The sequence below is a fragment of the Carassius auratus genome, chromosome 31 (assembly GCF_003368295.1).
Source record: "Carassius auratus strain Wakin chromosome 31, ASM336829v1, whole genome shotgun sequence".
In the NCBI taxonomy this organism is placed as follows: Eukaryota; Metazoa; Chordata; class Actinopteri; order Cypriniformes; family Cyprinidae; genus Carassius; species Carassius auratus.
In genome coordinates, this window is record NC_039273.1 from 14,223,222 (window position 1) to 14,295,310 (window position 72,089).

Consider the following 72,089-nt stretch of genomic DNA (forward strand, 5'->3'; position numbering starts at 1 on the left):
TGAGAATAGGGGGTATATTGTAATTGCAAACACCAAAATGCATCTGATGACTAGCATTTCCAAACTTTATTTGAAAATAAATAAAAACCTTTTAGGGTTAAAAACATTTATTCTCAGCTGAATCATTGATGGATTTTACTTGAGAAATACAGAAAATATATATATATATATATATATATATATATATATATATATACATATAAACACTTAATAAAATACATGTATACCAGTTAAAATAATATTAGTAATGATACAGCTTGATTACAAGAAGCGAAAACTAAACCAGTGCTATGTCACCAAAAAATCTGTACTTGTACAATAAAAGGTATAATTAATAATATTAAGTGACTATATAGTGTTAAGTGCACATGTATCTAAATAGTCTTAATAACAAATATTATCAAAAAGCCATCAAGGAATTAAAAAAATTAAAGTAGTATTCATATTGACTCCTCAATGGTTTGTTAACCTTCACACATTCTTACCACAGCTTGAGAGTGCAATAACCAGAAAATCCCACCATTAAACATGATTATATACGTAGTTTTTACACTGAGTATGAAAATCTTTAGTTTTACACTGATTTCATTAGGAAACGAAGTTCTTACAAAATGTACAGTCAAAGCACGTCATTAGCAAACAGGTAATATGCTAATAAAAAAAACACAATATACATTTTAAAAGGCAGGACACAGTCTTAGGCACAATTTATGTCTTCTTGAGCCTTAATGGAGTATTTAGTCCCTGTCCAATGTGTTCTGGCAACTGACTGATATTTAACAGTCACTTATAGCCTACAGTCTTTAGCTTTAAAGCAACTGTATGTAGTTTTGTGTATTTTGAGCCATTTGCAATTAAATAAGCAATATGTACAATTCAGAAACCTTTGTTTTATTATCGATGAGAGAGAATCGGTGGCTGTTAAGTGAACTGCAGCCAGCAAACTTATTTGCTAATGCTCGCACTCGTGCATACGTAATGTACAAGAGCTGGTTGAAGTGACCCTAATAACATGATATTATTGATAGTCTGATAACTATGGAATGATAACCACTAAATATGGAATGCGAAAACTTGGGTTTATTTCCCCCCTGGAACGCGATTGGGCTAGTTTTGGGTAGCAATTGGTTGGATTTTGATATGAAAACCTGGCAACCCTTGCTTACATACTCACGGCCATAGACTGTTAAAAAAGATGGAACGACGTGTTTCTACTTCCTTCCATTATAGAAAAGTGGAGCCAAAGCATCCAAGTACGGCCATCTTGAGTAAATGTTGTAATTTGGAGCCAGAGTCTGCGCAGTAGTGTCGTCGAGTCTCGGTATCAAACTCCCGCCCAAACTCCTGCAGACCCAATCTACCATAACAATGCCCCATTTTTATAGCATCAAATTACTAGCTAAAATCAAACTTATCACAAAAATTTACAATTGAACGTTTCAGCGCGATAACTACCTTAAATTACCAAAACCATCTTTTTGTATTGGAAGTGTAAATTTTTATTTTTTAATTTGACCCCAAGTTCCTTTCGTCTACATGGAGAGGGCGGGGTTTATGACCTGTACTGCAGCCAGCCACCAGGGGGACATCAAAGAGCGATTATGAAAAGCGATTAATACATGAAAATTCTTATCCTCAAAATCATTCATCACAAACATATCGCTGTAGTAATTACAGCGGATAGCTGTGTACATGCATTTGTTGTTGCCTTAAATCAACCCGACTTTATATCCACTCTGCAACTTAAATATTCCTAGAGCAGATGTTTGGGTGAAAGCAAAAGCCATTCGCCTTATTAGAAGTCAGTGTAACAGAGTGATGTTGTAACTGATCTTTAAATTTACATACAATTGCTTTAACCCCCCCAAAACACAGACTTGGTTTTTTGACATAAGGCTGTTTAGAGTTCCCTATCTTTAATTGACCGTACACTGAAGAAGTGGATAGGCCAAATCACTAAATCCAATGAAAAATGTCCATGCCATTTTTAAGATTTTCATAAGAACTCAGACTTTGCGGTCAGAGAGCTCTCATGTGTACCTTTCAGGTCCCCGCTTATAGCGCCGGACCCCCCTGACTGATCTCTGCAAAAAAGCCTGCGAACGCTTTCCCTGAACTTCTCCGCAGCAAACAGGTAGACCAGAGGATCCAAAGCCCCATTCAGGCAGGTTAGGGAGGATGTAAGTCGGTTAGCCAGGGCTAGTCCTCGTTTAATTTGACAGGATAAGTCTGGGTGTCCGTAACCTAGGATGAAGGTTGCACGGCTTAAATGATAGGGCAGAAAGCACACTATGTAGATGAGCATGACCAGACCAATGGTGCGGAGAGCTCGGAGTTTAAGTGCTGGCTCCAGCCTTGAACCTTTCCGCAGACTGTTCACTATCAACAGGTAGCAAGAAAGCGTGGCAATGAAAGGTGGCATGAAGGCTACAGCGAGAGAGACGAGAGCATGCCGTGAGGCCTTTTCTCTGTACAGTTGCAAGCATATGGTAGAGCCGTTGAATTCTGCAGTCTGCTTGGTGACCAGTAGGGGCGCCATAGACACTATCACCAAAGCCCATAGGGCAAAACTGGCAATGTGAGCGTAACGAGGGCGCCTGACCTTGAGGGAACGTACAGCATGTACCACAGCAAGGTATCTATCACCTGCAACACAGGCTAGGAAGTACAAACTGGCATACATGTTGACGTAAAAGAAGAAGCCTGCAAGACGGCAGGGAATTTCACCAAACGGCCAATGTCCCCCAGTTAAATGATAAGTGGCTCTGAGGGGTAAAACGAAGATGTAAAACAGGTCAGCCACAGCAAGATGAAGCAGGAAGACATTGGCTGGAGAAGAGTTGCTTCTCTGGCGGGCGAAGATCCACAGGGCAAGGCTATTGCCGTTCAGTGCCAGAAGGAAAATTATAATGTAGTACAATCCAAAAATCGTGTTCTCCACTGTACTGTCCACAGGTGGGCAGCTCTCCGTGGATCGATTGGGCAGCAATGTGGCAAATTCTGTCAGGGGGGACTCCATTTTGGTAACTGCAAACAAAGGAAAAGAAAAACATGTTTATTAATAGTTTAAATTGATTTATATATATATATATATATATATATATATATATATATACACACACAAAAATTTACACACACACACACACACACACACACATATACACACACACACATATATATATATATACATATATACATATACATATACATACAATATATATATATACATATATATATACACAAATACACACATATATATATATATACACACACACACAAAAATTTACACACACACACATATATATATACACACACACATACATATATACATACTAATATATATATATATATAATATATATATATATATATATATATATATATATACACACATATATACACACACACACACACACACACACATATATATACATATATAAACAAACATATGGGGTTCTCTCAAAATAAATATTGAAAAAATACTGAAAAAAAAAAAAAACGTTTGACTGGTTCCACAGAAACATTAAGAATGTATGTAGTTATGAGATGGTGCCCCCTAGAGAGCTGATCCCCTAGACAGATTGCATCATTTCCATGTAAAGAGCAGCAACCATGCTAGCGATAAATTAGCATTAAAAAAAGATAGATCAACAATAAAGCCCACGTTTGGCACACAATCCCATCAGATATCTAAACCAACCTATGCCTCATCCAAGTTAATTTCATGGATCGCTAAAAGTTTTGATGATAAAATCAAAATGAAACTTGAAAGCAGAACATTTTGGAACCGTTCCTACAGGATTCTGATAGGAATAGTCTTGTAGGACAAGACATAAATATCCTGTAGGATCATTCCTATTGGATTTTAATGGGATCCAGTTGGGTGACTGTTTATAGGGATTTTTTTTTTTTTTATTCTAAAGGTACACTTTTCCATTGTATTTGTTTTATGAACAAATAGTACTTGCAGTTTACCTAAACTCACCCTGATGTAGACATTGTTCATTGTACGTTCCACGACCTTCAGTAACATTGTAAAAAACATAAGAGGTGATTTGTGCAGCAATACAGCATTAGTGCCAAAATTTCTAAGGAACTGGTAATGAATTGATCACACGCACACACAATATGTAGCACTTGTACTTCCAATGTAAATTATTCACACTAAACCAGTTCTAGACCCAAAGGGAGGAACATATCTAGAGTGAGGAGGAACATATAAAGTGTATACAGGAGACCAGAAGTTGAATATAAAAATAACACTTTACTGTAACAATAATAATAATAGCAAATACAATCACATCACAACACAGAACAATAAAACATCAAACAATATGTAGAATATGATATTGTAACTCAGTATAATACTCCTCAAAGGGAACTTAAACTGTTCATTTCATTTAATACAGGACTATTTGTGTGTAATGTAAAAACAGAGAAAAAAAAACTTAAAAATATTCTATCAAATATATTCCAAAGTAATCACTAATGCTCTGTCAAATGAACATATGCATGATTACTTCCTGGTTTTAGATAAGCCAGCTCAGTCATTTCCAGTCGTACTGTGCTTTAAGGGGATAGCACTTTTCTCAGCTTCTCTACAAAATCTATTCACAATTTGAAGAAAATCTTTGTTAATCTAAGAGGACCAAAACGTCCACATTTACCATTTCAGAAATGACAAACGCGAGTGTTAAATATTACGCCGGTAAATCTGCTAAATTTTTCTGGACTCATTGCTTCGATTGACAGTAATAACGGAAGACGCCATCTATTCTCTTGTCATGCGTGTCTTTACACACAAATATCACGGGTGAACTGTATCATGTTAAACTTTTTAACTGGAACATAAAACCTAACCTGCACTACAGAACATATTAATCCATCAATACAAATAAAGCGGTACACAAAACCGTAAAGCACAATTCAAAACGCTCAAAATGTTGGTAGAACAGGCTTTTTGTACTAGCTACTTCAGTGTTTTATACAATTACATTTTATTATAAATGGCATACATTATTATTTCATTAATATCAGTTGTTAAATTAGCTTTTGCTATCTAAAGTTAATGGCAAACAGCAGATACAGTAACTAGATCAACAACTCAGCAACAGATATAATTACTTCACCCAAAATGGTTAGTTTGGGATGCAGCTCAGATAAGTATCATTATTTATTCCTTCTTTCAATACATTTTTAACAAGTTTAACAACGTTAATCACTCGATTTCTCAGCTTCCTCACCTGACCGTTACCGTTCAAATTATGCACGCTACAGTGTCACGCGCACTACTACGTTCGGATTTCTTTTTAAAGGGGAAGCGTCACGACAATACCATTATAGATGTTTGTGTTTTTTATGAATTCTTAGTCACATGTAATACATTTTAACTTATTCGGATATTATATCACTTAAAATATTTTCCTTACTGTATATATATATATATATTTGTGTATATGTAGGCTGCATTTTTATGGGTTACAAATACACACACACACACACACACATACACAGTGCTACTCTAAAAAAGTTAAGTTACTCTTAAAAAGTAATTAACAGAATCAAATAAGATCCTACAGGACAAAGTGAATTTCCATTTGAAAATGTCCAATACAAATCAATAAAAGATCACATGAAAAAATTAAATCCCATTAAATTAAACCCAATATCCAATAAGATTCTAAACATCAAATAAAATCCTACAGGACAAAGTGAAATTCCATTAAAATGAATCAGAATGTCCAATAAGATTTTAAGAATCCAGTAGGATCCAATAGGACAAAGTGAAATTCCATTAAAATCAATCAGAATGTCCAATAGGATTTTAAGAATCCAGTAGGATCCAATAGGACAAAGTGAAATTCCAATAGGATTTTTTGACAAGGGGCAGAAGAGAACAAGATTACATCTGCTTTTGGGAATGCGTTTCCAAAGTTGCCTGATGTCAAAACATGTCAACAAATATGAAGCAAAGAACAGAGCAGTAATATCTTTTTTCCAGCAGCAGTAAAAATGAATCCTCCCTGCGCACTTTGAATAGTGAGGGAGGGAGTGTTACAGCTATCTGGGTGTTTGGCAGAAATGTAGATTTTTTTTTGTGTGTGTTTTAGGAGTCTGAGCAGATGTCCCTGTGGAGTAGATGACTTCACCCTCATTGCATCTCCACACACGCTATGATGCATGAAAGTGCTGGTGCATCCTCTGACTGAACCAGAGCCACTCTCGGCTATCTGATTACAGTATGACACAGCTATCCTCATGGCATTCTGTTTTTCAAACCTTTGGCGTGGGCAAAGGGCAGCCTGCCTTAGATTCATTGAGCAATGAGCACGGGTTCATTCTAGCTCGCCATCCAATAACAGTTGCTCTATTAATAATCAGGCTTTAATGAAGCATCTGCAGGGTTGAGCTAAAGACCTTTTTTTTAAAGAAAGGTTCAAAAGTAGGGGAAAAGTTCACATACTCCTTTTGGAACTAGAGCTGACCGTTTGGATTGTTTATTTTTAATCTTTGTCTTTTTTTTTATACAGTATATTATGAATATTGCATCATATTAGGTTGTCTTTTTAAAATACATTTCTAATTGATTTCAGTGATTTCTTCAAGTTGCAAGGGTCAGTGACATGATGTTTTGACAGGATCTATTTTATATACATTAAAATGTAAATAAATAGCAACCTATGATGAGCATGTTTTTTTTTATTTCATAATTAAAATTCATTGGGGTCATTCAATTCATATCTATGAATAATATACGAACATATGAAATTACTGAAATTGAAATATGAAATAAAATAATAATTAAAAAAATAACACCCGTGTCTGCCAAATATTTTTCATGAGATGCAGAAAGCATGTAGAAATATTAAGAAACATGAAATAAATAAACAATATAAAAATCAAAAGAGAGAGAGAGAGAGAGAGAGAGAGAGAGAGAGCGCAGGCTAGTTCAGGTGCTTATGTCATGTGGTGCATGACACTATTTTTAAATTAATAATTGTAATTTAGGAATAAGTATGAGGAAGTATTGGCATTCTTATTGGTAAGATAGTCCAAATGCAAAATAAGTGGTTTGAATTTGACAGGGTTCACAGAAAGCAAAACAAACTGAATACTGAATTTCATTTCCACATGCTTTGGAATACTGCTTTAAAAGATCCATTTCTTCATGACTAAAATATAATACCAAAACATTTCACTGGAATTGGGATAATGGGGGCGGGGGACACTTTATCAATATTTTCAGAACACTATAGACAAACACAAAGTGTGTGTGTACAAAGGAGTGTCTCAAGATCCTGCCATGTGATAGGACACTGCTGCGGAATCTGTGAGCTCAGAACTCCCAGAACATGGCAAACCTTTCAGTTATATAAACAGATAAAAGTAGAGAACTGCAAAACAATAAGCTTTCATTAACTGTGCTTAGAGGAGTGATCTGTGATTGAGAAATCCAGATGTTAACAAATGGCTCCAGTGGTTCTCTGACGTGTGGCATGAAACTATGGAAAAACACATTACTCGGACCAAAAAAAACAACAGATTTTCCAATGATAAAGTACAATCCAGCAGCACAAGTCGAAACACGCTCCAAACCGGAAAATCTTGAAGGACGAGGCATCTCCATAGGCTGGCAACAGTACAAAATCACTTGTGTGTTAAAGAAATAAGTGGGGGTCAAACTGGGGTTGCAATTTGACACGAATGCTCCTATACCACATCAAACAAAAGCAGCAGAAGTAATCACAGGCATAAGGCTCACTGCAGATTAACAGAAGCTGAACTGCAGCTCAGTGTGGACCCACACGCTTCCACAACTCAAGCTACAACTTTTTTATTTATTTATTTATTTTTAGGTAATGCACATATACATAAAATAGGACAAGAAAGCAAATGCAGCACAACTTTTCCTATATTGCATTTTTTAGAACTAATTCCCTGATGTGATTGACTTACTTTGCTCTTTTGAGCAAAGCAAACTAATTTGAAACCTTTTACTTTACATTGCAGTGCTAAAATGACCTGCAACTGATAAACTTACCTTAGATGCAACCAAAAGTACATAAAATATGAACTAGGAAAACACCATATGCTCAGCCAAAAAAAAATCTTATATACAAATTTAAATAATAAAAAGGTGTGTAGATTTAATTTGAAAGAATATATGCAAACAAGTGTCAACGGAGTCAGACAGCAGACACTGAGAGAGTAAATTAAGTCCATGAAAGACTCACCAGAGTGTTGATCTTTCAACAGCCTGCGCAGCAGTGACGGTCTTGAGCTGAGCAGAGGAGAGAGAACGAGAGAGAGAGAAAGAGAGAGAGAGCTGTGCCTGAAAAGCGAGAGTGAACCAGCAGCTTCTGTTGAGCAGCAGAGTTTAATGGAGCCGAGACTCTACTCTCTCAGGCTGAGCTGTGTTTGAGATACGATACTGTGGCTCTTTTTGTGTCGCCAACAAATTTGATCACAAAAACGCGGTTTGCAATGGGAAGGCTCTAATGTGACCTTTGACCTCAGCCTTTCTTTTCTTCTGAGGGCCACTTGTGTGCGCCACAATTACTCGAGTCATAAGAAGCGGCACATTTCGACAGGGGGAGAATAATGGCATGCCTTGCTAGCAATGTGGAGCCAGTGGGGTACCATGGCAACAGGGACTAGCGTGCCTTTAGGTTACAACCACCCCCCACTCTGAACCCCCCCCCCCCCCCCTTCAACCATATAAATAAACAGAAGATGAACAGAGCATTTAATGGGGAAGTTTATGAATAAAGACCAAAGATTATCCATTGTAGACTGTTGAGAGCCAGACAGACGAGGCCCCTTGGAACGCAGGGAATGAGTGAGAAGAAATCAAGAGTTGGAATCACAAGGGCAAGTAGGAGAATAACAGACTGGGGTCCTTGTTTCTCGGCTCCCTGCTGTGGACTGTTGGGGCATCACACATTCTAGCAGCAGAGTAAAAATAAAGGCACGTGATCCTCAGACAGATGTGGAGCCCCAAGCGAACAGCAAGAGCAATAATCTGTCTTTCATTCTGGAAGATCACAGCTGTGTAGGACACACATCATCTCTTTTTCTTCTGTCTGGGCCCGTTCTCAACAATATGCAAATATCGTTCGCTGTACTGAATGAGCACACTATATAGTTGCCTCTTTTCTACCAGAATAGGCGAAATAATACAGTGCCAAGTCTTAATTGGGACATCTCCAAGCCTCATTATATGCTGCCCCCTCGAGACTCTGTTGCCCTGGGGCAAAACACAGTGAAACAGAGAAGAACTCATCTTCTATCAGATTCATGAGCTGAAACGGTTTGCTTTAAAACATGACAAAACAACATAAGGCTTATAAAAACATGCAGAAAACATTTGGAACTATGGCAAATAATCAAAATGTACAATTGCTCCGAGTTACACATCATAGTCGTTTATTTGACAATTTAATTAATAAAATAAATGCATCAATAACATAACATGATCCAATGACTGCAATGATTCATTTATATCATTGAATATTAGTCAACCAGTAATCTGATTGAAATTACAGTCTTCACATTCTGGCTGCATATTAAGAAAAACAACTGATCACGAACACAACAGTTGGCATTACACATTTTGCAATATATAGCATATCACAACTGACGAAATAAAACCAGACAATTAATTCGTTTGACAAATCATGTTTTTTAAAAACATCTCATTGGTTGTTTTCATCGTATATGTGAGTGTATGCCTTTAAAAGAAAAGAACAGTAAACTGATTGCTCGTCTGTTATTATTCATCAAAGTGTTGATTTCGTCTTTGTCCTCTCTTTTCATTGAGATACATGTTGACATAGGAAGTCAGCAGGTCATCCATTTTATAGCCCTTATGAACACAGGATAAAATTCTATTATTTTAAGTCATCAGTTTAATGCATCCTAATTAAATAAAAGTTACATCTTTTTTTCTCTCTCTCTCTCTTTCTCTATTGATAATAATATAAAATGTTTCTTGAGCACCACATTTTCATATATTAGAATAATGGCTGCTAAATAGCAAATTCTGTGTCACTTACCAGGGAAGTTTCACACAGGATTTTGTTTCCTCTGACAAGGTTTCCTACAGTCATGTGGAAGTATGTGCTTCCACTGCACCAGTTTGCAATCTTATTATATGGATGCACTGCCAGTATATCCTTAAACAGAAGGTCAATTCATTTAGTTCAACAAGATTAAAAGTAGAGACAGAGTTATGATAAAGGATTCCTATTTTAAGTCGATTCAAGCTTATACTCGTCTGAGGTGTTATACAAATGCTGTTTAGGGAAGTAACATGCAAAGCAGTTAAAATGAGGCAAAAACGTTTATTGATTGATGATACCTTAGTTTTGGGGTGAATGATAGTGATGCCCTGTCTACTGATGGCAATCCTTACAATGTCAGGGAAATTGGGCTCTGATGTTTGCTGTAAAATCAAGATTAGTCTTATACACCATTTTTTTAAGTGATGTTTGCAACATTCTTATTGTTCTACAGACTCAAATCGCTTACTTTCACATCGAAAAAGGCACAGCCAAATGTGGGCCATTTATAGATGATCTTTAAAAAGCCAATCACTGCCTGCTCCACTGTCGTGCCGGTTTGCTTGTTGTACTCCGCAATAATGTGCTGTTGAAAAATGGTTATGTACAAGAAACACTTTAGAAGCACAATGTTTCTTATACACTGCACAATGCACAGAATTGCAGTGTACTGAAACTGACCTTTTTCCACTCATCAGCCGACATGGCTTTAAGCTGGTCATTAGGCACCAGGTCTTTCAGCATCCTAGGAATCATGGGAAACTGACTTTTATCATTGTCCACTTTCACTCTGAATAATAGAGCGCCGAGCATCACCATTTCTTCTTTGGTACACCGATGATAACCTCTCAAGTACTTGGGCAACTCCTAGATAAAGTGAAAAAATATGGGAAAATACCTTATAATATGAAGTTCTTCAATGATGACAGGGAAGCTATTTTTTAAGAACGTGTCACAGATTGCCAGTACCTGTGGGTAATGGAAGATGAGATCCGCCTCCACATCTCTACCAGGGACAATGCTGAACCATAGTTTTCTCATAAAGTAAACGGTGTACGATACATTCACTGGATTGCCTGCTGTTTAAAACAGTATAAGCATTAGCAGTTGTTTTGAATTTGACTTTAAGATGGTGACTGACTCGAACTTTTCCTTTGCATTATTGAAAAATGTCCAGTACAGGCGACAATGTTGTCAAAACGGTGTAGTTTTCGAAAACAAAAGTTTTCACAAGTTTGAGTTTCAGGCCCTCAAAAAGCCATTTTTGTCATGTAAACACGACCTCAAACCTAATAAAGTTTTCACCAAACTTGAAACAGACTTACCCTGATTCACTCTCTTTGCTCTCCTGGACCAGTCAGTAATCTGTCTCAGGCTGTCAAAGATGTAGTCAGTTTCATTCAGACTCAGAACCTGACAGAAAGAAAATCTTAGATTAACATACAAACAAAGGCTTTGTAAAAAATGCAGCTGTAAATTAATGAAAGGACATGACAAGGGATCATTGGCGGAGCTGTAACAACTGTAGACACCATGGAGGCAATAAAGAAATATAGCGATATATGATTTTTAAACAGTCACTTCTTAAACTTTTGGTTTAAGATCCTGAACAGAGCATGGTAGCCTGGGTACAAACCTTATCAGGAGTTTTCACGAAGATGCTGAAACCATCAGCTGAGGACAACATGAGTTTATTAGCAATGGTCTGGACCAGATCTTTTATCTTCGTGTTGGTTGCAACCTCAAAAATCTGTGTGAAAAAAAGAACACTGGATTGATATTCCACGACTAAAATGCATGATTTCCATTGGCAGCAAACTGACTGTTGATTTAGTTGCATTTTGACCAAAATAATTAAACTACTTCAGTCTGTGTGCACTGAATTCATATAGTAAAGGAGTTTCACAATTTGAGTTAAATTCCTGAAATGAACTTCTCCACAACATTCTAATTTATTTAGATGCACCTGTATAAATCACATTTTGTTGCTTTGCAGCCTGAAATGAAGACACACAGTTTTTGTTTTATCCAGCTGTATTTACTCAAAAAAATTGAAAATACAAAGTGAAAGTTATAGCACCATGTCAGAAGAAAAAAAATAAAAAAATAAAACCGAATCACTGAGTTGGAAGGAAGATCACCTCCTTGTGGTCAGTATTTTGTTGAACCACCTTCTTCTTTAATTACAACCTTTAATCTGTTGGGATGTATCTCTACTAAATTTGCACATCTAGACTTTGCAATATTTGCCCACTCTTCTTTGCAGAACTAGTGTTTTTCAGTGGGTTAAAGTCTGGGCTCTGACTATGCCATGCAAGGACACTTCAGTTTTGCTGTGTGCTTTGGATCATTATAATGTTGGAAGGTAAACCTTCTTCCCATTAAAAACATTCTGTCATAGGGCAGCAGATTTTCCTCAAGAATTTGAAGGTATTTTGCGCAATCCAAATACCTTCCACTTCTTAATAATAGACTTCACTGTGTTTCTAGGCCAGGGGTAGGCAAGTTTGGTCCTGGAGAGCTGCAGTCCTGCAGAGTTCAGCTCCAACCCTAATTAAACACATCTGAACAAGCACCCTTGTTCTAGGCAACGATAACACCTTTGAATTTTTGTATTTTTTTTTATTTTATCCATGCACCTTTGACAGTGCCTTGCCACCCATACAGTAGTTGATTGTTTGCTTCAGTTGCACTACCAAGGACTGAAATGCTCAAGGACCTACCTATGCCACTGTTTTAAAAATGTCATAATTTCAGGCTAGTAATATAATAATATAAAAATGCATTGCCGTTGGGGCCAAATTTCTGGTTAAAAAAAATAGCGATTGACTGGGTAGCAGGTGTGTTGCATTACCTCATGAGTGTCATTGGGGAAGAAAATTTTGTGGAAGATCTGGGTGCTGTTCTGCTGAATTGCATCAACCTCTACTTGGTGAGGTGGAAGCTTTCTGGGCTCCATTCTAACACAGAAACAATGATAAATGTCATCTTATTATACACAGTAACCATATGGCTGTTATACTATCACACCAAATCACCGGTGTAGTTCTCATGATCTGTTACCCAGCATGTGGACTCAGCTCAACTATTGGGCTACAGAAGTGTTTCCCAAACATGGAAGCCTTTGAACAGTTTCAGTAGCAGATGAAGCCTAAATAAATTCTGTACAATCCTATCACTCAGTGCTGACACTTTCCTGGCATTTGCTCCAGTCTGGCAAAGGTTAGTGTGCTAAAAGGAGAGGTGTTGCTTATAGTATGCATCAGTGTGTAATTTCAAAAACCTGAATTACAGTACTAAATTGTTTTTGAGTAACTGATATTAAATAAGAAAGCACCTGTGTTAAGTTGTGCCAAGTTGTTTTAAAATGTGTTAATAAGCCAAACTTGATTTCAACATGCTAAACTGTTAGCATTTGCTAATAGGGTGCTTATCTGGTCATGCTTTACAGCATATCAGTCCAGTAATGTGACATGCTGTTTGAGATAAGCTCCAATAGGTTATGGCTTTCAGGTTAGCCTGCCAAAGTTCAAAGAGTAAGAAACAATACAAGCTTTTTAATCAGAGTTTAACAGTGACTTAAACATTAGCTTTTAGTGCTTCTATAACTTAACTCACATGATAGGAAAGCTTAGGAATGTATGATCGATTCATTTAAACTTTAAAGTCTGTTCATTCATTGCATTTCTTCCTGTTCTTACATCCATAAAGCAATGGGATCTCGCTTGTAATGATACAAAATTTTGGTTGAAATAAAATGTAAATTTATACTAAACATATGTCTAGGAATGCTGGTCATACCTCCGAGCCGCTTGCAGTCTCTGGAGGCAGTCTGTGGCCAATGGCTCTCGTTTGCGCGTCTCAATGAAACGCTGAGCATGTTTCACCAAAGAGTTACTAGGAGGGAAGAGTCCACAACACAGCCACAACAGCTGCCAGCCCTGTTCCACACTGTACCTGATTGAGAAAGGACGTTTATAAATGTTAACTTACCAGTTATTTATTTATTATACATTAATGCAATTATAAACATAGCATCTAAAATGGCATATACACCATTATCTAATGTCTAAAAGTGGTTTAATAGTATTTAAACAAGAATGAGGAAAACATTGAATCAGTTAAATGAACCTGCTACTAGTTGATTCTCATGCACAGCAGGAATAGCTGAATTGAATCAATTATTTGCCTTATTATTTATATGCAGGACCAATCAGCAGTCTCCTAGTTTTTACAAGGTATTATGGTGTCTAACATACGAGTTCACAATGTATTTTTTTTTTCTAAAATGCCCATTGCTTATTTCATTTCATAGTGATAAAACATATTGGCACCTGAAAATGTAAACTATGAATGTTTGGTCTTGTGCTGGAAAGAAAATGGGTTGCACTTTATTTTACAGTACGTGTACTTACATGTACTTATAGTGTACTTTCAGTGTATTTATCCAAGAAAGTTCTGGTAACACAAGGTAACTACAATGGGGTAAGGTTAGGTTTAGGGGTAGGTTCAGGGTTAGTACATAGTTATTACATAGTTATTGTAATTACTATAATAAGTACATAGTATGTACATGAGGAACAGGACTGTAAAATAAAGTGCTACCAGAAAATGTATAGACTTTAGAGACTAGATCTCTTGAAACTTTAACTATATACCAGTGTTCTAAAGCTTCTAGATTTGAAGCTATCGAAACTGAAAATACTGGCAACAGTACAGCATTACTAGGAAAGTAGTGGTGAGGTATGAAAAACAAAAGTAAAACACATATTAGGTGATCAAACACCACTCTAATATATACTTCAAATTGAATACCTAAACACTAAATGATCGAGCTTAAAAAGAAGCCTATGAAAGAAAAAGAACACTTATGGGTAAAGAAGTTAAAGGTTGCATAGTTTCCCCTCACCGTTATAAAGGGCAGTTGGACTTTGGTGCAACTACCATCCCAAAAGGAAAACTGTACAGAACTCTTGTGAAACTGTGTCACATCTTTGTACAAAGTTCACAAGTGATTACGATTTCAACAGGCATACCTCTTTTTCATTTATTGATTGCATGTATTTTACTATTCGAAAGTTTGGGGTCAGTAAGATTTTTTTATTAATACTTCTATTCAACAAGAATGCAATAAATTTACAAAACGTGACAGTAAAGACATTTATATTAATTCAAATCTTGTATCTTGCGATTTCTGATGAATCATGTGACAGTTATGAGTGCAGAAAATTCAGTTTGCCTTCACAGGAATAGATTAGATTTGTACAATTATTATTATTAAATTACAAAACTATTATTTTAAATAGTAATATTGTACAATATTGCTGTTTTTACTGGATTTTTTTTAAAAATTAAATAAATGCAGTCTTGGTGAGCATAAGTTTTTCAAAAACATTTGAACTTTTGTGGTAGTGTGCAGGCATTCGAAAGCTTTGAATTTGAGCATGTAGTTCTGTTTACCGGTTGTTATTGCTGGTCATTTGTTTCATGATCTGGCAGTAGATCTCATCTCTGAGCTCTTCATTTTCAGCAGGTGGGCCAAAGATCTGGTCTGTGAGTTCCAGGGGGCTCTGGACCTGTCTAGTGGGGTAGTCACCCATATACTTCAGAATAGGTGCACAACATTTAGTCAAGGAATCAGTGCTTTTTTTTTTGGTCGTATACTACCTGGATAACCAGGTTAGCTGCTACGTTTCACTAGTGGATCAGTGCTTATACAACCCTAAATCAAACAACATCATCTGCCATGTTTTACAGCTTTATGCATTACTACTTTCAGATATGTATTAGGTAAATATAAGAGTTCAGAGAATGAATACTCAAAGATATGACTGCAATAAATGATAATGACTTCTTAAATGTGTGTGGTAAAGGATATCAGTGAAGGCGTTGCAGGCTAGTGGGCTTAAATCTGGATTGCCCACCAGTCTCTTCAGCAGGGGCTGTCTGATTGGTTCTCTGGAGTTGGCCCACAGCTTCTCAGGCGCTGCGTTTTTAGAGATCACCTGTCTGTTCACATCTTTGATGGGCTGCCTGTGACGATTACAAAAACAACAGGTTGTTTATGCTTGCTTCCGAAACACTTCACAATGTAGTATGCTTTAAATAAAAGGCATGATAATGTGGTTGCTGCGAGTACCTGAAATATTCAACGGAGAAATCTTTTAGAGTTGAAGGAGCTATTCTTTCAGTGATGGTTCCTTTTACAGTGTTGTCTATGATGGTCTTTCTTTGATCTGGGGACAAGCTGATCAGGCTCTAATAAAAACAGAGCAAACCGAGCCAGAATGCATTAGCTTATCATCTTTTTCAAAGCCAACACAATTATGACAAATATTCCATAACAAGTATCCAGACCTTCACAGAACCTAAAGAACGTTGAAACTCCACAGGAAAAAAAAAACATATTCAAGGTCTCACCAGGACTTCATTTGTTGGCTTCGTAAGAGTCGGAAGAATCAAGACAGCATCTGCAGGGACTGCGCCGATTTCTCCCGTCCGCTCATTCTTACCCTTCAACCAGCCGTGGGAAACCGAAAACTCGTCATCTTTAATGAGGAAGATGAGCTCTGCCCTCTTAAAGCTGAGAAACGTCCGGTCATCTTGAAAAACATCCACACCATTTTTCATTAGACAAAAACGAGTCAAATCATAGATCAACAAAAAAATGATGAATGCAGCTTATTTCCTTGTCTGACCTTGTCTGTTAACCTCCTGCAGGGCCACGGCAAACTGTGAACGTTGTATCAGGCCTGCCAGGAACATGGCTACCAGATCTGAGATTTCAGCGGCCATGACTGCGTTCAGTGTGAAGTCTCCTTTCAGAGACAGCAAACACACACACTTCCTATCTCTGGAGACGACGACACGGGGAGAGTTCAGGGAATTTACTTAATTTTGGGAAGGTATCACTCATATTTAATTCAAAAATAGAATATTTTAAGATTGTGAATGATAAGACAACATGATACAAGGCCGTCAACACCCACCTGATAGTGTTGACCCCGGTGAGCTCTGGGTAAGACAGCACCAGGAGATTCTTTTCTCGTTCATCTAGGAATGTTATTCCTGTCGAATTTATGGCACAGATAAACTTGCTCTTTGGTAGAGGAGGACCTGAATATTGAAATGACACATTTAATCTAATTTATCAAATTATACAAACGTTTTTGCTCATATTCTTGTGCAAAAGTTGTGGAAATTATAGAATTTGCGATGTCCAGTACCATTCAAAAAAATGGGGTTGGTAAGAAGTTTTTTATTCAAGGATGCATTCGATATTTGATCAAAAATACAGTAAAAACAGAAGTAGTGTGAAATATTATTAGAATTTACAATATCTGTTTTATATTTCTCCAGTCTTCAGCATCACAGAATACTTCAGAAATCGAATATGCTGATTTGCTGCTCAAAAAAAACGTTATTATTAAAATGCTTAAAAAGTACTTTTTTTCAGGATTCTTTGATAAATAGAAAGTAAATAAAACACCAACGGAAGCATTTATTTGAGATGGGAAAAGTTTGTAACATTATAAATATATTTTCTGTCACTTTTAAATGGTTAAAAGTATAAAAAAATAACTACTGCCCCCAGTCTTTTGAACGGTAGTGAACGTAATACTTCTCTTAGTACACAATGCATACCAGATATCTTGGCAACTTCAAAAAACTTAGAGAATAACATGGACCACTTTTGACGAGCATAGTCAACCACCTCAGCTTTCACTTTATCAGACTTGGTCCGAGAATTTATTAGTGGGCCCTAAAAAAAAAAAAAAAAAGAGACAAATGCTTGTTAAATTTTGTGACTTTCAACCAGGTGGAAAGCTTTATTACGCTTATTTTAACATAAGCAATAACAGAAACATCTGTACCTGTGCATGTGCTGTGTTGACCATCTGGATCCACTTTTCTTCTGACTTCGCCTCCAGTAGTTTGGAGTAAATGCACTCCTTAACTACAGTCATAGTATTCTCCATACTCATGTCTGACCCAAACTGCACATAGAAGTGCTTTGCTACAAGTGCAACATAGTCTTCCTCCTGATACAAACACAAAGGTGATATGCCATTGATTGAATGACATGATGTGGTCCCATACTGGGATGAGATGAAAAATTACTCATTTTATTTTAACCCATTTTATCGGAAACTCTCGTCCACTGGATAAAGCCATTATGATTATGAATAAAACAATTCTACAATGGCATTGGTACCAGGAAACTATTGAATTAGCTTGATTCTCAATACACACTTCTAGAAAGTCCAAGTCTATGATAACTACCATTTTATTCAGCACAACATAAAATAAAAAAAAATTCAAAACAAGAAACAGAACAAAAAGAAAAGATACTGCCAAAAAAGTAAAAATAAACAAATAGAAGCAAGATGAAAATCATTAAAAATGATGTCATCATTTACTATCCCTCATGTCATTCCGAACAACAAAGATGATATTTTGAAGAATGTTGGTAACCAAATGGTTTCAGGTCTTCTTGGCTTCCATAGTATTTTTCTCTTGTGTCAATCAATCTTTAGAAGTCAATGGGACCTGAAACCAAGTTTGGTAACCAACATGCTTCAAAATATCTTCTTTTGTGTTCCACAGAAGTTAGTTAGTTGACATAAGGGGGAGTAAATGATGGCAGAATTTCTATTTTGGGTCAACTTTTAGGTAAAAATAAGTCACTGCAACACCGATTTGTTATTTAAAGAATTAAAATGCTCATTTATGAAACTAAATAACTGACATATACACAACTGATAGTAAAATGGTCTCAAGCGCACCTTCTCACACTGGTACTCCCCAGATTTCAGGCCTCTGATGACCTGTCTGTAGATGAGGTCTGTGCTGACATTATCCTGGCTGCAGTCATGCCAAGGTGCGAAGATCTCTTTACGGAAGTAGAGACGCCAAGGGGCATGTTGCTCCTGCCCACCCTTCTTCTTCACTTCCTGCTCGCACTGAGAGATGGAATCCATCACATGTTCACGGCCACTACCCAGGGACCACACCTAAAAAGAGGGAGAACAACACCATGGCTTAAATTAGTAATAATACTAGAAATCCGACTTGGACTCTTCATCCAGTGCGAGGGCTTCATACCTTTTCATATAAAGCTATGTAAAGTGAGAAGCCGAATGTGTCCTGAAGTTTGACTTTCTGTGAGAGCATTTGGCAGACCTCTTTAGATGTGGAGGCAGAATCTACAGGCACACTTATATTCCTGCCATCCATCATAGTCACTGAGATGACCATGGGTTTTTTGGACTTGGTGGCCTGTAATTAAACAATGAGAGCATGGATTATAGTTGCAAATCTGTGGTAGACTTTTGTTACATTTTTGCATATCTGTACTGGACCATAGGAGAACAAAGACCTATGGGGTTTCATACATAGAGCGATTTACAGCAGCAATGCAACTTGAAATTACATTAATTAATTGAATTTACTTTCAATGAGCCATCCATCATGACAATATTCGTGTTTAATTTGCAGTTTTAATTAGCAGCAGCAATTCTGTCTCTGATTGTAATCATTCATCTTGTTTTTAACATACCGGTAATCATATGACCATATACTGCTGCAATTTATTTACTAATGATTTTCCCTTTCATTCTAAACATTCCTTGTTCAAACTGACATTTGCGAGCAAATTTTGAAAGCTATGGCAGTCTGTTCAGTCAAAAACACTATATTTGTGAATGTGGGATAATTGTCTTCACCTGGAGCTCCAGCCAGCTGGGAGGCTCTCCACGCACTCCATTGGCAACAGTGCGTCTCAGTCGGTCGGCGCAGTAAGGCGCGTATCCCACAGGTCCAAAACGAAGAAAACTTTGCAGGTACTGTGAGGAGAAGAACGGATGAGACAACACGTTCAGGACTACACAATACAGAGACCACTTCAAATGCATTACTCCATAAAAAAAGTGAAATCATGCATCAAAGAGTTTAATAAGAGAGACTGTCCGTTATTCACCTTGATGAAGCGCTCAGTTGGAGGAAAGATGCCCAAACAGATGGACAGGAGGATCCAGCCACGGTAGAAGCTACCGCGGTTTGAGTTCTCCTGGAGCTGCTTACAGATCTGGCAGTAGATTTCATCCCTAACAATGAAAGATATTAAGGACTTCACAGCAGAAACATCTGACCAGTAAGCAATGGATTACTTAAGGTTTTAAATAACAACCTGAGGTCACGTCTGACAATGGCATAGCCAACAATGATATGCAACTTTTCAAGAGATGTCATTGGCCGGTCTAGGGTGAGTCCGTCTGTGTTCATTTCATCTTCTTCACTAATGGTTTGCACAGTGGGTTGTTTGAGAACGTCAGACCCATCCTCTGCCTTTACATGAAGAGTTAATGGGTGAAGATTAAAAATCATTCATCTGTTTGTTGCATTTAAGAATTACTGTGTGCTGTAATAATGCACTACCTTTAAATAGTTGTTTTAAAGTTGCTTTTGCTTGAACATAAGAGTGTAAATAAGGAATAAAGACTCTTGAAAATCTTAATACATGTGAAAGTTTCTTAAGACATGATTTGTATTCATGTTGGTTTCAAATGGTTCTAAAAAAAAAAAACGTTATACCATTTTCAAGAATAGCTTCAATATTCTCTCAAATGTGGTGACAAAATAAAAGTAAAAATAGTTTATTACACCTAAATACATGTGAGGGTACACATCTTAATCATAATTTTGCTAAAACTTTAATATTTTAATGACTATTTCAATATAAGTATATTTTATTATATTAAAAACTTATATAAATTCCTGACTAGATGACATTTTACAACTAAACTAGTTTAGTCTTAAACAGGTCAAATTATGTGATATTTTATAAGACTTAACATTAACAAAAAGTCTAAATTATTCATTTATTTTAGAGTATACATTAAATTAAATTGACTATATGTGTGTGTGTGTGTGTGTGTGTGTGTGTGTGTGAATGTGTATGTGTGTGAGTATATGTATATATATATATATATATATATATATATATATATATATATATATATATATATATATATATATATATATATATATATATATACACACTACTTGTCTATATATATATATACATATTACTTTTATATATATATTACTTGTCATATCTACTCATTTTATAAATCAGAATTTACAAAAAATAAATAGTGTGTCACATAAGTGACCAATTTGCAACATTTGTGTGTCTCACCTCTTCTGCTATGGCAGATGGTTTTCTACTGGTTCTTCTGTTTGATGGAGGCCCCTCAGGAGCTGTGGATGTCCTTCTGTTTCGGGACATTATATCAGTGAAAGTTGAAGTCTTTCTGTTTCTGGGACCCTGCTCTGGTATGGCAGATAGTTTGCGGCCTGGAACACCATCATCTTGGACCGATCTTCTGTTCCGGGCCAGTATGTCTGTAAAGGTTGAAGATTTTCTGTTGCGGGAAGCCTCTTCCGGAACGGAACTGAGTTTTCTGTTTGGAGAGTTTCTAACATTTCTCATCCTCTGGAAATAATGAGACATTAAAACTTTCAGAAGTGTATTCTAAAATGATTTTTTCTTTTTTTTTGATTAATGACCTTATTAAAAAACCTTTATTGCTGGTCTTAACTGGTCTCACAGTGTGTCCAAGCTAGTTTTTAGCTTGCCAGCCAGCTATCTGACCCGCTGTTTTTTGTTCAGCATTAAAACATATATTAAAAAAGGAGTTTCCTCACCTGGTCCAGGCCCACCATATGGCTGAGGCGTCTATCCTGTCTGGAGGCCACATCCTTCTGAAGAGAGCGTTCAGCAAAGGCAGGTCCACTTCTCAAGACCCCCTGAGCCTTTGGTTCAGGAAGATCACCCATAAATCTTAAAATCATCCACCAAACTGTTAGTGAAGCCTATGGAGAAGAAGAGAGGAGCGGTAGTAATGTGACACATCAGCATAACAGAAATTGTGCTGTGGAGAAAAGAAGATCATAGATCAACCAAAAGCAGGTCAAAGTCAATGGCGGATTTACCTGGACGTCATTCTCGTCCTCATGGTAGAGCAGAGGCTGATGTAGTCTCTGGCGTATGTGTGTGGGTGTGGCAGCACCCTGGAAGTACATGGAAGCAAACTTGGAGAACGAGTACTCATCCAAATCATCATAGTCTTCCTCCGGAATCGCCATCATTGGAGCATCATCCAGATCCACCTCTTCAAGCACTGCTCGCTTTCCCTCCAAGTCCTAAACACACAAAATGTGTTGTTTTTATTGTTCTGGTTTTCTAAACGTTAACATTATTTTTTTTGAGAAGTTTGATGTCTCACCTCAAAGCCCACAGGTGCCTGGCCCTCCTGTCCGCCAACCATGCTAGGCAAAAAGCCAAAAATATCATCCACCATTTCCTGGTCTGTGATGGATTCCAACTGATCAGCCGCCTCTCTTTGTTTTTTCTGCCGCAGAATTTCGTCAAGCCTCCTCTGTCTCTCTAGAGCAGCAAGTTCTTCTGCTCTACGATCCTTAAGTGAGAGGAAAGCCTGCAAACCATGGAGACAGCAACAGATGAAGACGACATCTAGCAAACGGTCATCTAAACATGGTGAAAAGGTCCTACATCTCTCTTCATCTTTTTGACAGCTTTTCTGGCTAGAGTTCCTCTGGTGTAAGCCTGCAGGAGGACCACTGCCGCTCTCTTTCGTTTCCACTCCTTCCTCGCCAGGCAGCCGCGAGTCTGAGCCTGAAGCAGAACGGTCGCTTGTCGCTTCTGTTTAAAGTGCCAGGCCATCTGACGAGAGCGAACTTGAGCACGCAGACGGGCAAAACCCAACTGGACCTGCAGAAAGACAAGTGACATATGTACAAGCAATGACTTGCATCTTTTAGAATGTGCCAGTCTGGAGTTAGAGGACAACTTACCACTCTGTAAAGTTTTCTGTCTTTGTGTCCACGCCACGTTTTCTGTATGGTCACAGCTGCTCTTCTCTTTCTCAGGAACGCTTTCCTGCAAGCAAGCAAAATGGCTACTTGCAAACCAGTGTTTAAACATTTTCTCTACAATCCTAGGAGATTATCCTCAGTTTTTTTTTTTACCTGTGTTTATAACCTCTCAGGACTCTCTGAATAAGAAGTGCCTTCTCGTTGAGAGCCTTGTCTCGTGCCAGTTCCAAAAAAGTGTCATGGAAATCCTGATCCAAATAAGGATCCCATTAGAACAGATCTATTTGAAAAAAGTTGTAATGGTACCTGTAAAATTCACTCCAGTACCTTCAGGAACACTTTAGTCTTGCCGATCTTCCAGTCCTCTTCAATCAGAACGTTCTCACAGATACTTTCGCAGCATTTCTTGGCACTCTCCTTTAAAATAATATTTAATATTAATATTAAGGGTGCAATAATGCAAACAAATTACTCCTTTTTTACTAATTATCCATCCTCCAAAATCTGTGAAACAAGATCAATTTACTTAAGCAATGCTTCAAGATATTTACCGTATTTTTTGGACTATAAGTCGCACCTGAGTATAAGTCGCATCAGTCCAAAAATACATCATGACGAGGAAAAAAACATATATAAGTCACACTGGACTATAAGTCGCATTTATTTAGAATCAAGAACCAAGAACATTACCCTCCAGCCGCGAGAGGGCGCTCTATGATTTCAGTGTAGACTACAGGAGAACTGAGCAGCATGGAGCGCCCTCTCGCGGCTGTAGACGGTAATGTTTTCTCTTGGTTAATTTCTCTTGGTTCATGTCAAATTGATTTTGATAAATAAGTCGCACCTGACTATAAATCGCAGGACCAGCCAAACTATGAGAAAAAGTGCGACTTATAGTCCGGAAAATACGGTAAGATTATTTTTAAAGAACGTACATTTAATATTCATTAATAGGAATGTATTTTGTCTCCTAAAGCGAAATGGCTAATATCGTTTAAAGAACTTTCAAAACCTGTTCCAATGTAAACTACAGAAACATCAGCAACACTTAATTCATGCCCAACAACACCACATTTGCATATTTTCATCACTGAAAGCATGTCTCACAGTTTTGGGGTCACAAACACTGGACTTGAGCAGCACACGGTAGCGCTCTTGAAACTCGTCAAACGTGTGACGTATGGGATAGCCGGCCTTCCTGATGCGGATAGTCTCCATCATTCCAGAGTAGCGAAGTTGACGGATACACAGTTCCCTGTCAAAGAGCTGAAACAACGATGGAAAAGTGGGTCACTTAAAGAAAAGTGAGGTCGTGGACGGAGAAAATGAGCTGAACCTACCATAGGCTTCTTGAAGTCATTGGGTTTAATACAGCGAATGAAGAAAGGCTGACAGGCAGTTAGAGTCTTCATTAAAGAGTCCAGGGACTGCCGAAACTGGCCAGATAATGTAGGCACACGCTTCTTTGACTCTGTTGTTTGCTAAAGGAGTTGCACATTAAAGGTAAGGCAAATGTAAAATGATTTTATTATGTTAAATCAACAGAAGAGTGGAAGCTGTTATAGTATTTATAACCTAAATGCCAGTGTTTAGCTGGTGTTAACATACCCGCAGTGAGTTCCTTGGGGTGAAGACAGTGTGGTTGGAACTAGTTTTCGTCTCTGCGGTGCCGAGCTCATTGCGGAATATCTGTTTCAGCAGCTTATTGGATGATGTTTGTATCAGCTGGATGACATCACTGCTCAGAGCATCTCTGTTCTTCTCAAGGAAACCTTTATGCACAGTAAATTTCATGACACATTCTGGATGTTCAGCTAAAAACGAATGTGAACGTACACTGTGGTGAGCCTGTATTACCTTTGGTGTCATAGTAGACAACTCCAGCAAAATGCTTGATTCCAAACTGTGCCTCGTGATTATTTTTGGGGGGCATGTAGATGCCCCCCTTCCCATGAAGCTGATTCATTTTGTTAAGCATGGTAGCATCTGTGCCCTGGAAAAAAGTTGTTCATAATAACTGTATATTAATATTGAAATTCAGTATAACTACTTGACTTCTAGACACGTGGAATGATTATCAGTTATCAAAGGAAAGCCAATATTGTAAATACAAGCAAATATAGTTTATAACCTTAGGGAAGAGACTCTCTTCATCAATAAGAGAGAGAATGTTGAGAGGCTTTACAGCCAGCACGTCAAGCGTATGCTGGTTGTCGTTAAATTCAATGATCTTCCAGATGATGTCTTCACGGACATATTCCTGTTGTTCAAGCTTGAAGACGTGCTTCACAAAGAACTGCTGAAGCTGCTCATTGGCAAAGTTGATGCAGAGCTGTTCAAAGCTACAGGAATCACAGATAAGATTAAGATAGATCAGATAATTCTGGGATCATTTACATGTAATGTTCATGTAGTTCCAAACCCTGTGAACTTTCGAAGAATATCCTTGTTGCCATTTCCATATAATGAAAGTGAATATACAAGTGGAGTCATGCGCTACATTCATATATTTTATTCATTGAAACTCAAATTTGTTGATTTTACAGCCCTAAAATCATTTGGTTGGTCGTCAATAGCATCAAATGTCATTGATTCTTATGCGTTTTGTGACCAACTCTGACTAACATTTCAAACTTCCTGTGACACATGTAATGGGTAATATTTATCATGAGATCTACAGCAAGTGGGGGAGTAAGATTTTCAGAGAAGACCACTTCTTCACACCACCTTCATATGACAACCGGAGACTTTTGCACATAAGGTCTGTAAACCACTTTTCTTTTTTGATTCATTCAAAAGGAAAAGAGCAGGTTAGATATTCTTCAAAAATCCAATTTGTGTTCCAGAGAAGACAGAAAGCCATAAGGGTTTCTAATGACATGAAAGACGACATGCATATATTTATATTACAAACCTGTTGCTGTTGAAGTTTTCAAAGCCGAAAATGTCCAACAGACCAATCGAAAGTCGGACATGTTTGGGGTCATCAGGAGGAGGTTTGTAAACGGCACTGTTGATTTTCTCCACAATCCACACAAACAGCCTTCCATAGATGGCCTGCACACAGAAAGAAGATGAGAACTCTATATTGGAGTATATTAGATCTGACATAAAACACTGATTGAAACTAGATTCAAATGCACAACCTTTACAAAGGCGTCTCTGCCATCCACTGCTTGCGCTGAGGTCAGAGGTTTAGACACACTCTCCCTGTTGGTCATCAAAGAGCGCTGTGTCAAGCTCACTTCCAGGGCATTTGGGGCCACCTAAAAATACATGAAATCAAATCAGATCTATGCTCACAGACAAAATTGGTTTCTAAAATAAGGGCTGGTTTTTTTCCCAATTACCTCTAATAACTGTGCGGCCATTTTGAAATGCATTGAGGAGAGAACAGTGGAGCCTTCAAGGTTGTTCTTGATGGTTTCTTAAATATTAAAAATGGAAATAAAAGCTTATATAAGCATTTCCTCTAAAAAAATAAATAAATAAAACATCAAGTTGATGTCTCTTCTACTACTCGCCTTCAAAGTCTACATTCCCCATGTGAAGGATGGCAGCCAGAAGTTTGTTAATTTCCCATGTGTCATTTTCTGAGAATGTCAGGATCTTCATTGCTGAACGGAAGCTGGCGTACTCTTTCATGTCATCCCGTCCTTCGCATGTAGTGCACTGACCCTAAAATACAACAATTATATTTAACGCAATGATGATTAGTAGGATAGTTTACCCCCCAAAAATGTCATGTTTCATTTATTCATCCTCATGTTGTTTCAAATCTCTACATGTACAGTATGACTTTCTTGTAAGGAACACAAACGAGCTTTATGTTCTATTGTGTTGATCAGAAGAAATTCTTATGACAAAAAAATCAATCACATTAATGGCACTTTAATCTACCTGTCCATTCTCGTTCCAAAATGACTGTGTTGTAACAAATGTAAATACACATTAAAAGTGGGAGTAAAGAGTAAAGACATAGCATATGATGATCAGTACCATGGTGAGATAGTTGTATTCTGCAGCATTTCCTAAAGACAGGATCTTCTTTTGGTCAGAAGCCATTCCCATAAGCATGCAGTAAAAGATGTGGTAATTTCTCTCTTGTGAGGCCTGTGCAAAAAAATAAACTATTATTTATTTGGTTTAACATTTAATTTGCTGTATCTTGACTTGAAAGATTTCTGTCTGATTCTAATCTCATATCAGGACGGTTTACCTGTCGGCAAACACGTGATTTCTCAAGCAGGTACTGTTCAATGCGGGCCCCCTCGATTGCTCCATTTTTATTGAAGTGGATGTCAATGTATTTTCCAAAGCGGCTGGAGTTGTCGTTGCGGATGGTCTTTGCATTACCAAAAGCTGCAAGATAAGACTTGATGTAAATACTGAAATGCTTATCTGAGGAACTATAAAGATGAGTGATGCATCCTTTATGTTTCCCATACCTTCTAAGATAGGGTTGGCTTCTAGAATCTGCTGCTCAATCCACGAACGCTGCCTACTCACTGCAGCGAAAAACTGAAGCATGAGTTTGGTACTCTCTGTTTTTCCTGCTCCAGACTCCCCACTGACGAACACAACACATACAGACACTCTCAGATCGCAACAAACAGATGATGCTAACAGAATGTATGACAGATGTTGGAGTCACGAAAATACAGTCCATGTTTGTTTGGGGTGTTTGAATAGCTGCATATAACAGATACAAATTTGCAAATTACAGTACAACATTGCTATAAACGGAAACCGTTCACTCTACAATTAATATTATGTTAGTTACAAACCCTTTAAAAGTTTTTTTCAATATAATGAAAATGAGGACTGGAAATATTCACATGTATTTAGGTGTATATATTCACATAATTTATATATAGAGAATATATTTTTCTTAAATATATATATATATATATATATATATATATATATATATATATATATACACATACATACATACATATATATATATATATATATATATACACATGCATTTGTATGTATTTGACTTTACATAATAAATATACACAGTACACAAACACATATACTATGTAAACAAAATTGGACAAAAAAAAAAGTTTAAAATCCCTAACTACAAAATGTCAGTTTTTTTAACCCAAGTATGAAGGACTGAAAGACCTAATGATGCAGCACTGGTCTTTGCGGTTCCGTCGCATGTTGAAGAAACAGCTGTCTGCGATGGCGAAGACGTGCGGGGGGAGATCACCCAACCGTCGGTCTGTGTACTGCTCCACCTGCTCTGGAGTGTAGATTGGCAGCAGCTGGTAAGGGTTCACCGCAACCAGAATCGACCCGGTGTATGTCTGTCAAAACAAACCAACCAAAAAGTTGTTTCAAGGTCCCTTTGGGGAAAAAATCTACAAAACCTTTGCAGTTGGAAGGGTAATACATTTATAATGAGTATTGTTCAGTGTGTGAACTGTCCTTTAATACAGCTGGACTTCAAGTTAGAAGGTTGAATTTACTATATAATAGGCATGTCAATGTTGTATAACAACATGAAGCATTCGTCGAACTCAGAGCTGGCTGTTTCTATAGAAACAATCTTGTTATTAAACAGGAAGGGCAAAGAACAGCTGGTGAATGAACTGAATTTGGGGAATTAAGTGGACAGATCAATCCCTATTCTTATTAACTTCACAAATCTTGAAAGCTACTATTCATGTCTATATAGGTTTAAATTCATACATGATTTATCGAATGCAGTAGCTAAAAACTCACATAGATTGCTCCTTCTTTGTAGCGCACTAGAAGGTTTCGTAACAGTCCAGCCTCATTTAGGTCACCCAGACGTATCATATCATCCACACCCTTCACTGAGGTGGGATGCATGGGCTTCAGAGAGTTGTCCTTCTTAATCTTGTGCTCCTGGAAATCATGCCATAGAAGATGTCAGCTCCACTTCTAAAGCCAAGAGCAGAAATGAACCGAGACTGGCTGCATATTACCTTTCCCTCATCGTCGATGAGCTGAAGTTGGCCCGTGTCTGAAAGTCGGACTTCAGCTCCGATTTGGACCCCATCACTGCAGTCCACCCACACATAGTCTCCCTAAAGGGGATAATTCATATTTTAGGCTATGCATTAAACCATTACCACTACTTAATGTATATGTTAGAAGACGACTGATAATATACTTGAAATCTTCAACCTGTTAACTGTAACTCACAATTTTGAAAAGACTTGAAAGTGCATGATCCAAACCTACATTTTTATAATTCATGACTGAAAACATTTTGTAACATGACTTTGATGTTTTGTTTTCATGGTAATGCAATGGTTTATTTTAAAATGGGATTCAAAGAATGAATTTTGAGATTTTAAGTTTTCAAGTGATATATCATTTCTGATGATTTCTGAAGCGTGATAGAGAAAAAGGAAATAAAGACTTTTTTTGACAAAAGGTCAGTTATGATGTAGGCTTTTGAGGTGCACTCTTGCCTTAAATTAATCTATTACTCTTCCTATATATATATTTTTTTTAAAAAGATTGATAAAATATCTATTTAAGAGTCTTAGACCTTTCCAATGATATATAGTTTGTCATGATTACATTAGTATTTAATGGTAATAAAGTGAAGTAAACGTAGGTGTCCCATATACTGGACGGGTGACAGGTAACATGTTAAGACAGAATGTTTATAATATGCTGTCTTCCTGGACATGAACCATGGTATTACCATATTATCCTTTGAAGTAGAACCATGATTACAGTATTTAAGCTGTACAGCTATATGTACGTTTACATAATAAAATTGATTATTAATTTGTATTTAGCTATGAATTAACATCAAATTAATATAGGACAAGAAGCACCAAAGCATCACGGTAACGCCATGTCAAAACAATTTACCTTGCTTAAAACCACCATGACTGAGTCCTCCCGTCCCCCAGCCTGGACATTACAACAAGAAGACAAATGTTACAAGCAAATATTGCAAAGGAAAATTCATTAGTGGAGCTTATGAACAAAGGCAAAACGGCGTGTAACATACACATTACCTGAAGTCCAACAAAACCACTGAAATTGTTTAAACCTAAACCATAACAAACCCAATGTGAGCTACCTATACCTGTGGATATTCTGTGAAGTCTCCTGATCTAGAAGGATTTTTTTGTCGCTCTTCTTTGAAGCCAGAACAGATCCCCACAGGTTGAGTGTTCAGTCAAAAGAAATGACTGCTTGGAAACAACAAGTGTTTATGATACTTTGACTTTGAACCCTGACTAACACATCCATAATGATAAATACAAGGAAGCTATGTACTCCAAATCAGATCAAAACGCTGTTATTAGTAAATTATAAATACCACAGAATAGCAGAGTAAAGAATATTAAGAAGATAAACCATCTTTTAAAATGAACGCTAGTAAAATTGCAACAGAAAAGCAGTGTGGACCTGCACATTGATGTAAATAGCAATCTACAGAACAAAATTAAGATAAAATAACAAAACAATAAAAAATCATTTATCTGACCATTTTCAGTATTACATGTTTGTTTCTTTTTAACAGTAAAGTGATGAACCTTTGGACCCGCGTGACAACATATCCTCTGAGCTCTGATCATAACGGGGCAATCAAGCTGTAAATAGCATAGTGTCATAGTAACTCAGGGTGGAGCCATTCTGGAAAGCCGTATTTCCATCGGCCAATGATAAACTACACTGCAAGAACTCGCACAATAATTAAGAGTTTATGTGGTGTGGTGTTTTTTGGTCACATGCAGTTTATAGAACAGGTTCTCTCAACAGAGTCAAGAATGAACAGAAAAAAAATAAAATATATATATCCTTAGCAAACAACATTTTTGACCTTAACCTACAGGAAGAAACAAGGTTAGATAAAATATCGGGACACAATCAGTGCAGGAATGCTTACGGTCATTTTTTTTCTTCTTCACATCATGAAGGTCAATAATTTATTACACATTGTAAAAAAAACACTAAAAAAAATACTAACTTTACCTAACATAAATTAAAATTCAACTAAGCTATTTTTAAGATGGTTTGAAACATTAAATGTCTGCAATCACCCTTTACTAGATTGATTTAGAGTAAATCAAAGACTACTTTAAACATTTCTGAATGATGAAAATGGTAAACATCTTCAAAATATTAGAAACACGGTTTTGAACAATGTGGAAACTGTTCTAACGATAATGAAAGGGGTTTACGGATTACTAGTGAAAGAGCAGGCCAGATTTCCTGCTGCATATCTGATTTTTCAATGGTTTTGTTAAAGAAGAAAAAAAAAAAAGATCCCCAACAACTTTCTGTAGCTCAAAAAGTAGAGCATGGCGCTAACAATGCCAAGGTGATGGGTTGATTCTCAGAGAGAGAAAGAACTGGTAAAATATACTTTGAAAGCAACACAGCTCTCTGGATAAAAGCATATGCAAATGGAAACAATGTACTGACTACAGCGATCATTATATTCAAAATCTAAAATCTACTTTCCTAAGTTCTTTCGGTAGCACTTTATTTTACAGTCCTGTTCCCCATGTACATACTATGTACTTATTATAGTAATTACAATAACTATGAAATAACTAGGTACTAACCCTGAACCTACCCCTAAACCTAACCCTACCCCATTGTAGTTACCTTGTATTACCAGAACTTTCTTAGATAAATACACTGTAAGAACACTATGAGTACATGTAAGTACATGTACTGTTAAATAAAGTGCAACCGTTCTTTCACTAGCCAAGTCTTGAGAGGTGTGTGTACTTACTAAACAAGGCTCTTTGTAAATGTATCCAGTTTTACTGCAATAGCACATAACAGTTACACACAGAAAAATAAAAGAATCTAAGAATGAAAAAAAAAAAAAAAACACCTTACAAAAGTCAAATTATTTTTCAAGCCCAGAACATTATATCTGCAAAACAGCACAAAAAAAGACTCGGTGAAAACCACATCACTTCCATTAAGAACAATTTTCTTACAATGAAACATAAAACGTTAGACACAATCTTATAATATAAATCCACATAATTATACCGACTCTTTCAAGAACACATTTGACTGCTTTGTACGACCATCAGTCACTATAACGCTTGAATGTTTACAGTGATGAAAAGAAAAAAAACCTAGAAGGGTTAGAGGGCATTATATCTGGTTAGTACAAGACTATTAACACACATTTTCAAAGTGGAATTTCTAACTAATCTCGGACAGATTACCTTCAATTTTTGTAGTAAAAGAAAAAAGAAAACCCCAAAGTTTCACCCATGTTACAAGGCACCAAAACATGGAAAGCTAACACACTCTTGCGAGCATGTGCATGTGTGCATCGTGTACTTGGTGTGAATCAAACTAGATACAGGAGTTACATGTAGCAAACATTTCTGATCTTTAAAGTCCATTACAGCAAAAGCATCGCCTCTAAAACTAAAGACTAAAATAAAAATAAGACAACATGTTTCTTTTAAATCGAAATACTTAAAGAATTTCTTTAGCGGGGAAACAACAACCATTGGTTAACCAGGCTGCCTCATACCTAATGGACAGTTTGACAGTCCACAGTAAGCAGCAGTTCCTGTAAAAACAGTTCAATGGTTTACAACCGTCTCTTTCTCTCTCTCTCTCTCTTTTCGAGACTGTAAAAGAAAGTAGATGATTGTGCACAGCAACCTGATAAACCATGACAGGTCCAGCTTTTGAAGAGTATTTCTGTGTTCGACTCCGCTGAAAGACAAAGATAAACCCGGTGGAGTGGCATCTATGCCCGATCCTTGCGCTTTAACTTGGAGCTCTTTTTGGGGGTCCCATTCTTGTTGAGCAGCTTCAAGACTCTGTCCTTATGGTCCAGTACTTTCATCATGGTGTCGCGAGCTTCAGTCACCTGATCCATCACAAGCTTGCAGCGCTGCATATTGCCCTGAACAGAGTAGGTCAAAAGGTCATGAATGTATTTCCAGTTAAGTTGTGCTTTGGTTTTTGGGCCAGTTGTTACATGCCTAGATCTAATTGGCATCAAATTCATGATAGTCATTAAAGGGAAAGAATATTTATATCATTATTTCCTCACTCTGGTGTTGTTTCAATGCTTTTTTGTAATAAAGTGATTTTAGCACTCCTCCATATATTGACAATGAAGTCAAAAAAAAAATATAAAGTATGATCACAGAATGGTCTTGTGCAACACTTGCCATATATTCCAAGTGTTCTGGACATACATGATAGGGATTTGCAAATAATAATTATTATTATTATTATTATTATTATTTAATAAAACTCCTGACCTTGGCTGTTGCTTTCTTGTACACAACTACATCATTCACAAAACACTAATTGGTGCCTCAGTTTACTTTTTCACCCCACCTTTACTCAAACCCCCAGAGCAATTGAAATATATACAACACATGTTGCATGGGACAATTCTTTGATACTTTTGTATCTTAAAAAAAAAAAGACTGCTGCTGGTCACCATTCACTCATTATATTGAGCTAGAGCATTATATTTGTCAAAAATTTCCCCTTTTTGGTCCAAAGGTTATAAAAAGTATATGCAGAGTTAAGAAAAATACCAGGTGATTAAATGATGACTTTTTAATGATGATAGTTCCTCAGACTTTTTTTTAATGATGATTACATTTCTTTTGATGAAAAAAAAAAAACCCCAAAAATGAACAGATTTAGAAAAAAAAAAATGAATATATAGGTGGGAAGTGTACATTTTAGGTGCTGTATCTATTCAGTATTTCTCTTTCAAGGTGGTTTTGGGCATCAGCTCCATGGTGGCTAGGTAATCTTGAGATACTAACTTGTATGAGCTCATTGATGCGGTGCAGATCATCGTCAGCTCCAGCCCTCTTCTTTGGGATGAGGCCTTCCTGCAGGGTGGTCAGCCGGCTGTACACGTCATGCTCCAAGTTAGTCTGTCGATCAAACAAGAGAGGAATTATTTAAAATGTTACCTATATATGCAGCATTAACCACCTCAATAACTGGCTGGTATCATAATATATATATATATAAAACATAGTGGAACTCTAATTAAACCACTGTAGAGTCTTCTGGTGGAAATAACAGAACCCACCAGCTGCAGCAGCTGTGCGGCACACAGGTGCACTTTCCAGCCCTGAGCTCGACATGCTACTCCTCTCTGATTGGCCATGTCCTGAAGGCTGCCTTTCTTCTCCTCTGAGGAGACAGTAATTAGAGGATTTTGACTCCAATGACAATATTCAATAACCATAATCATAATAAGAAAGAACAAGAAAACAACTGAGAAAGCAGACAATGTTCAGAAAGTACTCACCTTTGACTCTGATGTCACTGTACCTCTGGAAGTGGTGATAGGCGGCCTTCCATGGGTTACGGTATTGGCGCAAAAGAGTGAGGGGCGGTCTGGGGCGGACTGGTACGTAACGAACACCATCCTCATCTACATTAATACAATCAATGTTACAACTGAACAGCCATTTTGGGGGGTATTACAAATTCACACTACTAACTTTTATCATCGGGAAATGATATGATGCATTGGAAAAAAGAATAAAAATAACATACAATATACAGCTAATGTTTGGTGAAAGTAAACTTTTGGAAGGAAACTATTTATGATTCTATTTATGATTTTAGACAGTAGTCCAAATTGTGGCATATTTACAAGTGATTTCTAACTCTAAAGTAGGTAGATCAAAAGTAAATATCACATGTTGACCGCTTTGTTTAAAAAATAAAATAAAAATAACTAAATATTTTCTGTCTTAATCATGATTCTAAGTAATAAAAATTAATTCTTACTGATGGATACTGCCAGCTCTTTTCTTTCGGTATCTTATGCTTCTCTGTGGTTGCTGCTTACTTTCTTGTATTAATATTTATTTAAATTTATTTTCATGAATTTACGTGAATAGTGTTTTCACGCTCACTTAAATAAAAATGTGCTATTATGTTTTAAATGTTCGGTAAAAAAGAAAAATCCTTTTAATGGAGGCATCAGTATTAGTGATAATTCATTCATAGTGCTTGAAAAAAGCAATTAAACATTTTTAATACTAGTCTATATATTTATTTCACATGAATTTGGAGACTCGATGTGAAAATACAATTATGATCACACATTTCATAGCTATTTTCCAAATCATTTTACTGTCAGGTGCAATTAATCATGATTACTTACACTGGTGTGATCAATATAGATATGTATATTTTTTTAAACGATCAAAAGTTTATCAGAAAGGATTAACTGTTTAGTGGAATTTACATAATCAGCCATTTTAATGTTTCTGACATTAATAACAATCGGTTTTGTGACTTGTTATGTGGGGCAGACTGCATCTATCAAATCTTTTTTCATGATTTCCAAAAGGTGTATATATCCACGGATAATCTCACCAACATATTCCCTAGGTGGAGACTCGTGTCTTTCAGGTCTGTTTCCTGGAGCTCGGCTGCTAGCTCTCTCTTCATCTGTGCTGTTGGTCTCCATCATCTCCGTCTCCTCAGTGGAGATCACATGCTGCTGTTTGCGGGGTTTCTTTCTTGGAGAGGCCCCAGGTAGGAGGTCTCCGGGTTGAGAAGATATGGCCAAGGTGGAGGCCTGAGAGGAGAGGGATGGAGCTGGACCTGTCGAAGAAGGAGCCAAGGGCACTGAAAAAAAGAGAACTCATAAATATATGGAGTACCCAAACTCCAGCCTTAAGATCTTAACTTATCAAAGCTGATGCGATAATACATTGCTTGAAATGGAATTACCATATTTTCCGGACTATAAGCACTTTTTTTCATAGTTTGGCTGGTCCTGCGACTTAGTCAGGTGCGACTTATTTATCAAAATTAATTTGACATGAACCGAGAGAAATTAACCAAGAGAAAACATTACCGTCTACAGCCGCGACATGGCGCTCCATGCTGCTCAGTTCTCCTGTAGTCTACACTGAAAACATAGAGTGCCCTCTCGCGGCTGGAGACGGTAATGTTTTCTCTTGGTTCTTGGGTCTAAATAAATGCGACTTATAGTCCAGTGTGACTTAAATATGTTTTTTTTTCCTCATCATGACGTATTTTTGGACTGATGCGACTTATACTCAGGTGCGACTTATAGTCCGAAAAATACGGTAGTATCTTTCTCAAAATAAGTCAGTGATATCAATGCAAGCATTGGATAAGACTTGTTCCATAACAAACACCAGGTCCAATTTAGGTGATTACATAGAATTTTATATGCAATTTGCTTTCAGGTTTATTTCCTCCAGTAAATACTAATCTGGAGTATACATCTGTTTGCTAAATGCAAATGGGCTCCATCCAATATAATTTTGCTTTCATTTACTTCTCTTATGTGTGGAATCTTGGGTTTTATTTGAAAAAAAAAAAAAAAACTCCAGTGTGAATTTTTTTTTTTTTAAGATATATATATATATATATATATATATATATATATATATATATATATATATATATATATATATATATATATATATATATATATATAATTCTTTTTTTTAACTATTTTCTCATATTCTACTTTTACATTTAGTGTTTCAACATAACATGATCTGTTTTCTGATTTTTAACATGATGATAAACTATGTAAAACTGCATTTAAAGTAATTTATTCCAAGATTATCCAGTACATCATTTTGTTTGATGGATATACAGTTAACAGAGTACCTACCCTTGAAAAGCAGTTGGGATGGTTAAATAACTAGTATCATAACGTCAAGTGTTTATAGCGGTTATGATATGTATAATAATATGTGGACTCCCGTTTTCACAAGCACACCTACCTGCTTGTGAAGTATCCATTGGCTCAGTTTCCTGTTTCACCTTAACCTCTGGAAGGCTGGAGCTCAGGGTAGCAGTGCTGGTGGCTGCTGGCTGAGTGGGAGAAGCCACTGCATTGGCCATGGAGGCAGGCACAGGGGGAGTGACAGCCATGGCTGCCGGCAGGGCTGAAAGAACGGCAGTGGGCTGAGAGGGAGGTGTCGGAGCTGGTGGAGCCAGAAGGGTGGGAATGGCCTGTGAATGATGCTGAGTAGGAGTGGACAGCGGCTGCTGCTCACCTCCGTGACTCGGAAGAGCCTCCACAGTTGCCATGACTGGGGACGCCATCGCAACATGAACATCAGATTTGGGCTTCACTCTAAATAAAGAAAAAGCAGAACCACATTACACCTCCAGATCTGCATGCATAAAAGCAGTTCAAGACAATCAGATCACATGCATGCAAACACTGTTAACAGGGTTCCCACATTTGATTTTTCCAGCAGGAATTTTAAAAATCATTTTCCAGTGATCACACTCAATTTAAGGTAATTTCATGCACATTAAATACTGCAGAACTGAACATAACCAAGGAGAAATTTCCATGGCTTTTTCATATACTTGGACGCAATGAAGTAGAAATAGTGAAAGTTATTGTGACATACATCCAAGTATAACGTATTGAAACTATGAAAAAAAGTGTGACTTATAGTCCGGAAAATACGGTATATAGTACAGTTATTTATATTTTTATTTTCTTCGATTCACTTGCATACATATTGACATATTGAAGTTTTTTGTGCCTGGAAATCAGACTTTAACTCCGATAGCTCCAAGTTATCCAGGACTGTGGGAACCCTGTTCTAGGAACATTGTCTTTTGTCCTATTTTGAATAGGAAAAGAAAGGACTTCAGGCAGGGCTTACCCCGCTGGGCGAGGGGATCCCGAGAGCCTCATCCCACTATCCATTCGGCCAGCATTATGCTCACTTGGCTGTGCTGGGATCAGACTTTTACGCACTGCCCTAGAAATACACCCCAAAAATGGTCTTTCACTAGTATTTTAGCAAGATACGCGCACACTAGGCTGGGTTACTTCTCAGGACATCAGTAATGAGAGACCAAACGAATGAAACTTAAAATGTTCATATATAGCCACGTTTCCACCGCAGGAACTTTACCCAGGAACTAGGGACTTTGGGCTGGTACTCAGTGTGTTTCCACCATAGGGACCAGGAACTAAATAAAGTTACGGGTAAAAAAATGCCCCTCAGAAAGTCCCTGTTGGCGAGGTAGTACTTTTTCAAAGTTCCAGAACTTTCCGGGGCGGGACTTGGGCGCTAAACATCCTGATTGGTTGAGTTCACGCAGCATTGTGATTTCAACCACCATTTATTTGGATCATTTTCAAAATATTACTTCTATTGTGTTATGAAATGTAATTTTAGAAGTATTTCATGCGAGAATGTAGTTGTTTAAAACAAAAAACCGGTGGTTTATTTATAGAGACAGCACCTATTTAAAAATGTTTATAGAACCGATTTCGGACATGGTCAGCTCCAGGCGATCAGCGGGAGCTCAGTCCTCATGTATCCGCCGAGAGCGGCCTCACCTTGGCTCGAACTTCTGATGTGTGCGGCTAGCTCTGAAGCCTCTTTAGTGGTTAAACATAAAATATAATTCGTTTTGGGTTAATCTAACAGGTAATCTTTGTTTTCTGTATTCAATTTATCTATATGTTAAAATGAAAATAAAAAAAGGCAAATTTATATAATATTCCATTTCATTGTAATGACTGTAAATACACACATTTCCCTGAACTAAGTACAGTTCTCCCAAATCAAATGCGCAAAAACCGAACTAATGAGGATTTCCAAGATCAGCGTACTTTGTATTGAAAAACGCGCGCAGACCTACGTCACCAGTATATTTGCTTAATCTTCCAAGTACTTCAGACGGCGGTGGAAATGCAGAAATCAACAGGTCGGGGGTTTTCTTTTTTATAGAAAATATGAATTTATAAATTTCAGGACTGCCTAATTCTCACTACAACAATCGACTAGGGCTGGCCGAACATTAGTCACTGAGAAGAGGCTCGTTTGACCAATACAAATGTTCCGGGTAATTTCAGTGGAAACGCGGCATATGATGGATAGTTTGGCTCCTCAGTAGTTAACATACTATAAATACATATGTTATGAAACTATAGAAAAAGCTGTAGAGTGAAGGCTGACTCACCCCTCATTCACAGGTTTTTTGCGAAGGATGCTAGGTCGAGGGGAGGAGACGAGTGTGGGTGCACCTGTAGCCGCCCCCTGGGGGTGTGTCTGCACCATCGTAGTGACAGGCTGCGTGCCACTAAAAGTGCTCCCGATTGGATTAGTGACAAAAGCAGGACTTTCAGCCAAAACAACACCTGTATAAAAAAATAATCTTTAATAAAAGATAAATTTTGATCAATTGAATCTAATTAATTAATGCTTGCCGAATTAAAGCATTATTACTTTTCCGCAAATAGTTTTGGTTTTGGACCCCAAACATTGGAACAGTAGTGTATATTAGTCATTAAATGGGTTCCTCTTAAAAATACAAATATTAAATGGGTTGAATTATAAAGTAACATAAATAAAGCTTATAATTTATGATGTCTTTCATAATAAAAGGAAAACAAACTTTTGCTGAAAAATGATGACATACAGGGATCAGTTTAAGATTTTAAATGATGTTTCCAAAACTATCACAAATCTTTTTTTTTCTCTTTTTTTTTGACAAAACTAGCTACATAAGACTACCGTGGTAACATTTAAAGAAAAGGCAAAAAATAAACAAAATGTAAAAGTAGTGGGTACAGTAAGCAAGGAAGTAAAAATTCCTTCAGCTGGTCATCCATACTGACATAGCCTACAAATTATTTAATTTGAATATTACTATTCCCCAACCCCACCCCCTAACACACACTTACAATTTCTAAAAGGGGTGCTAAACGTACCTGGTGGTTTTGCTTCAGATTGTGGCTGTTGCGTGGTGACCGGAGCCTGTTGTACGCTCTGGGTGCTGATTGGTGCAGTGGCATGAAGCCCCTGCACTCCTATTGGTGCAGGCTGAATGCCCTGAGCAGTCATAGAGGCTGGCTGGATGTTCTGAGTGCTGATCTGGGCAGATGGCAAGCCAATGCGATCCACTGCCATCAGCATGGGGTTCAAGTGCACAGTGGTGGCCACACCAACACCAGCCTGAGCAGGAAGAGTTGAGCTCTGAGCTGAAGCCGTTACTAGGGAATAAAGCACAGAGTCTGTGTTAAAGGTCTAAGAAACATTGCAATATTAGCACAGAGGTTCTGTTGTCTTGTGTTTACCTGGGTAGGGGCGGATGCTGGAGACCGAGCTGGTGATGGGGGTGTAGGTGTGGGTCAGAGGATACGGGGATGAAGGGTATGTGGGTAGAAAGTACTGAAACTGCACTGGCACTGGCGGCCTGCCGAAGAACACAAACGGTTAACACAACACAAGCTTCAATTCACTGATTGCTTTGGCTTACTTGGATTAATTCAGGGGTGTCCAAACCTACTCCTGGAAGTCCAACATCGCACAGAATTTTCCTGAAGACCTTGATTACTTGAGAAGTGGTTCTCCAGGTGCAGGTTTGGACACCACAGACTTCATTCACAATTAACTGCCAGAACTTAACCATCACAAGAAGAGCTGTTGGAGTAGTTTCACCTGTTATCGCTGCGAGCCTCCATGGTGACAGGGTTTGGTGAAGAGCGATGGCCTGAAATGGGAATCAGGTTGGTCCTTTCTCCTGAGTACTCTGGCTGGATGCGTGAGGAAGTGTGGGCAATCGGTTGAGGAACCACTTTAGCTGATGAGGCCAGAAACATACAACAAAAGCTTGTACAAATACATTTGAACAGGTATAATTCAGTGTAAAAGTAACTGCAGGAAATATCTGTTTGCTAAATAAAGCCAGCAAACATTATTCTTTCTCTTTTTTTTGGTTTCTGTACCCAATACGTTTAAAAATTACAAGTGCTATGTAAATACAGGTATTGGTACTCGGTATCAGCAAGTACATAAATAAAATTATTGGTTTCATTATAGAGAGAGTTGTATCAGTGCATCCCTAGTTCTAACAAACTATCAATCCATCCATCAAACAAGCTATCAATCCATTTAAAGGGGGCATCGGATTCAATTTTCACTTTTATAGCCTTTTTTTTTCTTTGCATGTAGTTAGGTTTCTCGCATGCCTGCCAGCTGAGAAAAGCTGTAAAGAAAACACACAGCCAGTTTGTTATGCACTGTCTGAGTCTGAAACAGTGCCATCCAGCAAGCCGTTACAATTTTCAGCCGGTTTCTACATAGACAGCTATTTGAATTAGACCACCTCTGAGCCATAAATGCAGTCCAACAAGGCAGCAATTCACACTTCTTATGTCAACGCCTCATGGAAGAGAGGGCTGGAGTGGACAAGCAGCTCATTATCATTAATTGGTTTTTATTTTTATTGCCACATCAGCATCTAAGGCTTTAACAAAAACTGAGTTTGGATAATACAAGAGCTACATTAACACAAATTAAAACAACATTTGGACATTCGCATTATAAAGGACATAATAATGCTTTATTCTGCATGATCAAAGTCTAGATCCCTTAACCCTGCCCAATATCTAAACATAAATACTACAAACAACTACCTTACTATCAATAACTATCAATTAAACTATCAAGCAGCAAATTAGGAGTTTATTGAGGGAAAGCTCTTAGTTATGTGTTCCCTAATTAAAAGAGTTACCTAACATTTCTTCTCAGCCCTGAAAATCTAACTTTTCCCTGATTTGACTCAGAAAGCCTCACTATGCATTTATAAAAAATACTGAACATCATAAACACGTGGGTTGTGCTTACCGACAGGGATGGCAGAGGTGGTCACAGCTGTAGCATGGGAGGAGTGAGAGGCCATTGTCATGGTGACAATAGTGCTACTGGTCATTTGGGTGTGTGGTGCAGAGCCTGTTTTGGGGTACACACAGTTTACATGAAGTTATGAATCACATGGAAATGTGTCACTGTAAATGAAATGTTGGGGGACAAAGTTACCTGTAGAAGCAGCTGAAGTAGCAGTGTTGGTAGCTAAGATCGGAGCTACAGTGGCAGCGGCAACAGGGGTCACAGTGTTAAAGATCGGCTTCTGCAGACAAAAAAAAAAAAATTAGTTAAAGAAAGTTTGTGGCATTATGTTCCAGCAAGAACACCCCATAACCTACCGATGCATAAACATAGAATATTCTGCTAAAATACAATCTAGATATGCAGAACTAACGGATTCTATATATATTTCAAACTGTAAATACTTTAAACTTTCAAACTAAGGTCCAGGGACATCCAAGTGGGCACAAGAGAAACATTTCAGAGAAAAAAAAGTCAACATGTTAAGAGATTAATTAAAAATGTTTAAAGTAATCAACTTTCTACTGAAAGCCATAGTCCCCCCCCCCCCCCCACATTATAAGATTGAATAAAATCTGCTATATTATAAAGATTTATACAAACATTACTCTAACAGTGGGTTGAAACATGACACACTATCAACTTAAAAAGTTATTTTCAGATCATATTTTAATTAGATTGGGCTTTAGAACACTGCAAATAGCAAACCATTAATTCATTGATCTTATTTATTTTTCAAACAAACATCATATTAAAAGCATCAATCTCATACTTTAGATTTTTTCTAATACAGTACAAAAGCATCTACATACATGACCCACACTATATAGCTTGCTTTATATTTTCGGGTGTACTGTGGGGTCCCTGCTTTATTTAAATAACTTTAGATCAGTAGGCTCATAGTAGGACTGACTTGTGTGACGGTGTGAGCAGGCTGGGCTTTCTGGGTTCCAATAGCTGGGTGTGAGGGGAGGGTGATGCGGGTGGCAGTGTCCCGCGGAGTGGGGGGACGCTGGATGTTGATGGTGGTTGGTGGAGGGTGAATAGTTACTGGTCGCCTAAAACCACAAATTCAAGATCATTGAATTAACACCAAACAATGTTATGATAATATGAGTTAAAAAAGCGAAGAGATGAATACAATAATTTACCCATGAACCATCTCTGCAGCATGTGTGACAGGGGTGTTAATGACTGGGGACTGGGTTCTAGCAGCTGGAATGGGAGCCACCATGGTAGGCAGAACAGCGGTTGAGGTGGTCACCAAAGGTCGAGACTGTGAATAAAGACACCATGCATAAATATCAAGAACTTTCAAGAACTCAAGAAAGATGTTGGAGATCTATGAACTGTATGTCATCTTTTGAAAAACCTTTTCACAACTCTGCAAAATGGCAGCAACAGGAAACAAAATGTTCCCACAACGCAACAGGACCTCCATGTACATGTGTTTTTATGACTTGCAAATACATACATATGGTTTTCTCTAATGTTCTGAACATTGTTGTAGCAAATTCTTCCGATTTACTTGCGAAAAGAAGGTGCCAAAACCAGCTGGCTAACAGATATCAGGTTCTTAATGGTGTTTGTCTCTGAATTTTTTGTTAGTAATTAATTAGTTAGTAGGGCTGCATGATTAATCAAATGCGAATGTCGTGTATTTTGTCAGTAAAGCCGTTTCTGTAATCAGTAGTAAATCATCATCACATGCTTTCAGATGGAGCATCATTTAATACACAGAGCAGAAGTTCCCTTACATATTTTATGTTTGTAGTTTACTTAGAATATATTTAATTATCCCATAACATTATTTAATATTCACTTGCAAGTGCAGTTAAACAGTACACAAGTTACGACCAAAAAACCCCCACAGCAGACGATTTTATTGTGCAATTATGAAATCGAAGAAATCATTCGCCATTATGAAAGCTGTTTGCTTAGCTTCTCAGTGAACTACGGCTCTGTGTAGTAAATGCTGCTCCATCTGAAAGCATGTGAAAATACTACAATTAATAAAATTTTTACTCCAAAATCACTTCATAACATCAAGTCGAGGGTTTGAAATAAATCCTTCAGTGAGATAATGTGGCTTCTTACACAGAATAAGGCTCGCAAAATATTTCATAGCATTCTAAGCAGTGATATAGGCATCGCATTATAAATATACTTTATTTCAAGGAAAATTTTAATAATAACAACTCAGATAAACCATATACGGTCATAATTATGTATTTATTAGTCACGCTGAATCCATAAAAGCAGTTCAGTCTCTCCAAAAAAAACGTGATTATGCGATTTCCTGATTTAATGCATAATCAGTCAAAGGCCGCATATTTATGCGGGGGTCACATTTTTTCAAATATGCCGCACTTTCGCCGCATAAATTGCCGATTTCAGGAAGCAAAATATGCAAGGGTAGCATGATTTCATAATCCCTGTATTTACATTGCACATATATCTTAGCAGAAAGTTGAAAAATGTTGTGTTTACTTCACACAAGTAAATCGCCATTATTTCCCAAATGGGAACCTTATGAAGTGACGTAATTACGCGACGTGAACATCATCTGCGAACTCCGCGGTGAAACCAGGGTGAAGCACGCAAATCATTCTCATTTGCCAACAAAAATAAGCGCAAAAGACCGCGCGAAGCAGTTACCCGGTGTGTTACATGACAGTGGGGGCAAATTATTTTGAGAGAGGGATGAGGATGGCGAATGATAGGCCAGTGTTAGAGGCTACAAAGTTAGTTTTCATTTTCACAGTGGACTGTTGTAGTTTCATTCAGAAGTTGATGCACCTCTACAGTTGTAAGATTGCACTTTTTTGTTACAGAATAGTACCAAAACCTTACAGTTGTAAGTATATTAGTAGTATGTAAAATTATTTACGTTGCAGTAATAGATTGCACTTTGCATTTCCTGTAAAACAGCATTTTTTAAATATTTTATTTATTCATTTTTACAGAAGTAGTTGAATATTCCTTTTGTAAAGCTAGATAACTTTTTTGACTCAATGTTTTGTAAATTTGAGCCATATGTTAATTAAGGTCTGAAATAAAACAGAATGAGAACTTAAATATTATGTGATTTAGTATGCTTGCTTATAGGAAGTCATAAGAAATGACTCTTTACAGTAATTAGTAGCCTAGTGAGAACAGGGTGTTGGGGGGGTGGGTGGATCACCTTTTTTTCTCTTTTTCATCTAAGTGCAGTTTTTGCTAATTCCCACAATTTCATCGCATAAAATTGCAAAAATATCCTGCTTATTCCATCGCATTTTTTAAGAAAAATCAAGGATCTTTTCCCGCAACAATCACAACAAAAATCTGCATTTTTCTGGAGGGACTGACTATAGGTATTTCCTGGGTTTCTTCTTTGAGACGTATTTGGAGTTTCAGCTCGAGAGCGCCCTCTGGCCTTTGGATGGAGATTTACTGCTGAGCACAGAACATTGCTTCACTGAAAGATCCGCATGACAATCAAAACTTCAATAGACTCGCGATTCCATTTTGATTTATAGTGCAGCCCTATTAGTTAAAATTTAATGAAACAAATCAGTAATGCTTTGCACTGTATGTAAAAAAATGTGTTATACCAAGCTTAAAATATTTTATGGGGCAGAAACTGGGATTATGTGATGGTATATTTCTTTCTTTTAATTATCATTATACAGTAAATAATGAACAACTAGAAAAGTCATAGTGGGCTATCAATATCACTGTGGACAATTGGGGGCCTTGGAGTAAAAAAGGTCACTGCTCTAAACATGACATTTACATTAAGTGCTGTTTAGATCCGAGCAGACTGTTGTGTCTAACTGTATGTGATCAGTAAGTTGTGAAGCCTCTGCACCTGAATAGGCTGATGTATAATGTGCTGCACAGCTGCAGGTTGGCTGGGGCCTGTATTTCCTCCTCCGGCTGGTCTGAGAACAGTAGGGCCTTTAGTGCTAGACATGACAGCTGCAGCAGCTGCGCCTGAAACACCAAACAGGCACAGATATTACTATTACAGTAGGTTAAAATTTGTATCAAACAAACAAACACACCAGAAAAGTCACTTTCATCATGTAATGGTGACATAGCTCATTTCTCGCATCAAACAGACATACAAAACATCCAGAAAACATTTGAAAACTATATTTGCATTTAGCTTAAATTGACTAATTTCTAGGGGTGACCCCAAATAGTCGGCGATTCGATGCTTCGATTCGGGGAGCCTGATTCGACTACCAATCCAACAGTCGAATATTCGTGGGCTGTTATGATTATGATTATTATAAATAAATCTGTTTTGTTTCAATAAAACCATATGATTACTTGCTTTTGATATTTTATTTAAACCAATTATTACTCCTATTCATCAGAATAAACAATTGATTACTCTATTACCAAAATAACTGTAAGTGACAGCTCTACTGTAGATTAAAATTTCTGTACAGTCTAATCTCCATTTGTCATACCTTTCGAATGTCACCAAAATAAATTGTTCTTTTAACCTCAAATAAAACAACACGTTTAATTATTCCAGCTGCTGTAAGAAGAGGCTACAAATGATCCGCTACCTTCAGCATCGAATGGCAGCAAACTTGGAAACTGACCTGAACCACTCAAATCAGAAAACATCACAAGCTTACCGTTGTGAATCGGGGTATGGTAAATTTTGAACACTGAATGGTTATGTACTTTCTCAGTAATTGATTTAGAATCATTTTAATCAAAAAAAGTTACAGAATGCAGCTTTAAGAGTCTTCTTTTATGCTCTACATAAAAAGAAGGTACAGGTTTGGAAAAACATGAGAGGGAAGTGAAAATGTAAATGATGGAAGTTTTCATTTTGGGTGAACTAACCTTTCATTCAATAAGGTTCAGTTTGAATGAAATCACTGACCTCTGGGCAGATGGGAGGTGAAAGTATGGGGAGGAGCAGCAGATCCGATCTGTAGCGCAGATGCATTGCCCCTGAAGATCTGCACATTAGTGGCCATTAGTTGATGGAGATTACTCTGTCCCTGGAGAAACATTATTTGTCACAAAAAGTTTGTCGCAATTAGTAGACTGTGTGCAATCTAAATTTCCCTGTCTAGGAGGAGTTCATAGTTAATTGTGCCAATACCTGCTGACCGCTGATGGTTGCCACTGGTATGGAAGCTGGAGCAATGCTGCTCTCAAGGGGAACGGTGATATGTCCAGACACTTTGGCTGGAACAGGAATATGACCTTGGCTAATGGCCGGAGCAGGTGCTATAAGACGACTGGGCATAGGTGACTTCAGGGTAGCCTGGAGAATGGAGAAAGAAATTAAATAATAATAATTTGAGGGTTCAGGTATCCTAAAAGTTCAGGTGACCCTAATGCAGTGGTTCTCAACCTTTTTTCCACTGGGCCGCACTATTGTCCAAGTGCAAGTCTCATTTTTGATTTTTTTTTCCATTAAGTAATAATTTAAAGCTTTCTATAGATATATTTATCATGTCTGTGAGGCATGTATTCGCAGAGTTTCGGTTTATTTTTTGTAAGCGCTCCTGTTCAAGACGGGATGGCAGAAAGCACATCGTTTATTTTCTTTATTTTATAGAAGCACAACGTTTTGTTGATATTGTGAGTGCACACACATAAAAGTAGACCCTTTACAGTTACAAATGATGTATTACTGTTACCTTTATGAGTAAATATTATGGCGTAAACACTGAAAAAAATGCAATTGATCATGCTGATGCCTTTATGTCCTGCAAAGTGCGCTTTAGTGCACTCTCCACACAAAATATTGGATATAGCGCACATTTATCTAAGTTTAACGTAAAAACATTGTTATATGCTTGAACTGTTTTATATGTTTAGATTTCATTTTAGATATGTCATGCTGATTTGAGAAGGCTAAATTGATCAAACATAGGCTATGATCAGCTCACCGTCTGCCACTGGCCGCTTTGTCGTTACTTTAAAAAACAAAAACTTATATTTAATGAACAGAAAAAAAGAAAGAAAAAAGAAAAAAAAAAAAGAAAAAAAATATAATCACTTTGCCATTACATACAAATTGTAATATTGCTGAAACAGTAGTAAAGCTGTTTTGGGAGAACGGGGGAAAAAGCAGGCTGAAAATTTTCAAGTGAGTGATGTGGCAAACTGAAAAATTGATGCCGAAAGTCCAGCACTCTCCTTCTTTCACTGCTGCGACTACTCTTGTTTGTATGTGTTCCTTCAATGGAATTTTCCACATTTATTTTTCTCCCTTAATAACAAAAATGTCCATTCTGCTGCACACTTTTACTGGACTAATGGCTGCTGATGACTATTTGAACTGAATTCTGCCAAAGTGGGCACTTGTAAGTGTTCGTTAAATGTGTAACGTTAATTACGTGAGTACAGGACTGCTCGTGTCTTAAAATAATATATAAAAAAAACTAAAAATTTGTACATAAAAACATTCACTAATATTTGTTTAGTACATTTTTTTTTATTAATGTAAAAACTAAAATGAATTGTTAAACTGAAAGTTACTTTTTTTAAAAAACTAAACTAGCATTTAAAGTATCCCAAATTAAAAATAATATATATATTTTCTGAAAACTGTATACATTTAAATTCCATAAATTCACAGGAGCGAAGAAAGTGAAATGAAATTACTTTCACAGAGCCCTCGCTGACGCCGGACTGCTGGCCCTGTAGTAGCTGTACTGATGGGGTGGCCACAGTTACAGGAGGGCTGGGCTGAATAGGCACATGCTGGGGCAAAGCAGGTGGCTGGACGAGAGCTTGGACCTGTGGGTAGGGCCTGACCATCACCGTCTCCTGCTTATCATCACGGAACGATGCAATTCCACCTCCACTGCCACTGCTGCTGCCAGGTGGAGGATCCCGAGAGTGATCCACTTCACGGCTGCTGTCCTCACTGCCCACTGCAAAACAATATTTGCCACATTTTATCAGCCTTCAATATGTGATGCACATACCTACTTGTACTTTAGTACCTAGTTGATATTAAAATTAATATCAACACCGTGACATTGCATCAAATTTAAAATACTTATAAATATAAATATTTATTTTAAATAATTTAATAAAATAAAAACATATGTAAAGTGACATCAGAGAAAAAATGCTGTTACAGGGAGCACATTTTCAGATTTTGAATAAAGATAAAGAAATTGTGGATTGACTTGCACAAAATTATTGTTAAAAAGTAAAGAGGGTCCATTTTGATTTAATTTGAACATTAAATTATGTGCAATGCTCAAAAAAATGTTTTGTGTGTATACACAGTAGTTTTGTGAGTGCAAACAGACAGGATGAAAAAAATATTGCATCACTGGAAAAAAAAAAGACAAAAGCAAAAATCAATTGAGAAATCTTTTTTTTTTTTTTTTTTTTACTTGTTACTATATAAAGTCAATCATCTTTTCTTCTTTATTGTGATGCAATATGCACCAACCATCTTCTCATGCTCATACAATACAATGATAAAGCACTTATCAACAAAAGAGATGCTTTAAGAGCTTAATTACTATTAATATTATTATTTATTTTATAGCCATATTGATAAATAAGCTAATCAAAGTTTCGGCTGAATTGTGCCTCCTTGCAAACAAATGGTGCAAACCAGAATTTTCTAAAGTAACTGCAATTATTTGCACAAAAAAATAAACAAATAAATTTCATGGTAACGGATGATGCAACAAGATTCATGCAATAAGGGGGTTAAATCAACAGCATTAGTTAAATGTAGTTAATTTGTCCATGTTATCAACTACTGGAGCCCATCTGAAGCGAAATGGTCTGGACTGGTGCGATCACACTCCTGACGTTACCTGATTGTGTGCCTAGAACGCTGCTGTCAGTAGACATCTGGCCGGGTCCAGCTCCAGGAGGAGGCAGTGCAGCCCTGGGAAACTGCTGAGAACTCATCTTGGGTCTATTATCTGTAAGAAAAGACCAATTCTAGTTGAACAGTTTTAATATCTTTACTTAAAGAGCAAGGACAAATATCACAATTCCAAAAGAACTGGAGACCAGACTGTGCTTTAGAGGTGTGAAATCCTGCTTTCTGCAGAGTTCATTAAAGTTAACTATTCTCTTATCTGTACTTTTAAAGCAACTCCAGAGATTTAAAACACATGATTATGTTGCGTATAACTAGGGCTTGATGTAAAATGCACAATGGTGGCCCCATTCATGAGCAGTGTTTGGGACCCCAGCTCTAGAGTTCAGTCAGGCACATGTTATGATAGTTAGGAGACACCGACCAGGGGACTTATTTGCAAACAAAGTACATGATCGAATAAAACCAACAACAAACAAACTACGATCGACGCATTACAAAAAACACGATTCGCACGACTCGATTCGCTCTTTTACCAAGTAACAGCCACCAATACTTCAAATATTCTTATTAGGCGCGATAAGCACGTTAGCTGATAGCAATACCTGTCACTTTTGGTAAATTAATGTTTACTTTATGAAACGAAACCGGTTGCACGAGTAAATCTTACAAACAGCCAACAAGCCATGACAACAGAGTAACGTTAAATGTTATAACGTAAACGTTAGATCAAAACAGAGGCATTATTGCTGGTTGACAAAAGCTATTATGAATTTGTCTATAAAGTGCAGGTTAAATACAGGAAGTATGAGGGTTCTTGCATGACAACAATATATAAATGTACTACAAACACAAATAAGAACTATAAGGGAAAAAAGAAAAGAAACATTAATACTACCGCGTCTCTCAGAAGCTATTCCTACTCCATAGTGTGAAAACGGCATCAACCAAAAAGCACGAAATGGCGGACCGGCGCAAAAGATTTCAAAATAAAACCCCCATATTATTTATTTCTCTGTATTTTTTTATGTCCTTACAAACAATATATATATATATATATATATATATATATATATATATATATATATATATATATATATATATATATATATATATATATATATATATATATATATATATATATATATATATTTTTTTTTTTTTTTTTTTTTTTTGCGATAATAATTATAAGATTATACTATTTATTGATCTATTGATTAAACAGTACAATGACATCATTAATATTATCAAACAATAAACATTATCAAACAGAAATACCTTAAATATTTTCATATTATAACAACATTGTTCAACAATTCTCATTACAAATTTGTGAACTTGGTGCGCGTTGCATTTTTAAATGCACGTAACCCACATCACAGCAGTTGCAGAGATGGAATTTGTGTCTATGACATGAGACGCTCTGAGACACTGAAAATAACAGATCATCATGCACTACCGATGACAATAATACAATACATACATATGTCTGAGATAAGTTAGTGTAAATTAATGTAAAATCAATGTGCTGTTCATGCCTTTTTTATGCATGCATGCACAGAGACAGATGCAGCAGGAGAGCTGCAGCACATAATCTCAAATGTCACAGATTTGAAAGTGAACAATTTAATGTTAGAAAACGGCAAGCTCAGTCCTACAGTGACTTTGTATAAGTACAATGATGTTTTTATCAAGAGCAATGGTAGCAAAGTAGTGTTCTTGCACAAATTGACAAGCTGATGATCACAGCTTTCTGCTTACCATATAATGGGAGATTAGTCAATGCAGAATGCACCTTTAATTCTACCGACTAAATAAAATATAATGCAATTCATTACATTTGTACAACAATAAATAAATAAATTATTCAACATTAGATTAAGTGAATGTGTTTGTGTATACTTGAGTGTGGTGTTGGGCTTTTAACAATGCTGAAAGAGAATGAGGCTGTTCAGTATAGAAGTAAACCTATGAGGAAATCTGAGCGCTGTTTGTATCTTTTTTTATCTTTTCATTTCTATGGTAACACCTGACACATTATTATTATATGGCAGGTAGAAACAGAAGTCTTAAAACATGACAAGAACAAACACTGTAGCATGTGTATTGTAAACTTCTATCAATCCCCAAAAAAACAACTCTGATAACTACCTGGGAAATGTCTATTATAGCTATTCATGTAAACATAGGTTGAATTATGGGTGACTGGGATATAAGGTCAAATGGGACAGTTTAACTAAACAGAATTCATTTTCTCACAATGAGTGAAAATAAATCCCTAGCTGTAAGACCACATAATTAAAATGGGGTGCCCTCATTGGTGTGACATCATATAGGTGGGCGGGTCAAGCATCAAACAAGTTGACGTGAAATTTCTAATATAAAAAATGATTCACCTTGTAAAAGAGAAGCTTTTTATATGCTATGTATGCTTTAAATCAGTGATTACCAAGCTTTTTATTTCTGCAAGTCCTAATCAACCACAAACATTTTGACAAACTTTTCTGGGGGGCTCATTTTACAGAATACTGTACGTCACACATCCTTCAATTATAACATTGATTCCTCCATGAGTAGTTAACATCTTCAGTATTACAGAAATCTATCCTGTGTTGGGCTGATGTTTTTTATTTATGGCAATAAATCTGAAATTCAAAAACTGTCCCAATCACTTTTATTTTTATTTATTTATTCTTTTGAACTCTATTTTTAATGCTTGACATTTATTGTATAATGGTAAACTGTATTTGCAATAGAATTAAAGTGCCTGTCACCTTTTACAGCACATTCTTGTACATGTTAGATGGGGCTCACTTTAGGATCTCAAATAACATGAAAAAAGAAGGAGTAAAACAAAACTCCAATCCAGTGAAACTGCATGGTCAGCATATATGAAGATGTGTCCCTTTGAGATATATAGGAGAGATGAATGCTGGAGCTGTATAGCAGTCATTGCCTTTAGCGGTTCTGAACTGCTTACACTTCACATAATAGACCTGTTGGTGGCACTTGAGCTTCATTTAACTAACAATGATAGTTTCATCAAATGTTAAACGGCATGCATTAGTATACAATTTCAGGGTTTGTTTAAAAATAAATAAATGAATAATTAAAAGAAAACACACTGGCTACGTAGTTTTCTTTAGTTTTCAACCGATTTACTTTACATTGTCCAATAAGCTTAAAACACACATAATCTATAGCAATGCAATGGCTTTGAGTTCTCAGACTGACATATATAAGTAAAAGTAAACTGGTATATTCTGAGTTTTGAGACATTTGTTATTGTTTTTGAACACAATATTGTTGATAAGTGTTGAGAGAAGGGCACTTTTAGTAAATTTTGGAAAAAGGCACGGGCTTGAACCCCCAAAACACCTCCCTCTGCATGTGCCTGGGTTGGACTGACTCTCAGAATGTTTTTGTAGGTCCTATCTGTTCACACAAAAACACCGCACACTAATAAATGAAGTAAAACAATAATGTTGAATGAATCAGTCTGTGATCTGTTAGCCTAGTGTTATTGTGAAGTTAAAAGACAATTTCACGAGTTTATAAAATGAGTAGGTCTATGTCTGACTTTGTCTGTTTGTCTTAAAGAAAAATTGGGAACTTTTTGAAAGGGGTCATATGATGTTGCTAAAAATAACATTATTTTGAGTATTTAATGTAATGAAATGTTTTCATGCAGTTTAAGTTTTCAAAAACACATTATTTTCCACATACTGTGGGTTGTGACTGGCCGAATACTTCAGTCTTGTGATGGAAATGTCATGCCCCTCACCATAGTATGATGCCAACCAATAAAACCCATTACAAACTGAGCATTTGTTGCATCCAATGGGGATATAATTACTAATTATAATGACTTATACTGTCTTTTTACATGTTGCATCATGCCGTATAAAAAAAAGTTCTCCATTAAATGCATTGCACACATCTTAACCACTGATTTCTAGTCTTGTCTTCGTCTTCGTCCACAGTGAAGGCCGATCTGGCGATCCACAGTGCGAAGTGGATGTATCTCCTCAGCCACCAGCATGGATCAGCTCTAGGCATGATGAAGCGAATTTCATCCTCTTTTGGAAGGCCAAATAAAGTAGTTTTTCTTTCACAATAAAAACACATTTACACAACATGATGGTGGCAGCAACAACTATACTACACTAAGCTATTGTGCAATCAAAAAAAAATCTAAATAATTTGGATAATATGATATCTACAATTATAAAGAGCGTAAAATATTATTTTATTTTCGAATAAAAAATAAATAAAATTAATAATAGGGGTCGTTTGAAAATCAGAATGTTAAAACAGGGGGCCCCTGGAAATAAAAGACTGTGAACCACTGCTCTCCAGCAGGTAGAGACAGTAATCTTGCTGAATTACATTCAATAGGGCCTCAAACATTTCAAAGTATCATAACATTCTAAAATAAATGGCATCACAAAGTATTATAAATCAAATGCAAGTGGCACATATAACTTTAACTGCAGAGGTATAATGCTATTATATAGCAGAGTAACTAAATTTAGGCACCATTTTAGGCCCATATTTTTACTCTCACGTCTTAAGGGATAATGCTGTCCACCAGATGGCACATCTAAACTGAATAATGAAATATTACTCAGCACTTTACATAGATCTATATACTATATTTATATATTACACAAAGGCTAAACACTCACTGAAAGACTTTTTAGACTTACTCCATATAATTAATTGTTTTGCGTGTCATCAGTACAGCAGGAATGCAATTCCAAAAATATTTGACTTTGATTTGTGGTGGAATTTTGGAGCAGACAAACAAATGTTTCAGGTTTCCTGTCTGGCCCTAGTCCAGAAAAATTCTAACAAATTTTTTTGAAAAAAGCCACGTTAGTCATTCTAAATTCATTTCATTCCTGAAAAGAAAGGTGCAACAAATCGGTTTGTTAATACTGACAAACAGCATTACACACTGCACCTGCTACTCTTTTGTTTGCTTTGCTTCAAATTATTCAACGTCTCTCATAAGGATATCACAAAACAAATAGATTAAACAACATTGGACTGATTTTCCAAGCATTTTACAAGACATTTAGTTTCTAATGAAATCTGATTTTGGCTTAAAGTATTCCAACAAAAGGTGTAATGGTGTGTCTAAACTATCAAGAGGGTTCTGTTGAACTCTTTAAAAAATACTATTTTCTGAATGGCTTAAATATAATTGCTTAATATGATTAGTCTTCATTCAGTAGACTTCAGGATACGGTATTCAAACTGCAACGGAGCAGATATGGAAAAATTAAATTTTTCTGCCAGGATATATTATCTGATAAGTTCATGGGCCTGAAACACAACAACAGACTTTTAAAATCCATAAATTGTCTTTCTATTTTTTTTCTTAGAAACAACACATACCTTTGCTAATGAAAATTCATAGGTAAAAAAAAATCTGAAACATTTGAATCAGAAGGCTTAGATGTGTCACTGTTAACAGTTACTTTCTTTTGTGCAGCAATGCTCGTCTCATGCTGTAATTTGCCGATATACAAACCTGATTCCAAAAAAGTTGGGACACTTTACAAATTGTGAGTAAAAAAAGGAATGGAATAATTTATAAATCTCATAAACTTATATTTTATTCACAATATAATATAGATAACATATCAAATGTTGAAAGTGAGACATTTTGAAATGTCATGCCAAATATTGGCTCATTTTGGATTTCATGAGAGCTACACATTCCAAAAAAGTTGGTACAGGTAGCAATAAGATGCCGTAAAAGTTAAATGTACATATATGGAACAGCTGGAGGACCAATTTGCTACTTATTAGGTCAATTGGCAACATCATTGGGTTTAAAAAGAGCATCTCAGAGTGGCAGTGTCTCTCAGAAGTCAAGATGGGCAGAGGATCACCAATTCCCCCAATGCTGTGGCGAAAAAAAGTGGAGCAATATCAGAAAGGAGTTTCTCAGAGAAAAATTGCAAAGAGTTTGAAGTTATCATCATCTAGTGCATAATATTATCCAAATATTCAGAGAATCTGGAACAATCTCTGTGAGTGAGGGTCAAGGCCGGAAAACCATACTGGATGCCCGTGATCTTCTGGCCCTTAGATGGCACTGCATCACATATAGGAATGCTACTGTAATGGAAATCACAACATGGCCTCAGGAATACTCCAGAAAACATTGTCGGTGAACACAATCCACCGTGCCATTCGCCGTTGCTGGCTAAAACTCTATAGGTAAAAAAACATGATCATGAACATGATCCAGAAGCACAGGCGTTTTCTCTGGGCCAAGACTCATTTAAAATGAACTGTGGCAAAGTGTAAAACTGTTCTGTGGTCAGATGATCCAAAATTTGAAGTTCCTTTTGGAAAACTGGGATGTCATGCGGACTAAAGAGGACAAAGACAACCCAAGTTGTTATCAGCGCTCAGTTCAGAAGTCTGCATCTCTGATGGTATGGGGTTGCATGAGTGCGTGTGGCATGGGCAGCTTACACATCTGAAAAAGGCACCATCAATGCTGAAAGGTATATCCAAGTTCTGGAACAACATCTGCTCCCATCCAGACATCGTCTCTTTCAGGGAAGACCTTGCATTTTCCAACATGAGAATGCCAGACCACATACTGCGTCAATTACAACATCATGGCTGTGTAGAAGAAGGATCCGGGTACTGAAATGGCCAGCCTGCAATCCAAGATCTTTCACCACTAGAAAACATTTGATGCATCATAAAGAGGAAGATGTGACAAAGAAGACCTAAGACAGTTGAGAAACTAGAAGCCTGTAGACAAGAATGGGACAAGAACATTCCTATTCCTAAACTTGAGCAACTTATCTCCTCAGTCCCCAGACGTTTGCAGACTTTTATAAAAAGAAGAGAAGATGCCACACAGTGGTAAACATGGCCTTGTCCCAACTTTTTTGAGATGTGTTGATGCCATGAAATTTAAAATCAACTTAAAACTTAAACTTAAAATGATACATTTTCTGATTTTAAACATTTGATATGTCATCCGTGTTGTATTGTGAATAAAATTATTAAGATTTGAAACTTTCACATCATTGCATTCTGTTTTTATTCACAATTTGTACAGTGTGCCAACTTTTTTGGAATCGGGTTTGTCTTTGTGTGGGGCTGTGTGGGGCTGAAGCAATGCCTCATGGTACTGACATGTTATTTTATCCTCCTTAGAAAAAGGCAATACAGTCTGCATAAGCAATTGCCCAGGACAGGGTGTAGGAGGTATAACAGACTGCTTTAGACCTGAAAGTCTCAGTGCATGGATAACAATCCCATGGCTTTAGCTTCATGTTACTAGCTCACATATGGGGAATTACATCACAGGATACCCGGGATGTTTGGCAACACTGCTGTGTTCTCATGAGTCAAAACTATTTTCCTGCATGAGAACGATGCTATTTTTGTCAGTCAAGTGAGGTGCTTCTTGCAAAAGCTCAGGCGTGTGTTGGCACTATATTTGTATCAATGGAATCTCCTCTTAATCTAAAATAAATAAAGAAAAAATTGTATCTTGTCATTTAGTTATCATACAACTAACTGTATTGCAGGGAAAGGACATCCCCCCCATGAATAAAGTTACCTTTACATAAATAAAGGCAAAATAGTATGACAAGTAAAATACTTTAGCTGGAAAAAGATGAATGTTATTGTCTTCTTGCATTATTGACAATTTATTTTCCTGTTTCCAACAACCAGTATTGTATAAAGAGTTATAGAAATAAAGGCGATTTTACTTGAAAAGGGAGGTGGTGGATGCCAGATGTTTTCTTTTGCCCTACTTTTACTATTGTTGATACTCTTGCTTAATGCCTGTCTTTTGCGCAATACTTGACTGCATATAAAAATCCACTAAGATCCTGAACAATTAAATGTTACAAATTCTTGTGTCACTACTGAAACATTCATGACTTCATTTGCTTTATTATCAAAGGTGAAGTTAGTTTATGCATTACACATGCTACAAGCAAGAGTCAAATGATTTCTTTTGTGACAGGTTTAAAACATACATAACCCTGAGACAAAAACAGAGTATGTCTGATCTTAGTAAGCAGCTTAAGTAGGGCTCCTTAAATGCCCTGTCAAGGAAAATTATATTTGTTATATCTGTCGTCCTCATCTGTTTACTCTGAAAATGTATTCAAAATCAACATCAGAAAATGGATATCACATCCATCTCAGTCTATGTTCTTTGGTTCAGAGATCTAGATAACTCTGGAAGCTGCAAAAAAAAAAATCAAGATTGCACATTGCTCTCATTATTTCAGTAAGAAGCAAAACATGCTTCGTAAGAATGTGTGACCAAGTATTAAAAAAATACAAATAAATAGGACTTGTATAAGTTAGTTATTTATTTTAGAAATGCGTGCCTGCTCACAATCACATACCTATAGACTGAACACATAATATAAATATGTGCATATAGAATACATTCTTCTTAAATTTGTGTTTTTATTACATGTTTTTAAAAAGTGCCAAACTTAAAAAGTTTGCATTTTCAGACCCCCAAAATGTAATTGTTATGTAAAAGAAAAGCCAAAACTCATAAACAACAGTGTAAACTCAATAGTGTTGTGTAAATGTGTTAAAAATGCAAAACATTTTTTTTTTTTTTTATAAATACATTTGTGTGTTCAATTTAAAAATCATCCATGGTGAAGAAAAAAGGAGATAAGGAATTTATGCTTATTGTCTTCTGTCAGTTTTGACCACCAGAAACAACGGTGTATCCCCAAAATTAAGAATACCAAAATAGCAACCTAAACAGCAGTTTAAAGGGGGATGATGGTATTTATACTTACAGACATTGCCTAAATTGATTGTTGTGGGCAATAATTCACATTTGACAGGCCCTGAAAGAAACTTTTCCACCAGCAGAGCATTCTAGATTCTTCTGTCGGGGCTTATATGAGGCAAATTTTCAACAAGACATAAATATCTGTCCATCTCCTGCCAACATGTGCATGTGCCCTCTAATGTGCATGTATCAAATGTTAAGCTGAGAGGACACTTAGAAAGAGCCATTTCTTCACATTTTCTCTCTATGCCGTCCTCAAACATGAGGCGAGAGCATGTGTGTTACCAAATAAGTGACACCCTATCCATCCTCACCTGTCAGTGTGTGCCTGGGATTGAGCTCTTGTGAAACAGCATAGTGAACATTCCTGTCTATGGCATGCATTTCATAGCAGTGCAAGGACCTTATCTGGGTTAACACGGTATGATGTTACTGGGAAAAATCATCACATGCTGGGCAAATCATTGCATATCTGTGAATAATCATGTTTCAGTGAAAGCATGGAATTCCAAAGAGGTTTCTGAAAAACATGAAAACATTTGAAAACCGATGACTATTTCACCAGCCACTCCATAACACACAGACATGTACGTAAATACAGGTGATGGATACTTTGCAGTGACTAATTCATATTTGCAGTGCTGCAACATAGAAGCTTTGAGACTTTTGCCAGGTAATTTGAACACTTCATCAGTCTGGCATCCATCAGGCATGTCTGACCTTCCTGTGGAGCTCTTGATGTAAGGCGTTGGATGTTCTCTAGACTGTAGGCACAATAACAGATCATAATTATACTATCTTTAGAGTAGAGTCACAGTGACAGAGATTAGAATTAGCCTCATCTGGTCTTGATTCCATCTTACATAAGGTCAGGGATCAAGAAAATAAGAATTTTTACAATAAAAATCGCCTTATATTATTTGTCATTAAAGAGCATGCTTTAGATAAAAAAGAAAAAGACAAAATGCGTGAAAAAGACTAATAAACATCACTTGAGTAATAAGTATATTGTCTAGCATTAAATTTTAATCAAATTATGCAATATGAAAATATTTTTAAGGCGTGCATTTATGGTACATAAAAGATTAACAGTGAAATTATTACAAAAATGTTGCCATCGACGTCATTTATCATCACATTGCTTTTAACAAACAATGCAGAATTTGAGGTGTGGTGGACATGACTGTCCACCACACCTCACATTTTAAATGAAAACAAAATTAGATTTAATTGTCTGTGGATAGTGCATTTTGTATTTATGTATTTTCAATTTCATTGTTTTTGGGTTTACATTTTCATAATTTGAATAATGAGTAATTTCCCTTACATCTGTTAAACCTTATATATAAAGACCTATAAGCACAACTAATTGCACGGAAACTTACCTCATCCTATTACATCTTATTGAGACTCATATGATTATGCCATATGAGCTGAACATTGCATAAAATACAGTATACACCTCAAAACAGCTGGGTTACAGATTAAGATCCCTACAACAGGAAGATGATATTTTTGCCACTTCCTGTTGCTCCACCTTCAGCACTCAGTTTAGATGCATCTGTCTGAAAAGACTAACCCAACTCCGTAACACCCCACCCTTTTGTGCTGTCAGGTTAGTCAAACGTGACTAATTGGTTTCGAGGCAGATAAAAACTATTTTGTTTGTTGGCTTTCTAATCTCTATTTCTAGGGATGCATTTTACATTCTCTTGGTTTCAATTCAGTTTAAATTATTTAACATTTTGGTAAACGGTACATTTATGTTATTCAATACAGGTGGGCTTCAAGAAGTTGCCAAAGGTTTTCATTAAAAATGAGGGTATTTTCCATCATAAGGCTAATTTAAAGGGGAACTGTATGCTTTTTTATTTTTACATTTTGAACTTTCTTTAGTGGATAATGTTAATGTTTGTGTATGAAAAATATGTGCAAAGTTACAAAACACAAATCACACTCCAAAGTGAGTTAATCGGTTTATCAGTAAACGCTGTTTTTGAATGCCCTCAAATGCTTTGATTATAGTCCTGAGGTTTCTTCCAGGAATGTACACGTCACAATTTTCAGAATTTAAATAATTAGTTCCCAAAGTTTTTATACTTTTATTATTATTTTTTTTTTTGTATAAACAGTGTGAGTAGTGCGTTCACACTGAAATTTCCAAAAAGAAAAAGTGCACTTTAATTAGCCGGATGATGCATTTTCTCCACTAACTGACAAACCATTTAAAGACAGACATGTTGTGAGCTCTGAGATTGTTCATTGATTCTAAATGCTTTTGTTGGACTCTGTCTGTTCAAATTAATTTAACTCTGTTTATATATATATATATATATATATATATATATATATATATATATATATATATATATATATATATATATATATATATATATATATATATATATATATATATATATATATATATATATATATATATATTTATATATATATATAATAGTCTTTAAGAGCAGAATGTGTTGTGAAAAACTACATTACCCATGATCCTGTAGAGGAATTTCACCAATCAGAGAGATTCTAACCAAAAAACTAAATATTTAAAACTGCTCCAGCATGCCATAATAAATTATCTGTGGGGTATTATAAGCTGAAACTTCACAGACATGTTCTGGGGTCACCAGAGACTTATATTACGTCTTGTAAAAGACACATAATAGACGTCTGTAACCTTCTTTGGAAAGGAAAGGGGGAAAAGTCAGTGAGAGAAATTTATTCCATCCACACTCCTTGAGGTTTTGGAGTCTCTATGGAAACTGATGGAAAACACTACATTTGACTTATTGAATAGTTTTCCTAGGTATGTGTTGTAAGATCTTTGGAACATCTGTAAAGGCCAATATTAACAATGTACTTTTCATTTGCTGAATCATTGAAGGCATCACTGGAAAAACTATTCTAAACATTGATGGGAACCATTTATCATACTTAATCATGCAATAAGAAAACCTTTATGCATTTCATTCTTCTGTGAGACACAAAAGATATTTTAAAGAACGTTGGGACATCTCTTAAAATCTATGTTCCACTGAAGGAAGTCATACAGTTTTGGAATGACATGAGGGTAAGAAAATCACAGAATGTTCATTTTTGGGCAAACTATCTCTTTAGGTATCGACTGATGCCATAAACTACGTAATTCGCTATGACAACCTCTGAAGACCATCTACAGCAGTAGGATTGCATTACAGAAGAAACAGCAGATGTCCTCAATAAGGCATTCACATTTACAAATTGCAGAGGTTTCTTTAATGGACCGTTCCTGATGGTTTACCTCACATTTGGGGAGCCTGGGAAGCCTGCTAAAACAAGCCGAGTGCCAAGAATGACATTCCCCATAGAACAGCGTGGGACACTAACAGATGTTAAAACTCTTAGTCCACCAATCTGACCTCTCACCTAGACAGAATTCCAGAAATGAACAAGACTGAGAAAAGAACTGCTTTAAGTTACGTAATGGCACAGTGGTATCAAAACAATTTATAAGCCCAGCAATGAACAGCGATGTTTCTGTTAGTGGAAGGAGGTGACTGATAACACACCAGGCTATTGGTTGACCCTGAAGTGTACTGGAGCCCCCTGAGGAGGGAAACATTCCAACGGGAGCATTTTATGCGTCTGTACTATTTCAGCTGAAAAAAAAAAAAAAGTCACACTGATCCGTCACATGTAAGCCCATCAGCCAGGTATCTCGCGAAGCATTTACGGAATGCCAACTCACACCTACTGAGGGAGGCATGTGAGGCTAAATATTTATCCTGAAAACAGAAACCCAATGAAGAGCACACACAGTCCCTTTCTCGGTGGACTTATTTAACACTGTTATGTCCCACAGCTTTTAATGCATGAGTAATCATTTTGCTCAGGGTGTGTGTGTGTGAGGATCATCATACTAATGAATACTACAAGGAAGTTTATCCTGAAACATGAATGAGTTGGCAGGCTGGAACCAACACCAAAAAGGCTGCTACTATACAATGGATCAATTGTCTGCATTCTTCAGAAAACCATTTAAAAAATGCAGCTAATTGAATAGAGCTTGGAAGTCAAAGTTCTTAAGGGATTAATGTTGCTAACAAAGCAGGGAGGAAAAGTGAAACTCCACCAGGCACATTTTATCACATTGCACAAACCCACTCTGGTTGTTACTCCTAGACATCAATGAGATTAAATATGAAAAGTAAGACTTCTGCATGAAGCTCCTGTCTCTAAGTTCCTTAAAAGACCCAAGTAATCTCCCTAGAGCATGCAGGGTTCCTTAAATATGATACTGTAGTTTAAACCCTGATCAAAATCACATACCTGTACATTTTAAATAAGCTGGCTGGTGAAATATCAACATCTGTATAGAATTTTCCTCTGGGTGCTAAAAAGCAAAGCAGCATTTTATCTCTGCTTCTTATCTGACATGTCAGACATCTCTCTTCTTCCACCTTTGGAATGGAATGCATTAACATGTTTTACTCTACCAGGGGGCAAATTCCTTTTGATGTTGATCTATGTAGCTTTGAATCAATTTGGCTTGCAAAGGGTTCCAAACTGTAGAGACTCTTGTCTGGTTAGCTCTAATTTGCCTAAGGTTGTTAAATGTCCTACCCTGCATCAGAATATGCCTTTTTTCTCCTTCTATAGGCCTAAAGTAGGTGAAAAACAGTAGGTGAAAAGAGTACCGAATTTAAAGTATTCAAAACAGTAGGTAAAAGATGACCCACTACTTCCACTGAGATTCTGAAGTGCACATCTGATGCCATTGTAGTGGCGTTGTGAATGGCAGAGAATCAACGCAACTGCTGAAAATGACAATACGGCAAAGTTTGTTTCCCCTCACATATAGGATGCACCTCTCAAGACTAGAATAATGTCTTAATTTGCAAAGCCACAAAACGGTACTGGTTACTTTAATAATTGTATTCTCAGCTTTTGGCAAATCACCGTGCTTTTTTAGTATTTATTGGTGTTTGGTATGTACTATACATTTTTGCACAATTTCCATTTTAACATTTGCACAGTTGATGGGAGGAATGTTCTTTTTGTGGCTTTGAGAGCAGAGTTCCCTCTCTTCATGAAGACTGCTTGCCAACACTGAAGCAGGTGGCAGAATTGTTTTGCTGTTGTGAATAAGGCTTCCTTGTGCTCTGAAAGAAAGATGTCATTCATGCCAAAGGGAAACAGAGCAAGAGCAGTTTGCACAGACTTGCAGTGTGAAACATCTCAGGGGGACACACCGCTCATACCACCCTCTAAAAGCATTTATAGTTTCAGTTAAGACACAAACCAGCCGACACACAGTCTTTATAAACTTATATATTAAAAGTTTTATTCAAATTACTGAAATGTTAATGACATACAAAACAACTGCCCATTCTTGAAGTTCACAGCAACATCCAAATATGGGTCAACTGCGTATCTACATTTCACGTTGCTAATACTCATACTTTTATTATATAATTTAGTTGTAATGCAAATCTTTGGCATGTTCACATTACTAAATACCAAAAAGTAAAATAATATACAAAATATATTAAATTCTCTCGTTTCTAAACAGCCCTTTCTGTAAACAGTCAAAGTAATGAACAAAACAAGCATGACTCCACTACAAGGCACTGACCAGCAAGTGCTTTGTATCAGAGCCAATAGGGAAATCAAAGTAGCATTTAATGATAGTGAGAAAGGTTAAATTAACATGGTATGATACTTATTACCCACATAGATAAGACTTTGTTTTCACGGTAACAGTTATACCATTATCCCATCATAACGCAAGTGTAGTCTTGATTGAGAACAGGCAGAAAAGTCTGTCTCAGAAATCAAGGCTAGTCACATTGGAGAACCTCGGAGTCACATAATCAAACTAGCATAGCATGCTTACAATAGAACCAGCTGCTGCAGCACTATGGAAATAAATGGATCCAAAAAGGGATGGTAGTCTAAATGCTAGCCATTCTGAATAAGGCCAAAGGTCCAGACTGCAAATAGCCTTTTTCCTCTGTGCAGGGACATTCCGCCACGGAGGAATGTGGGAAGATTAGCTCCGGCTTGTCTGCGTGGGAGTGGCAAAGCATGATGGTTGCTGTTCTGGGTGCAAAATAATAATAATAATATGGCATCTGAAACATCAGCCCCGTCCCCACTAAGGGTAACATTTGCCCTAAGTGTCACTAAAAGAAGCTTCCCATTCCTCTGCTTAAATCAGGGAGCCAGAAGCGCCCGCTGTCAGTCAGTTATAGTAAGAACGCCAACTGTAATGATAATTTAGTCAGAGGGAGTGCTAGTGAAGGTATTTATCCAACAATTCTGGTAAATAGTCTAATCCCAGGCCTCCAGGTTCAAACGGTGTTGTTTCAAACTACAATCCAAACTATTTTTTCTTGATATTTAAGAATGAAACAGTTGCGATGGTACATGTACTATACATGGAGCACTTAAAGTTAGAGATATATTTGTCTGTGCATTTATCAATGGAATGTGGGATATAGTCTTACATGGGTTGGTATACTTAGTTGGTTTAAACAAAAAAAAAAAAAAACAAAAAAAAACACTGCACTAGGTTGTTCCTTAAAGGAAAACAAATGCAAAAACAAAAGTTTCACAACAGTGGGATATTTCTTCCTATCTCTCCATTCTGTCACACAGTCAGCAGCAATACTTATAAATACAAAAGAACATCAACATATACAATGTGTATATAAGCACTTAAGCCTTTTGGAGCTGTGTAGAGAACTGTCCATGTTCCATAGTTCTCACAGTCCAGGATGAGAGTAGAGGAACTGTCAAGAGAGCTCAGCTCCCCTTCACCAAGGATCGGTTTATGGTTACTCCCAAAATCAGTTCTTCTCTCGGTCTGTTACAAAACTGACCGGCTGCAATAGTGTGCTCCTTCTCAAAGCAAACACATCTCTTGATATGGTTGGTCCTCAGATGGAGCCCCACGGAGACAATCTTTTCTGCATAAGACCAGCAGGCAGCATCAAGCTGAACATTGTTCATCTCATATGAGAATCTCCACCATGTCATTTTCAACAGCGCTGCTGATCTGAGTTTTGTTGAGAGGAGTGGAATCTGTAACGAAATACAAGATCTTCAGCTTTGTTGGCTAATGCCAGGTGAGCAAATAATGCAGAAGGTTTTGCAAAACTCAGACTGTTTTATCCATGTTCACTCCCCAATCACTGCTTTGACATGGTGCTCGGGTTACTCTTTAACCACTCTGGTTCAAAAGGGCAAGTATGCACCACTATTACAGAAGTTCTAACCATTTAAGCATCGTCTTTGTCACCAGATACTACATATTAGATTTGCCATATCATATCTCAATCAACAAAATTTGTCAAACTGCTCCAGAAATACCAACTAAACATAGTAAGTGACACAAGTGAAGATGGGATTATGTACAAGTTTACACACCAGAACTGGGAGCAATGGAAGGTTCTGGAGCAGGTTCTGTCTTAGGATTGGACTCGTCTGAAGGTTCTTCACACTGGGTGCTACTGTCTTGACACTGGGTTTTGGTGAGAGGATGGGGCAACGACACGGCTGCCGTCTGGTCATCCGAGAGGCTCTTCCCTAAAAAATGCAGACAGAAAAGGAAGCGGTTTAATTACCGTTCCCACATTGGCAAACCACCACGCAAACATTTGCCATCCTGTGAACTCGTTTTACTTTTCTGGAGGATCTATTTTTATTCATTCGGTTTCACAAGATGTAGACTATTTTGGGAATGCTGGCTAGTCGCCGCACTCAGTTGGCACATTCTTTCTTGGCGACATTACACATACGCTAAGTAAAGAAGCTGCCAGTTGTTCAGTTGAAAGAATACGTCATTTTTGGTTCAGATATTTTACAGACATGGAGGATCAATGTCCTGCAGATTTTAGCTACAACCCTTATTAATGACACTTGAACCATCTAAGCAAGGATTTCAGGATTACTAGAAACTTCCAGGCAGATATATCGGAGCTAAACTCTCCAGGAAGGTGTCTTTTCAGAGGTAGGATTGGAAACCACTGGCTATGGCTACTATGCCTACCTTTGGTTTTGGTTTTGGTGGTGCTAGCTGTGGCAACGGTGTTGATGGAGGGAACGGATTGAGCGGGTCGTAGGCCTTTAGACTCAGGTCGGCCTTGCTCTCGCCGTGACCGCTGCTGCATGACCTTTATAATGGCATCTTTCTCCAAAAGTTGAGCATAAAGCACCCGAATCCTGATAAAACAAACTACTTTGAGATACAGCACATGGACACAATGGGAAACAAAATTTGAATTACTTTCAACATGAACATACCGGTTTTCCATCTCCTGATGCCTGTGGTTGGGGGACAGCAGGTCCTCATTGAAGCTGCTATTGGGTGAATGGCGAGGTGAATGGTTGATGATTGTTGTATCCCTGAAAAGAGCATTACAGTTATACAAGGGAATCCAAGCGCTATGTCAAACTCCCATTTCCTGTCCTTTTAGAAAAGGCTTCTATCACTTCTGTTTCCACTCACCTCTGAGCTGCAGCAGTGGCAGCAGCATCCATGGCAAATTGACGCATCGTGCTCTCCTCAAGATACTTTTGCTCCCAGCGGGTTATGTCAGCCTCCAGGGCCAGAACCTGCTCCTCTCTCTCCCTCAGCTGCTGATGCAGAGATGACACATTAAGGTCCGAGTAGGACCCAGGACTCGTTTGCTGGGCTTGAGACTGCCACTAAAAGAGAAATAAAAGGTTTACTTGTCAAGCCCAAAACATTTTCTCACCAGTCGGGCGCACCGATGTCGTCTGTTTTTTACCTGCTGTCTTCTCAGGCTCTTGAGTTCCTGCTCCAGTCTGGTCCGTAGTCGTAACTCCAGTGCCTCCCTCTTCTCACATGCCGCCTGCAACTGTGCAAGGGCGCTCTGCATTCTCTCCACCTTCTCCACATAAGCTCTTTTCCTGCGTAACTCTTCTTCCAGCTGCCTATTTCGGTTCTGAGCGGACATCAGGGCTTTCTCCAAGGCTTCTCGCCACCTCTTCCATTCTTCTCCTGAGACCCGCAGATGCTGCAACTCTTTTTCCATAAGTTCCCGCTCATGAAGTTGATCTTCATCTATGGAGGGAAAGAGAAAAAACATTGTGAGAACTATGTACCATTGCAACTTACTGCATAGGGTACAAGCAATGCTTTCTGTTCTGTCATCATGCTTAGTTGTTACACAAGCCACAAAATGAATGACCGTGCTGGGGTGTGTCCAGAGCTTTCTCTGGGCTGCAGTCTCATTCTAACAAATTCTCAGGGGATAAGCTTCCCACAAGAGTCTGGAACAAAAGAGGCATGCTTGATTTACACATGTCTGTCTGGGTTTGCAGGGGAGTGGCCTAGTTTTGGAGTGTCCTTTGACCCACACCGCAGAATGCTTTAGAATTCCCAGATCACAAAAGCAATTCACTGAATTCCCATTTGGGATGCTGAATTCCTCAAAAGCTCGAAGATGACTTGGCACACTGAAAAGGGACATACTAAAGTCCAGTTCACTAATTTCTGGGACACTTTGAATCCCATAAGAGCTAGAAAACAAATTAGACCACAATCAGTCTTCCATTTCACTCCTACTCTGATTATACAACCCAAAACAAATGCCTTTGGATGGAATGCAGACTTCCTCTTATCCACTTACGCACACAGGCACGCCTTTGAACGAACTGGATCTCTGGAATGCATCTGAGCCAGGCAGTAAACATGTAAACCAAATAGTTCCCCAAGGTCATAAAACGCAATGTTAACCTATACATTGTTACAAGTCTTCAGAGGTGCTGAATCGTGGCTTGGAGCTTCTGTGGAACTGTGTGTTGGCTCACAATGAGATTTTAAACATTTAAATATCCAGAATTTTGTTTGCACAAAACTCTTCTGTTTTGGACTTGGGGGTAAACTAATTTTATTACACAAATATGAAGGATCACTTCTATCCTTAGGGAACAGAAATAAAAAAAAAAAATTCCAAAAGGGTTAAATCAAATGCTGAACAACAACAACAATTCCTATTAGGATTAGCAAAACAAATTCAATTTATCCTACCACACCTCGAATTCTTTAGCACTAATATGACCAAAAATGGAGAGCCAGTGCATAGGGGCATCACAAGGGGTTGCTTAGGGCCTCAGAAGCTGAAATAATGGTGGGGGTTGTTGGAGAGCATTCCAGGAGGATGCATTTTTCCCAAAATACCTGAAAACATTTCAGGAATCCAGGTCTCATTTACTCAGAGCGTTAATGATGGTTGGTGGTCGAATTCCAAAAGCAACTATCTGAGATGAAGAATACCGTGTGTACCCAACCAGCTATTCGCTGAAACCTAATGGCCCAATTTGGTTGCATTATTGTTAGAGGAATGAACAGTTATGCCTACAACATAAACAAAACTCTGTGGGAACAGCTGGGGCTGCTTGCATGGTTGACCGCACATTGGGAGAAAGATAATTTATAGAGATGCAAAGAGGAATTCTTACTTTGCTCAACCAGTTTAGCGAAGGCATGCCGACTCTTGTCTTCAACTTCCATGACTGCTCTCTGTTTGTTGGCTGTTTCCAGGCGGTCTGATGTGGGAGTCAACAATTAGTATTTATAGCCTCATACCTAAACATGTAGCTCATATTTAAGACAATTACTCCGCTATGTGAACCATCTTACCCCTGAGATCTCTGTTGAAGTCATGAAGTCGCTTGATCTCACTCTCAAGCTTGTTCCTCATGGTTTTCTCAAGGGCTTCTCTCTTTGCAGATCCCTTCATAAGAGTCTCATAAGCCTCCGATATCCGCTGAATCTCCTGTTCGAGCTGAACGAGAGGAGAAAGACATTTTAATATCCACTGTTACTCTTTAACCCATAGGAACTCATTAGTTCCTGGTTCCCATTCACTTTCACTGTAGGGAAAAGTACAATTTGGGTGTTATGCTAAGTATCTCCTTTTGCGTTCTGTGGAAGGATGAATGTCACAAAGAGTTGAAACACAAGGGTTAGTATAATTTCCATTTTGGGGCCAACTACACTGCGTTTCTTACACCTAAACTTAATGAGACAAGGATCAGAGCACAAGAATGACATATAGACAAAATCATTTCGGGAAAGAAAGGGAAAGAGGGAAGAATGCACTTGGCTGAGCTCTTCATTGTGCTTGCTCACAAGTGAATCACCCTCACAGTGCTCTTCAGGGATTGGGAATCGCATCAATATTCCAGAAAAAAACACTTATGAGTCCCAGGTGTCTGCACATTCATCTCCCCACAGTGCAGGATGCCAACAGCAAACGTGAGGAACACAGGAAAAATGTTTGTTGAAGGTAAGAACAGTACTATATATATGCACCTATATGCCATTTGTGATGCAGAAAATGGCTCATGAAAGAAAACATTTTTCCAAAACTAACGAATCAAAGGTTTAAGCTCATTCTAGAACACTAAGATGAGAAATATCACTGATTTCTTTAGATCACAGTTCAAATTTTTACTTAAAAGCTACTTATATGAGATTAATGTGTTGTTAAATTCTTAAACAGTACCCTGGGTGCTATGTGGGATTCTATTTAAGAGTGAAAGTAAAAGTTAAAGGGGCCATTCAGCCAGGTAATCCACAGCTGTGGGGTCTGGTTGTTGCTCTTCGGAGCCCAGTCTGTCAGCTGTGGGCAATGCAAAGCTCCTTCTTCATTTGCGGACACTGAGATGAGCGAAGACATCTGCTCCTATTGGCATCCCATTGGAATCTTAACAAAGAGGGCCACAGAACAACCCAGGGAGGCCTCCCCCTTTGGAGTTTTCAGATTTTCAATTCATCACTATGTATGAAGGCGACTTCATCTTCATGATCTGTTCTGGTATGGTATTCTTTTAATACGGTTGCAATAACTATGTGGAATCTAAACTGAAATGACTGAACAACATATGCAAAGCCCAATAAACCTTTGCAAAGCAAATGCAAAAACAAAATACACCCCCCCCCCCCCTCTCTCCTGGCATGACACTCTGGTATTTAAGTGATGACATTATCACGTTACAAAAAATGCTTGGCATTGCAGGTATGGGTAATTTCAATGTTGTTTCACATGCTTATTAAGTTACTGGGAAATTTAACACAGTCACTAGGAATGAGTGCTTTACAAATTAGACAAATCCATGTGATCCTTTCCCTTGCATGCATTCCTACACGGCGAGAGGGCTAAACTCCTTAGAATGTGGTGGCTAGAAGACACCAGTACACAATGATTTCTTTTACCCACACCCCTTGTAGGTCATTTCTAAGATCAAAATCAAAAGGCCACGCCTGCTTCTTTGGCACCCATGGCAAAATGTGGGGTCATACCAAGAATATAACAGTTCTGGGAGGTTTCTAAGAAGGAACAAAGAGTCCTCTCTTACCTTCTGAAGCCTTGCTGCCTTCTCGCTGTAGCTCTCTACTTCTCCTTTCAGTCTCTCATTCTCTTTAATGAGCTGCTCCATTTGGCAGTTGTTCACCGGGATGCTGTATCCTCCAACAATGACATCCTGGCCAGCAGGGGTCAACGAGGGCAGGCCGCTATGGCAAGGCGCTTGCGGCTGGGTTGGAAATAACCTGATAGAGATAAATATAAACCATTAGTATGCCAAAGCACCCTCAATGTACCTATATGTAATATAAATTAGTAAAATACCAGTTGAATGTACCAGTGATGCTGTGAGTGGAAAGCAGGGGGAGGCTCTTTGTAATAGTGCCCATGTTCCTGTGAATGACTAAGCATGTATCCAGAGGATCTGACCATGAAGGGGTACTCCGGAGGTGGACCGCGTTGGTCTTGCTCATGAATTGACCTCTCGTTCACAACGGGACCAGAGTGGTTATTGGAGAGCTGGGGGTAGCTATGCGATGAGCTCATGGGAATATTGTCATGGGCACAGTTCCTCTCCAGCGAGAGCTGCATGAGGTGTTCGCTGAGCGAGCGAGCATGCTCCCGCTTCACACCCCACATTCTCTCTTCCTGCTCGGTTCCTCCAACCACTCCAGGGGTCTCCAGGCTGCCATGCAGAAGCCCTACTTGACCTCTCTGGTAGGCCAGGTACTGTGAATGAGCCTTTGCTTCCTCATAAGTAGGCAACTCCTCTGTGTGGAGCTGATACATTTGGCAGACATCACTCTCTGAATGCTGGTAGTCCCCCTGGTGCTCTTGGCCCTGGGGCTCCTGCCGGGTGGTCAACTGGGGAGAAAGTGATTCCTCTTGTGTTAGGCTTTCCAGGGATGAACGAGTGCTTCCTGCACCTCCACCACTGCTGCCTCCACGCAGAGCCTGCTGCTGGATAGCCAACAGAGTAGGATCAGTAGGGTTCCCATAACGAAGCTGCTCTTGAATCAGTCGGTGTAGCACCGTGCCTGATGAATCCTCTGCTGTTCTCATTTCAGTCTTTGTTTTGCAGGCAGCAATCAATAATAGCGTGTTAGGAGAGATTTTTGGACTAGACTGTGAACCTGATGTAAAAAAAAAAAAAAATATTATAATAATAATTAACTCAATTTCAAAATGCTAATCTTTGCTATCGCTCATCTGTTTTGCATATTGCAAAACTCTACAGCAGCAAACACCAGTGAGTGGTGCCTCACACCACATGCTTCTAGGCTGACTGCCTTTACCCATAGCAACACCACGTTTACCCAAAATACCACTGGCACCAGCCTACAACCCCCATCATGCACAGGGCTTCCTCTTAAGTTTATAAATCTTGATTAGAATTAAAAGGGAACGAAAATTGGGAAGGATCCACAAATTTTCCAAAATTGCGAAAATGATTTCCTGCTACAAAGACAAAT

General features: G+C 37.5%; 4 protein-coding genes across 6 annotated transcripts in view; all 4 read right to left on the minus strand.

The window, feature by feature from the left end:
• Positions 1-205: 205 nt before the first annotated feature.
• LOC113050617 (uracil nucleotide/cysteinyl leukotriene receptor-like) lies at positions 206-8,438 on the minus strand. Its single transcript, XM_026213785.1, has 2 exons — positions 8,233-8,438; positions 206-3,027 (listed from the first exon to the last, which is right to left on the minus strand). The coding sequence occupies exon 2, from the start codon at positions 3,017-3,019 to the stop codon at positions 1,997-1,999; it is 1,023 nt and encodes a 340-aa protein (XP_026069570.1). The 5' UTR covers positions 3,020-3,027; positions 8,233-8,438; the 3' UTR covers positions 206-1,996.
• A 963-nt stretch (positions 8,439-9,401) lies between these two features.
• Positions 9,402-30,526, minus strand: LOC113050618 (unconventional myosin-VIIa-like). The gene is made up of 48 exons (XM_026213786.1): positions 30,050-30,526; positions 29,830-29,871; positions 28,926-29,027; positions 28,699-28,845; positions 28,096-28,280; positions 27,408-27,529; positions 27,179-27,321; positions 26,959-27,072; positions 26,484-26,637; positions 26,310-26,386; positions 26,106-26,225; positions 25,874-26,016; positions 25,091-25,301; positions 24,817-24,952; positions 24,568-24,731; positions 24,300-24,440; positions 24,067-24,225; positions 23,287-23,376; positions 23,113-23,207; positions 22,939-23,023; positions 22,637-22,855; positions 22,350-22,559; positions 22,057-22,266; positions 21,769-21,936; positions 21,260-21,556; positions 20,249-20,406; positions 20,039-20,165; positions 19,785-19,904; positions 19,165-19,338; positions 18,846-19,073; positions 17,934-18,101; positions 17,704-17,821; positions 17,049-17,175; positions 16,758-16,912; positions 16,480-16,661; positions 16,199-16,317; positions 15,938-16,092; positions 15,520-15,673; positions 13,861-14,016; positions 12,914-13,019; positions 11,696-11,809; positions 11,385-11,472; positions 11,029-11,138; positions 10,741-10,926; positions 10,529-10,645; positions 10,359-10,442; positions 10,054-10,173; positions 9,402-9,863 (listed from the first exon to the last, which is right to left on the minus strand). Exons 2-48 carry the CDS (start codon positions 29,845-29,847, stop codon positions 9,771-9,773), a joined length of 6,669 nt encoding a protein of 2,222 aa, XP_026069571.1. The 5' UTR covers positions 29,848-29,871; positions 30,050-30,526; the 3' UTR covers positions 9,402-9,770.
• Positions 30,527-30,655: 129 nt separating this feature from the next.
• On the minus strand, positions 30,656-50,427 carry LOC113050619 (histone deacetylase complex subunit SAP130-like). 2 transcript variants are annotated; one of them, XM_026213787.1, is made up of 21 exons: positions 50,366-50,427; positions 49,457-49,567; positions 48,276-48,547; positions 46,762-46,926; positions 46,537-46,657; positions 45,499-45,623; positions 42,797-42,921; positions 42,559-42,703; positions 41,796-41,886; positions 41,604-41,708; positions 40,416-40,557; positions 40,052-40,170; positions 39,686-39,967; positions 38,935-39,112; positions 37,623-37,721; positions 36,720-37,075; positions 35,326-35,580; positions 34,244-34,369; positions 34,022-34,125; positions 33,747-33,860; positions 30,656-32,860 (listed from the first exon to the last, which is right to left on the minus strand). In XM_026213787.1, exons 1-21 carry the CDS (start codon positions 50,409-50,411, stop codon positions 32,702-32,704), a joined length of 3,240 nt encoding a protein of 1,079 aa, XP_026069572.1. In that variant the 5' UTR covers positions 50,412-50,427; the 3' UTR covers positions 30,656-32,701. The 2 variants fall into 2 exon arrangements, with proteins under 2 accessions (XP_026069572.1, XP_026069573.1); XM_026213788.1 differs by lacking the exon at positions 37,623-37,721.
• A 13,171-nt stretch (positions 50,428-63,598) lies between these two features.
• Positions 63,599-72,089, minus strand: part of LOC113050620 (angiomotin-like 2a) — a 9,106-nt gene continuing 615 nt past the window's right edge. Inside the window, exons 2-11 of one of the 2 annotated variants that reach the window (XM_026213791.1) lie at positions 70,955-71,750; positions 70,670-70,862; positions 68,949-69,093; positions 68,768-68,854; positions 67,072-67,367; positions 66,789-66,988; positions 66,584-66,685; positions 66,338-66,502; positions 65,708-65,868; positions 63,599-65,362 (exon numbers count right to left, since the gene is read on the minus strand). In XM_026213791.1, coding sequence (XP_026069576.1) covers positions 65,292-65,362; positions 65,708-65,868; positions 66,338-66,502; positions 66,584-66,685; positions 66,789-66,988; positions 67,072-67,367; positions 68,768-68,854; positions 68,949-69,093; positions 70,670-70,862; positions 70,955-71,679 — 2,145 coding nt within the window. In that variant the 5' untranslated portion in view covers positions 71,680-71,750 and the 3' untranslated portion in view covers positions 63,599-65,291. Of the gene's footprint in view, positions 65,363-65,707; positions 65,869-66,329; positions 66,503-66,583; positions 66,686-66,788; positions 66,989-67,071; positions 67,368-68,767; positions 68,855-68,948; positions 69,094-70,669; positions 70,863-70,954; positions 71,751-72,089 lie in introns of both variants that reach the window. The other variant, XM_026213789.1, reaches the window with a different exon arrangement.

Excerpts from the sequence above, each read along its gene's own strand:
- LOC113050618 (XM_026213786.1), bottom strand. Across the intron at positions 22,267-22,349 it reads AGGCACCTGTGGGCTTTGAG|GACTTGGAGGGAAAGCGAGC; the intron begins GTGAGACATCAA and ends TTGTGTGTTTAG. Across the intron at positions 21,557-21,768 it reads ATATGGTGGGCCTGGACCAG|AGGATGAGAAATGTTAGAAA; the intron begins GTGAGGAAACTC and ends CATTATTTCCAG.
- LOC113050619 (XM_026213787.1), bottom strand. The coding sequence starts at position 50,411 with ATGCCGTTTTCACACTATGGAGTAGGAATAGCTTCTGAGAGACGCG. Across the intron at positions 41,709-41,795 it reads TACTTCAGCTGCTTCTACAG|GCTCTGCACCACACACCCAA; the intron begins GTAACTTTGTCC and ends ACCCCAAAACAG. Across the intron at positions 35,581-36,719 it reads AATGGATACTTCACAAGCAG|TGCCCTTGGCTCCTTCTTCG; the intron begins GTAGGTGTGCTT and ends TCTTTTTTTCAG.
- LOC113050617 (XM_026213785.1), bottom strand. The coding sequence starts at position 3,019 with ATGGAGTCCCCCCTGACAGAATTTGCCACATTGCTGCCCAATCGATCC.